Source organism: Eleutherodactylus coqui, chromosome 1 (assembly GCF_035609145.1).
Source record: "Eleutherodactylus coqui strain aEleCoq1 chromosome 1, aEleCoq1.hap1, whole genome shotgun sequence".
In the NCBI taxonomy this organism is placed as follows: Eukaryota; Metazoa; Chordata; class Amphibia; order Anura; family Eleutherodactylidae; genus Eleutherodactylus; species Eleutherodactylus coqui.
In genome coordinates, this window is record NC_089837.1 from 333,095,965 (window position 1) to 333,155,355 (window position 59,391).

At 45.7% G+C, this 59,391-nt stretch overlaps 2 protein-coding genes and 1 pseudogene across 2 annotated transcripts; 1 reads left to right on the forward strand and 2 right to left on the reverse strand.

Annotated features, from left to right (window-relative positions):
• LOC136588870 (protein kinase C theta type pseudogene) overlaps nucleotides 1–629 on the reverse strand; it is a 2,556-nt pseudogene extending 1,927 nt beyond the window's left edge.
• Nucleotides 630–8,551: 7,922 nt separating this feature from the next.
• LOC136576353 (DNA-directed RNA polymerase II subunit RPB11-a) lies at nucleotides 8,552–15,637 on the reverse strand. Its single transcript, XM_066575577.1, has 4 exons — nucleotides 15,493–15,637; nucleotides 15,125–15,214; nucleotides 13,368–13,542; nucleotides 8,552–8,712 (listed from the first exon to the last, which is right to left on the reverse strand). Exons 1-4 carry the CDS (start codon nucleotides 15,543–15,545, stop codon nucleotides 8,677–8,679), a joined length of 354 nt encoding a protein of 117 aa, XP_066431674.1. The 5' UTR covers nucleotides 15,546–15,637; the 3' UTR covers nucleotides 8,552–8,676.
• A 441-nt stretch (nucleotides 15,638–16,078) lies between these two features.
• TXLNG (taxilin gamma) lies at nucleotides 16,079–46,734 on the forward strand. The gene is made up of 10 exons (XM_066575583.1): nucleotides 16,079–16,246; nucleotides 31,097–31,370; nucleotides 32,416–32,507; nucleotides 34,609–34,779; nucleotides 34,959–35,153; nucleotides 37,985–38,104; nucleotides 38,585–38,659; nucleotides 40,707–40,799; nucleotides 41,527–41,622; nucleotides 46,207–46,734. Exons 1-10 carry the CDS (start codon nucleotides 16,178–16,180, stop codon nucleotides 46,543–46,545), a joined length of 1,524 nt encoding a protein of 507 aa, XP_066431680.1. The 5' UTR covers nucleotides 16,079–16,177; the 3' UTR covers nucleotides 46,546–46,734.
• Nucleotides 46,735–59,391: the final 12,657 nt, after the last annotated feature.

Sequence of the window (59,391 nt, forward strand, 5' to 3'; positions counted from 1 at the left end):
ATATGACCTCCTGTGCTGTCTGACACCAGAGGAACAATGATGATGAACACAGAGGTCAGACTGAAGAACATCATCCCTAGAGAAGGAAGATCTTACCGGGTCCAGCTTGGTGAAGTGTACGAGAATCCGTCTATGGGGTGAAGGGGTGTCTTATTTTCCGGCCACTGCAGGTCTCGATTCTCCAGAACTTTCCTGTATGGTTTGAATGGCGGCCGTGCTTTCTTCCGTTCCAGTTCTTCCCAATCTATGGTGTTGAAGAAAGAGTGACCTCTGATGTTCTTATAGACACCCAGCCTCTTCTCAGGATTCTTTCGCAGCAGTCTCTCCAGAAGATGCTTCACATCAGCATCAAGCCAAGGTGGAAATTTGGGCTGCTTTCTGGTAACGGATTTGATGAGCTTTCTTCTGATGGGGCCGTGGTAGAAAGGGGACTGTCCTGCCGCCATCCAGGATACAACAATCCCCAGGCTCCACCAGTCGACTGCTGCGTCATACTCCTCTTCAAGAAGCACCTCTGGAGCCATATATTGAAATGTGCCCGTCATTCCGTTGATCTTATTAGATGTGGTGACGCCATCTTGGGCCAGCCCCAGGTCGATCAGGCGGATGTGTCCAGATCTGTCCAGCATGATGTTCTCTAGCTTTATATCTCTGCAATAAAGAAAAGATGCAAATCAGTTCAGTGATGCAGGAGACTTAGGGATGGACCGCAGCAAAATCAGTCCTAATTCAGGACTCTGGGAAAGCTGGGTCCATTATCTCCACTTGTGCAAGGAAACAGAGAAATGTGGGAAAGTTGTGCTTACCGGTGGACGATGCTGCGTCGGTGCAAGAACTGGAGGCCGCATACAATCTCCGCTGTGTAGAATCTGACGGAGAGAAGAGTGTAGTATCAATGACATGATATCAGTTCCATGACATCATGTCACCATCAAAGTGTCTGTCAGCACTAGAAGAGAGGAGGCGCTGTTTGTCGCAGCCTGTACGCCCTCCATTCTTCTATGTCTGACCTGTCATGTCACCCTCAGAGTTTCCCTCCTGTCTCCTGATTAGTCATTTACTCACCTCACATTGCTGATGTCCAAGCAGCCGCACATCTTGATCATTGCCCCCAGGCTTCCGCCGGACAGATACTCCGTGATGAAGTAGACTCGGCTGGCAGACTGCTGTGCGGCATACAGTTGGCATATGAAGGGGCAGTCTTGGGCCTTCAGGAGTATCCGTCTCTCTCTCATTAAGATGTGTTCTTCGCTTCTTTCCTTGTTGATAACCTTGATGGCCATGAAGGTGTTTCTTTCGGGGAATGATGCCAGGACCACCTGAGGAGAGCAAGTAGGAAATGATCACTGACAGTGGCCAGAGGGGAAATCATATCCATGTATTACATGGGGGATTTATCAGTAGGGGCTTCTGGCTATTCCTCGCCTCAAGGCTAGGTTCACACAGCAAATGTGCGTCAAAACCTGAATGTACGTTTTTTTGACTATTCAAACTCTGCGCTAGTGCATGCAGGTATAAAAAATGTGGGAAGATAGGTGCTGCACCATTTTTCTCACATGTAGTATTAATGTAAAAGGTTCCTCCATCGTGATCATTTTAATTTCCACACAACTGCAAGTTTTCTAAAACTTGAGCAGTTTTTGATTAACTATGGGCACCGCTGCCATCCCAGACATGAAGTGCCATCCCTGCCCCACAGTGGAAACTAAACCATTGATATTGATGGTTTTGTTTCCTCCCGTTATGCATCTGTGATTTTCATGGCCACACAACAGGACTAAAACACGCCCATTTGTTTGATCTTTTTAATCTATATGTAGCGGATGGGTACAAAAATTCTGAAAAATTTTCCTCTCCGTAATACCCTTTAAGATATCATCTGATACTGTAGTTGCTGCTCATCATTACAGGTGACTGATTTACTGTAAAAAAAAGGGCCAGGTAGCCGCAGCATCAGCTGGTGTCTTAAACTGTTGGCCTGGTGCCTCCCCTTCTTAGTCTTTACTGTGCCCAGGACGCTTGCCCACCTGCCCCCTCTAGCTATGCCATTGTTCATTGTGTGGGGGCAACAAGGAGGGCTAATTACTGTGAGGAAACCATAAAGGGGGCTAGTTACTGTGTAAGAGCCCCATTACTGTGTAGAAGACAATATGAAGTCTATGGGAGGTTCAAAATGTGCAAGGGGAAGGGTATTACACTGCGCAAAACGCATAGCTACCTACAATAACTTTCCCCATACAAATGTAATAATAAAATAGACTATTCACCTAATGGTACCGTATGCTGTTCAAATAATACCGCCACAATGTTCCCATGTAATACTGCTATACTATGTTAACTAATACCATCATACCATGCAGAAAAGACAGTGCTATTCATTGCTCAAATAACGCCACAATACATCCTTCAAATAATACTATTATACCACGCAAAGACTATCATCATACTGGATATTGTTGAAATAATATCCCAAGCAAACAGCATTGGCATTCTATAACCCAATAAGGCTGATTTCACATCATATTTGGGAGATCCACTTTCAAATACTTTTTTTTAAAGTCCAGTGAGAACGTTCAAGGAAGATGGGAAATGTAGATCTCACAAAAATGATATTAAATTGGCCAAAAACCACCATAAAGAGCCAAAATAATGGACACATGACTATATACTACTATGTACACTGTCTGAATAATACTGTCATACCAGCCTAAAGACAGCATATAGCATTGGCACAATATGTTAATTATATGCTTTAACGAAAGATATGTATATAGTTTTGTGTGTTTAAACAGGGAGTTGTCCATCTATGAGCGACTACCTGTTTACTCTGAATGGATCCGAGTGGCTAGAAGAGATCCCCAGCGCGCTCCACCTACATTTAGTAATCGTTGAGACGGCTGTTGGGTGCTTAAGTGCTCGATAGTCGTCCTGTAAAACTACCTTACTGCTATGTTCACATGTAGTGGAATTGGGGAGGATTTGGATGCCGTTTTTGGTGTAGATCAACACCAAAGTTCACAATGTGTGAATGTATCCTGAGCCTCTCTATGTGGATTAAATGGCTGGTAACTGAAAATAAAACTCACCTTGCTGAAGCTTCCTCTACCCAATATCTGAAGGGCGGTGAAGCAGCTGATGTCAAATCTGTGGTGTGATGGCGCAGGGTCCTGGCTGGTGCCCAGTCTTGGCTCCTCATCCTCAGGCCTATCCTCTCCGCTCTTCCTCTTCTTTATCTCTGTGAGTCCGCTCACGCTCTCTTCTTCTCGTTTACGTTTTTCGCCATATCCTCTGTGTCCAGTGGACGCCATTTTTCACAATCTGCAGTTTTCTATCCAATCGCTGTCTTCGACAGTTGGAAGGAAATGGCAGTTGGCCGAGTGGAGGTCAAAGGTCATTGAAGCCGATGTTGACATCAGCTTGCCAGTACCCTGCTCTGCCATATACACAGTGATGTGGGCACCATGAGTGATGGTCTAGTGCCCTGAGAAAATGAGAAATTCATGGCTGGTTCTGCTAGTGCCACATTATTAGTAGATGGGGCAGGGATGGCACTTCATGTCTGGGTTGGCAGCAGTGCTCATAGTTCATCACAAACTGCTCACGTTTTAGGAAACTTGCAGTTGTGTGACAATTAAATTGATCCCCATGGAGGAACAAACCACAAATTGTACTAATATCAGGAATAATAAAGCCTTGTGAGGGTCATTATCTGCTCCGTTCTATAAGTGTTCATTATCCAGATATATGATGTGTATTACCATAGGTTACAATGGGCAGTGCCCTCGCCAGCACAGATCTGGGTGTACAGGGGGAGATGCTTCTATGGAGGTTAGGGTTTAAACAGATGAGTGTGTTTTAGTCCCATTATACAGCTATGAAAACCATGGCTGCATAACGGAATGAAATGAAACCATTAATTTCACTGGTTTCATTTTCACTATCAGGATTCTTGCGCGTTAATACTACTTGCGAGAAAGATAAGGCCGGACCTATCTTCCCACTATCTTTTTTCAAACTTATGTGTGTGTGTGAATAGCCCAAAGGAAAAAAAAAACAAACCCGTGGTTCATGCACTAATACGCTCGCCTCTACGGGCAGGCATGGAGGCATACAGGTTCATTATGGTATCCTACGGCATATCAGTCCACATTTGCTATAACTAAGCCTCTGGATCGTGCAAACTCATAGGCTGTTGAAGTTGGTGTCCCAGATGGTCCCAAACATGTTCTCTATGCTATAAATCTGGCAATCAGGAAGACCACAGAAGTGTGACAATGTTATGGAGGCATTCCTGTGACACCCTTGCTGTGTGCGGCTGAGCACCGTAGGTGCTGACCGGTGGTCCGCGCTCACTATAGGCTGCCAAGGGGTCTGTGCTGGAGTGTCTATTTTGAGGGGGAGCGATGTAGCTACTAACGTCAGCTGGGGATATTTTCCAGATTGGAAAAGCTGCCTAATTTGCGGTGGAATTTTTTGCAACGGACACTCCACAGCGTTTCCACCCCATGTGAACGTACCTTTAGTGATTTACTACAGACTGAGGATGTGCAAGCAGAAGGTTACAGTCATGTCCAATAAGCTTGTGGAATACTCCTCACACATTTTTATATCATGTGCAAATAAAACTACTGCAAATTAAAAACCGTGTGAGACGATGAATCAGAAGAGGCAGTTTAAGTACTTGTAGGGCTGATGCTGGAAGAAGTAGTGGTAGAGATTACACTTGTTGGCTTTAGGCCCAATGTCTATGGGTTGATTTGATTTGCGGAAGATCTGCAATTCAAGCTGCCCATAGAAAAGCATTGGCGTCCACACCTGAATTAGAGCATGCGGATTTGTTTGGCGGATCTTTTGATGCGGAGAACAAATTGCAGCATGTTCCATTTCACTGCGTTTACCGCATGGACGGCTTTCATTGAAGTCAATGGAAACAGTCCGATTTGCGACCCGTCCGCGGGGAAAAAAATCTGTGCTGCGTGTGTTTAACGGTGATTTTGTAGCAATGTGACATCACTGCAAAAGTCATCTATGTGAAGCCCATGGTTTCCAATGGGTTCTTTCACATGAGATGTTTTGTAGCCTGATAGAACCCATTGGAAACCATGAGCTTCTCATACATGCGTTTTGTAGTGATGTTGCATTGCTACAAAATCGTGCAATTTTGTAACCCATGTAAAACAGGCCTTATGGTGCCAGATAAGTCAAGATTTGAAAAGAAGCAGCAGAAGGGGTGTTCAGGTAAGAAAGACAAGAAGATGGAGGAATTGAGGGGAGAGACTACATAGAGCAATTAAAGGAAGCTCCAGAAGATTAAAGACTAAATTTGATTCCATATGTGGACCATTAGATCTAAGGGATCAGCTCTGAGGTTGTTTAATGCAGGGGTCCCCAACTCCAGTCCTCAGGGACCACCAACAGGTCATGTTTTCAGGATATCCTATAGTAAGAACACCTGTGGCAATGTCTGAGGCATTCACAAGAATTACATCACCTGTGCAATACTGAGGAAATCCTGAAAACATGACCTGTTGGCGGTCCCTGAGGACTGGAGTTGGGGAACACTGGTTTAATGAAAAGATGTCTATTACAGAACACAGGACTGGGATTCATGCCCACTGATGATGTTCTGGCAGATAACTCAATCTCAATACAATCCCAATAATCCATCTCATTTACATGACGGTTCGTTGAAAGCGCTTCCGCCTCCACATTCTGCTGCCCAGGTTGTGGTTGTGGTCATCCTGACTCTGGACGTGAATTGGCATGAGATGTACTGGTTGCTGGCGCTGTGTTCCTGATCATCTTTGCAGGATGGCTGAAGAGGGTGATGGGCCGGGCTGCTCAAAATCCATACTCTGTGACTTACCATCCCTTCTTCTTTCTTCTGATAAAACTCCCTCAACCTTCTTGTGATTGTTGTTGGCTTGCCTGTGGTATGTTGGGACTAGAGATGAGCGAACGTACTCGGTAAAGCACTACTCGTCCGAGTAATGTGCTTTATTTGATTCGGGGAGCGTCGCAGAGCGGGGAGCTGCAGGGGAGAGCGGGGAGGAACGGAGGGGAGATATCTCTCTCCTTCTCTCCCGCCCGCTCTCCCCTGCTCCCCGCCGCAACTCACCTGTCAGCAGCGGCGCTCCCCGAATCTTTCAGGACGAGCGGGGAGGTACTCGGATAAAGCACATTACTCGGACGAGTAGTGCTTTACCGAGTACGTTCGCTCATCTCAAGTTGGGACCTGTTCTATAATTTAAATGATGTATAGTTCTTTTTTTTTTAAATTTAATATTTTATCATTTTTGGATAGTCACACCTATAATCCCCCCTCTACTCCTTCCCCTCCATACTGTCACCCACCATCTCCCGCTTTACTCCTTCTATCCCCTCTGTCACCCCCCGCTACTACCCATCATCGACGATCTCTCCCTCTGTTCCCTCTCTACTCAGTCACCCACTATGCCCTCTACTCCTCCTCTCCCTTCCTTTTCTACTCCATCATCCACCATTTCCCCTCTACTTCTCTCCCTCGGTACCCCCATCTTATCCATATCACCTACCAATTTCCCCTACACTCCCTGTCACCCACCATCCCCTCTCTACTCCTCCATTCCTTATTCTTCACGCTTATACCTTTTTTCCCTCTGACCCCCCTCTACTACTTCTCTCCTTCCTATCCCCTAAACTCCCTATCACCCACCATTCCCCTATATACGTAGAGGCAATTTCATTCTGAGTCAGGACCTCACTGGGAAAACCCGGCCTCATTAGACTCTCAATGTCATACTGTTTTGTGTCGAGCTCGGCAGAACGGAAAAATGGCGAATGCACTGTGCAATCCTCCTGCAGTGTCTTATAGCACATAAAACAAGGATGTATACACCTCGACTTCCCCAGCACATATGTATTAAAATGTCCCAACTATTGCTGAACTTGGCCTGACGGATAGGACCTCAAGATTCTCGATGCTTCTATGAAGGTGCATTTTACAATATGGAAATTTACATGCTGCGGTTTTACAAATTCAGTTGCGATTGTTTCCACCACATGTGAATGGTATTCCATAAAATACCATTCACTTTAGGACTCCTGTGCCCGGCCGGTGACCCCGCTTACCCATCCTGGTTCTTCTTTCTCTGTACTCCAGGAGCGTCTGCCGTCACGCTGGCACGCATGGGCAGTAGAGAGAAAGCTGCGCAGTCGCTAGGCGATTAGACGGATTCCGCGACTCTACTGCAGTGCTCACTGTAAAAGGGCCGCGGGACGGAAAACAGCATGCTGCATTTTTCCTGCCACAAGCGGAAATTTCCGGTCATGCGCAGGAAGCAGCGGTTCTCCATAGAGACCATTAGCAATAATTGTTGTGGAATCTGGGGACAGACACTGGACCCAGATTCCGAAAATCAAATCCGACCGTGTGCAGGAGCCCTTAATGTTAAAGGAGTACGCTGGAGATTTTCTGCAGCCAATTCTGCTGTGGACATGCCGCACGTTTTGCCCCGTGTAAACACACCCAGAGGTTTTCCTGGATTGAAAAATAGTATATAATGGGCTGGGAATGGTGAAAAGTAAAAAAGCCATACGCCTCTCACTTAAATGCTTCTTCCCTCGTCCAGTGTAGCCCCAGTCCCTGCCGCTTTAATTCTGGAAAAAGCTGCAGCTGAAGCCTGTGATTGGCTGAGAAGCATACAATTAAATGGTACAAGTGCTGTAGCTTCTTCCAGAATGAAAGCAGCAGGTATCAGGGTGATTACGCTGGACAAGGGAGGGCATTTAAGAGGGGAGCATGACATTTATTTTACACTTTTCCTTGCCCCTTAGATGTTTTCTTTCAGTCCTGGAAAACCCCTTTAAGGTTACGTTCACATTAGCGGTTTTTCAATTGATATAGTTGTACTAAAAGGTGGAAGTGAAACAGAAATAAGTCAGAAGCATTCTTTCCACTTTTTTGGCAGATTTATAAAACAAATCTGTACAAACCCCCCCAAACGGCTAGAATGCTTTTAGTTTATTTCCGCTTCATGGTATTAGAAAAGATTACGGAGAAAAGGGGGGGCTCTGTGGTTAGAATTGGTGCCTTGAAGTGCTGCAGGTCATTGGGGGTCTTGAAAAACCACATACAGATATTTCCCTTGGTCAGGTTTGAACCTAGGACCTCATCACTGCAAGGCGAAAGTGCTAACGGCTGAGCCACCATGCTCGTTTTTTCTTCTCTGGAGGTGGAGGATGAAGAGGAGAACAAGAAGAACCATAATGAGAACATTCAAAATCCATACAGATGTTGCCCTTGATCAGATTTGAACCTAGAACTCCAGTACTGCAAGACAACAGTGCTAACCACTGAGCCACCAAGCTTCTTTTCCCTCTTACTTCTCTTCCTCCTCTGGGGGAGAAGCAAGAGGAAGAAGGAGAAGGAAGAAAAAGCATGGTGGCTTAGTTGTTTGCACTGTTACCTTGCAGTTCTGAAGCTCCATGTTCAAATCTCACCAAGGGTAACAAGTATGGATATGGAGGGAAAAGGCCTTAATAAAAATTAGAAATAAAACTCAAACAAAACTAGATTAAGTTACTTTATTTATGTATAAAACAAAAACACACACTTTTCATATTAGTGGCACACAGAAAAGGGCAATGTACAAGCTGAAATAAAGTTATAGCAGAAGAAGCATTCTCCAAACAGATTTATTCGATTCCCTCTTGTTTATCCTTAATGGCAACCTAAAGTAAAGAAGACATGGCAAAACATAAATAATGGTGGAAAAGACATGAACATATGAAATTAGCAGTTTTAGGCCACCTGTCTACGGGCGGCTCAGATCACGCATGGGGAATTCCGCAGCGGAGTTCGACCCGGTGCCCAGCTGGGGACCCCTGCGAACCTGTCCGGCATCTTCTCTGTATTGCGGATGTGCCGGCCTGTGCTTCGGCGCGCATTCGCAGTAGAGAGGATGCCACAACGTCTCTATAGCGATGACGCGGCTCCTGCAGCGATTCTGCAATGATTATTGCAGAATGGCCGTGGGACGGACGGCTTCCATTGACTTCTGTGCGTAGCCTGCACAAAATTACAGCATGCTGCAATTTCTTCTCTGCGAGCAGAAAAATCGCAGTCGATTTCCGCTCGTGGGCACAAAATCATGTTTTTACATTGAATGCTATAGGGCTGGATTTGGTGCGGAGTCTGGAGGCGGTATCCCACTCCGTACTCTACAATGCAAATCCGTCCGTGGACAGGAGCCCTTAGGAGATGTTTCTTGTTTTTACGCCGCTGCCTTCTAAGAGCCACTACTTTTTATTTTTTCCATTAACATAGCTGTATGAGGGCTTGGTTTTTGCAGGACAAGTTGTATTTTAGAATGTTACTATTTAAATGTACCATATAATGTATGGAAAAACTTTTAAGTGGGGAGAAATGAAAAAATTGCAAATACGCCATTTTTGAAGGGTGTAGTTTTTATAGTGCTTACAATTCAATAAAAATGACATATGAACTTGGTTCTACTTTTTTATGCTTTTCCTGTTTTAAAAATGTGAATTTAAGCAATGAAAATTGCTTACCGGCACCATATTCAGAGACCCGTAGCTTTCTTATTTTTTGTTGTCGATTGGGCTGTGTGAGAGCTTGCTTTTTGCGTGGTGAGCTGTGGTCTTTATTAGTATCAGGGCTTATTCAGATAGGCGTATATCAGTCGGGTTTTCACGCCCGGACGATATACACTGCCCATCTCTGCAATGGGAGGCGGGACGGGAGCAGTGCACTGAGCTCCCGCCCCCTTCGCCACTGTTTGCAAGAACCGGGTCAAGGTTCGAAACGCGTTCTCCGTTTCATTGAATCCTCTTTTATATGGCACAAACACAATAAAGCAAGCACTCCTTTTTGTACAAGAATTCTAGCTCCTCATTCTTTGGAAAATTGCTGTCACTAAATTATAGTAGCCGAGGCCGATAGCGTCTGAGATAGGAACTACCGTATTTTCCGGCGTAGAAGAGGACCCCCAACTTTTCCAGTTAAAATATAGAGTTTGGGATATACAGTAGTCTCATACGCCGGACTAACTACCTGTAGGAAAAAAAATTGATACTCACCTCCCACGGCGTTCTGCGATGATCGGGGGCCCTGCTGCAGGCTGTCGCTCCCTCCTCGACGCCAACAGAGCATTGCTTTCTGGATGCGGGGCTTTTATTGGCCGATGCTGCGCTGAGTTAGCCAATCAGAGCATTAGCTTTCTGAAGGCGGGGCATTCAAGCCCCGCATCCAGAAAGCGATGCTCTGTCGGCGTGGAGGAGGGAACGACAGCCTGCAGCAACGCCCCAGATCATCGCAGAATGCCAAGGGAGGGCAGTATTGATTTTTTTTTTCTACAGGTAGTTAGTCCAGCGTATAAGACGACCCCCGAGAAGATTTTCCTGGGGTAAGAAGTCGACTTATTCGCTGGAAAATACGGCATCTCAAATGAAAAAATAAATCAAAGAAAATAAATGATAAAAAGGCCAGCTGCCCTAATTTAATATATTAAGATATCAAAATTAGGCTGCCTGTCCACAGGCGATTCTTCATTGCGTTCCCCGTGGCGATAATTCAGCTGCAGGGAACGCAGTGGACGCTTGGAAAGCGCAGCCCCTTGTCCACGAGCGGAGAATTACAGCGATTCTCCGGAGGCTCGTGGGCGGCAAATCGCAACATGCTGCGATTCTCCACGATTAACCTGTCAGATAAGCTCAGTGCGGAGAACAGTCAGCTGGCTTCTGCTTCCCTGCCATGGGATATCACAACGCCCATGGACAGGCAGCCTTAGTTTGTGATATTTATGTCTTAGTGTTCGTCTAGGTACCCTATATATGTATTTTAGTTGCTCTAGTCTGTGAAGGGCTTTTCTTTTTCGGACCAATTCTGCTCCAGTGAAAAAGTTAAAACAAGAAAAACACCATTTATTTACTTTTACACTTTCATTAGACCTAGGAGCTTTCAGTAGGTTCCGGGTTGGCACGCTAGTGCTTCGGCACCCCGTATTGTGCTGCAGATGGTCTCTCCCTCTTGCTGACCATTTAGATGCTGCGGTCAAAGCTGACCACACATCTAAACAGTTATCTGCAGCAGATGTCACCCCTCCAAGTGAATTAAATTTATTGTGCACCAATAATGTACTGGTGCCCAGTGTGTACCGACGTACAAACTGCACGGAAAAAATATGTATTGGGTGGGGGCCCATAGTAATATGGTGTTTAATGGCTGAAAAAAGACCTATGTCTATCTAATGACAGGCGATCACTGGGTGGGTGACCAAAGAACAGACGATCAGTGGGATGGGGACACTGCAGAACCTTTTGTAAAATTGTATTTTTTACACTGATTAAATAAGAGTGAGCACAAACTAAACTGACAGGTCAGATGCTACACTAAGAGGATCGCTGTAAAATGACTCTCTCTCCACAGGGCTTCCCCATAATCTCGGTCTCTAATCACCGCTGACGCACTGCGATGGTTGGAGAGTGAGATTGTAATTGTTCTCCTCTTCTGCGCTGTAATTGTTCTGTCAGCATTGACTGACCAATCACAGTGATTGCTGGGGCAGGATCGCTCTGATTGATCTGCCAGCAACTTGTAGTGATTGGCTGCTAATGAGGTCAGAAGTCATCACTATAATGTCACCACGATCTACACCATTTTAAAGTTTCTTTCACTTTGCATTTTGTTAACTAACAAAAACAAACTTGTAGCACTTCTACCGTATTTTGAAAGCATTCTTAGCTGGCAGCACTTTACAGACTAAGGCCGGCTGCACATGGCGGTGACGGGCTCCGCCGCGTGAATTCCGCGGCGGAGCCAGTCACGGCGCCCCCCCCAGAGACCCCAAACTTACCTGCGGATCCGGCGTTCTCGCTCCCGCATGATGCTTCGGCTTCATATGACGCGCAGGCGGAGAGGCAATTTCACAATACCTTCCGCTGTGCTACAGTGGAAGATAGCGTGAACGGACGGTTTCCATTGACTGCAATGGAAGCCGTCCACGCGTACACCCACGGCAAATAGAGCATGCCACGGGTGAGGACGGAAGATTTTACGGTGCGGAATTCCGCACTGTAAAGCATTGAGCTATTAAGCTCAATAGAACCTAATAGCTGCGAGCAACGCGGTGGAAATCCGTCCGTGGGAAGGAGGCCTAACTGTGCCTACATATACTGCAGTACTGTGCCTACATACACTGCAGTACTGTGCCTAAATGTTTCGCACAGTACTGTAGTGTATATCTTATAATTCACGTTTTGTGTTTGTCAAAAAGTGTAAAAAGTGTCCTGGCAGCAAAAGAGTTAAACCAGATTTGGTTCCAGCAAAACACAGCAGCTTGTACAGCATTGTACGCAGGGGTAGTTCTATATGACTGGTAAGAAAGCAGAACAACTAAATACAAAAAAGGACTATTGAAAAGAAGAAAAACACTAAAACAGAGAGTATGCAAAAAAGAAGAAAACGATCCAGCGCTCCAAAGCAAAGGAAAGGAAACCTTATTAACTAGTAAAACTAGAAAGTTCCTTAAGTATCAAAACATAAAATGTCTTTTTATTTGCAGATATGTCCGACGCGTTTCGTCGCCTATAGCGACTTTTTCAAGTGACATATGAAACAATTACAAACATTATATACACTCATACAACATACCTTGCCCATGTAACAACTGTTGCATATTCCCTGCTCAGGGACCCGAGTCGCCGTTTCGTAACTTCCGGCGCACGGTAAAGCTAGTGGAGGACTTCCGGTTTGCTGTCAATACTTCCGGGTTCACTCCACATAGCTAGATCTTCATAATACAACAAATCACTGTGCCGATCATGTGACTATATGACTACATGCAAGGTATGTTGTATGAGTGTATATAATGTTTGTAATTGTTTCATATGTCACTTGAAAAAGTCGCTATAGGCGACGAAACGCGTCGGACATATCTGCAAATAAAAAGACATTTTATGTTTTGATACTTAAGGAACTTTCTAGTTTTACTAGTTAATAAGGTTTCCTTTCCTTTGGAGCGCTGGATCGTTTTCTTCTTTTTTGCATACTGTTTTATCAGTCGCACCCCTGTCCAGGGGATGTGACAGATCCCTGCTTGCTCTTTTTGCATCATCACCTTATTTCCGGATGGGAGAAAGGAGGGTGTACCTTTTATACAACGCCTACCAGGACGTGGAGGTGTTAGGTGGTGGGTCCCTTGTTTAGAGGCCTATCCACCTTCACCGGGTAAGTCCCCAGCTTTCTGTTTCATTTTATTGTGATATAAATATTGCATTCCAGTGGGTGGAGCGCCGTCTTTCATCAGTATTTTATTTTACTAAAACAGAGGGAACCATTTCCAGTATCTACTTGCTTGAATACGTACTCGGAATCTTTCTTCCAACAGGGATAGCTCACTAATCAAGTCAGTGATGGCATTGGTGAAGGCCTCCTGCGGGCTGTACTCGGGGGTCGTCTGCACTCTGATAATAATTTTATGTTCCAGGGGATGTGGTACTTTGTACCCAGCAAACAGCACCTGGGGGTCCTTCAACAGCTGCCTGCAAAATATATACAACATGGCATACAGTCTTCAGAGGCATGATGGAGTATACATATATATTATACATACATTCTGATCTAGATCAGTGGAGGTCTACTAAAAGAGATGGTCCTTGCATGTACCACTAGTGCTCCTCCCATTACACATGACGGCTCCTGATGCAACCGATCAAACAGGGGCGATGGTTACAGGTGGGAAGACAACACGGAGCAGACTGCATGGTGCAGAACAACTACTGGTGTGTAAGAGCCAATTAAGATAACAATTATCATCTTTAAGTGATAATTGTTGCGTGTAAAGGTGCTCATCTTTCACTTTGCTGCTAAACAATGAATTTCAAATCAGCATGAAATCCATTGTTCGGCAGAATAGCTGATAAGCAGGACCGCACGCTGTGCTCTGCCTGGGGAGCGCTGATTACATTGTCTCAGCTGTCAGCCCTGCCTGAAGAACAAAGAATTCATTTGGAGAACAGCGGGTGGTCTGTCCCCTAATTGCTGCTCACATGCTACTAATTGGTACTAATAGGCATTAGTACCAAGTAGTAGTTTATGCAAAATGATCGCTCAAAAGCCATCTTATGAGCGATCATCTTTGTCTAAATGCACCTTAAGGGTGCGTTCACACGAACGTATATCGGCTTGGTTTTCACGCTGAGCAGATATACGTCCTCCTCGTGTGCAGGGGGGGAATTAGCCCCGCCCCCGTCCCACCTCCTCTCATTGCAAATAGTGCAGAGGAGCGGAGAGGAGGCAGAGAGGGGGCGGGAGCTCAGTTCCTGCTCCTGGCTCTTCCATCCTCCCCCCCTGCACACGAAGAGGACGTATATCGGCTCAGCGTGAAAACCAAGCCGATATACGTTCGTGTGAATGCACCCTAAGAGCTGCACACAGATCTGTTGGGGACCTTCTTCAAAAGAAGCACGGCTAGCAGTAAATGTACAGCAGCAGAGCACTGGCCAGCATCAGGGAGACATAAGTCACTGTACTGGGCAGACTACAAGTATACTGGATCCATAGCAATTACTTCTGTCTGCAGCGGTCGCAGGTATCAGCCCAGAAACAATTCGTCCGGTTTCACATCTGTCGGACCTGGAGGTTCCATCACACGAGGCTCACAATACCGGAAGAAAAAGGGCTGCAGGCGACGCTGTTTGTTCTGTCCAAAAGCCGGGCAGCCGGGCGAAAGTGAGCGGACCCCATAATAGTCAATGGGATGCACCCAATGCTGTTCAGTTCCATCCAGACACGGAGCATTCCGCTGCGGAGATTCCCCTTTCCTGCTCCCAAACGAGGAAAGTAAAACCCTGAGGGCAGATGTGAGACCACCCTTACCTGCTAATGCACAATAATGCAGCCCACCAGTTTAACCCCTTTGATGCCACATCAGCTTTTCAGATTTTCAAAACAACGACATGCAGAATATGTTGTTTACATCCAAGCCTGACCTATGCCTATATAGCGGCATGCATTGGCGCCTTCTGCCAGGGGTGTGCCAGGTGACATACATCTCCAACAGAAGGCGTGAACGGTCTCTGATATACAACCAACTTTTATCAGATTTTCATGACTGAAACTTACGACTTAATGATATTCCCGATAGTATGATCCTCCTTGTTGATGGTGAACAGGCAGGCGTTCGGCACTTTAGTGTCCGCGGTGATCGTTATTCTACACAGAGAGAAAATAAATACAAACCGCATTACCATTCAGCGCCAAACATAAAACCAGATTACCGTTTTAATGTTGCATAGCAACAACCAGCAGAGTTATGAATGCAGCTCTGGAGGCAGCAGCTTGGGCTCAGTACGAGATCACTGGCACGCTGATCGCACCTGGGTTCACTGGAGTTTCCCCTACAAGCAGACCTATGTGAGCATGGAGTCCCTGGTACGTGAACACCCCCATTATGATGCCGCGCCGCCCTACTACAGTCTCCAATAACTTACTTTTTTTCGCCCTCGAATAGTAAGAAGGACTCAAACGCCGGAGGTGCGTTCATCTTGGCGGACTACTCCGCTTCTCGCCAGCGGCGCCCACACTGTCAGCAGCCGCTCGTACTGCCCGCACTGCGCTGCCCGGTAGACGTCACTAGAGCGCCGTGGCGTCACTTCCTGCTCTACCGAACGTGTCTCCTGCGTCCAGCACATTGCGTGCTATTGGCAGCCATTTTTATGAAGCCCATCGTATTATATAACAATGAATAAACGCCTCCAAAATGGCTCCAGTCCCAGAGACGGACATAATAGGATACGAAGTTAAGGCGTTTATTTTATAGCTTTAAAAAAGGCATTGCATGTTTTTCGCAAGTCCAAAACAGAGGAGCTCAATATCGACTTTAGTATTCGGTAGTAATGAAATACAAATGTGTACTTGCTTAAGAGCGCGTACACGTGAGCGCGTAATGCCAGCTAAATGAAGGCAGTTCTAGGCTAAGGCTTTGCCCTTTTCAAAGATGGTTTCTGAGGAGCTTCCGCCCTCCTGCACGGTGGTCACGTGGGGATAGGCTGCAGCGCTCTCTTGTGTTGCCCTTCATCTGATTGGCTGCTGGCTTGCGGGCTTGTGAGTGAGAAGCGCTGCGCTAGGGACTTGTCTGCTGGCGATAGCGCGGCACTTACAAGACTGCGTCACACTATGTCGTGTCGAGTGGAGGCAGCGAGTGACGGTGCGTCGGGGGCGGCAGAGCTGGACGGCTCCGGACAGGTAACGGCGGGGTCCTGTACTGGAGTGTGGTGACGCGGGCACATGAGCTGGGGGCGCACACCTGTCACGTCTTCCCTCCATGCCGGGACGGGCTGCTACTTTCTCCATATGCAGTAGTTACAGGGGGAGGGAGCAGCCCGCCCGCACGTAGTCGCCCCACACTTACTTGTTGGAGTCCTGTTAGGTGGTGTGACCAGAAAGTGCTGGTGCCTCCCGACCTAGCAGATAAGTGACGGCATGTCGAGCCCCATACTTGGGGAGCAGCTTGGGAAGTTCTACTAATCCCTATCAGGCGGTCCGATAGTCCGCTGTCGTAAACCGCGCAGCATTTCCACATCAAAACCTCCATTAAAGTCCACCATGTTAGTGCAGAGTTAGAGTGGAGGTTAGCTGCGGCCCCGCGTCTGCCTTAGGGCAGTGCAGACCTGTGATGTCCTGCCGTCCGGAGGCTCCGTCGCAGGTCCGGCCCAGAATACCGGAAGGAAAAGGGCTGCATGCAGAAAGCTGGGCAGTTGGGTGGAAAGCGGGTGGACGCCATTATAGTGAATGGGGTCCGTCCAGGGCTGTTTGGCGTTGTCCAGAGACAGAGCCGCTTAGCTGCAAGGATTCCCCGGTCCTGCTCCCCGAACAGAACAAGACAGGGGAATCCCCAGAACAGATGTGACTCTGCCCTAAAGGTAAATTCCCACGGGCGAGTGCGATAACGGGCCATGAACCTCTCCCCGATATTGCGCTCTCCAACCTGCGATATATGTGTTAAAGCACATCCCTTCCGGGTGGGATCGCGGCGTATGCCCCATCGTTTCCAACAGGAGACCTCGCACAGCCAGCATGTGGTGCGATGCCCCTCCCAGCCCCATTGAATACCGTGGTCAATGTGACGGCGCGCCCAAAGATAGGACAAGCCACAATTATTTTTCACAGTGCGATGTGGAGAAAAAGAATCGCCCAAGTGTATGACCCGTCCAAAAGCGTGGGGTTCGTATTTGTGTGAGAATTGTAGGCTTGTGCCAAAATCTCATGCGATGATCTCGGCCGTGTAAAAACCAGCCTGCGCTGTGCTCTTCTCACCTCCCAATACTGCGCGCTGCTGTATGTCCGCACCGCCGCTGGTCATGTCATGTGACACTGGTATCATGTGACCGGCAGTTGCCGATGTCCAGCAGCACACAGCATTGGGAGGTGAGAGGAGCGCAGCGCTGGCTGAAGTCAATGTGGATCCGCAGCCGATCTCCAGTCCAAATCCGCACCAATGGCACAAAGCTTGCATCTAAGCAGATGAAATATATGGCCTGGTTGGATGAGTCCAGATTTGGGGTGCCCCCTGCTGGTGGGAGACCAGTGTTTGATTCAAGCCAATCGTGCCAACTAACCCTTTCTGTCAGATGGCAATGTTTCAGGTCGGTGGAGGTGGAAGAGCGGTGTGAGAAATGTTGTTCTCGGCCCCCTGGGACCTCCGATGCCTGTGATGGCCACTAGGGCTCACTTCAGCGTCGGGGTAGCTATGATAGGAGGCCACTCAGCAGCGCCGTGCCACAAGGGTCGTACAATTATGGGCTGTCTCCAAGAATATGATGGGTTATTCTCACCTCCCTGGCTTTCACAGTTTACACAGGAGCGAGTATCGCTGGATTGCTCACAGCGCGGCCACTGTTCTCCCCGCCTCATAGACTGCTGTGGGCCCATCGTATAGACACACAGGGACTCTGTGCCGCTTGCAGGGACCTTACATATGTCTTCACCAGTAGGTCTGTTCTGATGTAGATGGAGTTGGGATTCCTCATCCCTTCCTTCTGAGCCCAGCAGAATACAGACTGCTGTACAGGGCAGCCGGCGTACCGTGTGGGTGCCGCTGCTCTATCACAGGGTCACTCGTTCAGACAAGTGTAATTTACCTGCGTATTATGTGCATATGTTTTACATGCTAATGTAATGTGCCTATTAACTGTATATTATGTACCAGACTGTGATAATGGTGCATATTACACACCAAAATAGGACATGCTGCGTTCTCTTCACATGCGTAATATGCAGGTCTGACTGTCCCAATGTAAATCAATGGGTTTTCTAGCACTGCTTATTGCGTGTGCAAAAAATCTGCAGGCTAAATACACTTGTGTGAGTGACCCCCTATAGAGTGACTCTCATAGTGATACTGTATTATGGAGCGGCTTTATATGGAATTTCATAATATGTAGGTTCACTTAAGGAACACATGTTTCATTGTCAAACAGTGGAGTCCTAGTGACATTTATAAAGTGTATTGTATAATAGTGGGACCAGCAGACTTAAGGCTCATTTACACGCAAAGACACTCTTTCAAACAAGTGAAAGATTGCCAGTTTTAGCAATCACTTTGCATAAAGTGCTAATGGACACTAATGTCCATTACACCTTATCAGCTTCATTTGCAGTTTGCAGAGCACAGCATGTGGTCTGAGTTCTGCATACATCTCCATTGTTCTTGCATGAGCCGCAATCAGTGTTCCTGTGCAAAACACAGCCTGCGGTCCCTGTTATCTACTCTCCCGCTAAAGGATGGATTTTAAGCTCACCTTAAAATCATCGTTCAGTTGAAGAGAAAACGATGGTAGCATTTACACACACCGATTATCGCTCATATGCCATCGTTTGAATGAATTTTGAGTGATAATCGTTGCCTGTAAATGGGGCTTTAGGCCTCATGTCCACGGGGCTGGGTAAAACAGTGTGGGTCTCCCAGCAGCGTCTTCCCGGTGCTTGTAAATACCGGTCTGCTGGGAGTGCGCTGCACATGCCCGTATATCACACACGTAATCAAGCACAGTGTGAGCGTGCCGCCATCGCCTTCCCATCCTGTCTTTTCCTGATGTTTCCCTCCATCACTATTTTGCAGGATGGCTGCCACAACCCTGCTGACATGCCACTTGAAACTACATTTACCACAATTCCCCGCTCAGTGCTTCCTGTTCGTGTCCCAAGGCCGCTCTCACACAGCGCACTTTTTACAGCGTTTAGCGCAGTGTTTCAAACGTTGTGCTAAATGCTGTAAAATGCCTCCATTGATTTCAATGGGTTTCTCAGACTAGTGTGCGAACGCCGTGTTTCTAACGCCACATTTTTCGAGCGCTGTCTGTTCTATTTTTGCGTTTTTGAACACAGCGTTGTAGGTCACCGGCAGGGAAAACAACACTGAGCGCTGTACAAAGCCGCGCTGCGGTTACACTAATTCCTGTGTGAGGGTGGCCTAAGTGCTGCCCCTTTATTGGTCAGCCGTCCGGTCCACAGTACTGAATAGAATAAAGCAGTCCCTGGTCGTTCCTACTGAACAACCCTGACCTGTAACGCTGGGATGTCTACAGGACGTATCCACGGCAACCTGGGAACACACTTCTGTTGTGATGTAAGAAGGTGATGGTTCTAGAGCCACAGACACAAAATCCAAAGCAGAACCACACTGCAAGCTTTAAAAACACTTGATTAGCGTTCATTTGACAGTAACTTTTCGTAACTGGAAGGATCGTTAGCCCCCTAATATACTCTGAATCGGCCCATATGATGAGCGCCAATGTTGATGGGCATTCGTCATCAGTGCTTTATCTTCCAATGTAAAAGGACCCTTGTAAAACATCTGGCCTTTAGTCTGGTTCTTGGGCTGTAAGTGCATGCTGAGACTTGTAATTTGGAGATGTCTGTGTTGTAGTAATATGCTGCCCCAATGTGTAGTAGTTGGGGTGCAGGGGTGTATAGGGGTGAAGACCACGCTGGAGATATTCAGTTTCCTACACAAGCGGATGTGTAGAAAACGACCCAGAGACTGCTTTCACGACCCGGACGTAGCAGCCATTCATTTGGAAGACTGTGCACATACATGGGTTTTTCTTTTTTACTCTGATGACTAGTCCGAGTAAAAAGAAAAAAGTCCCAGCATGTCCTATTCTGATCCGATAGTACATGTGGTGGTCAGCCCGTCGGACGGGATGTTCATGTACTGTCCAATGCCAGGAGCGCCCAAGAATCCTGGCCACAGTTTTAATATTTGTGTGCAAGTAGCCTTGGGTGTTGGAGAGTTCTGTCTTTGTATTAGTCTTCCCCAAGCAGCGGGGCGCACCACCTGCTGCCCTGCCTGCCATTACTGTAGTCTATGCCCTGTAAGGCTGGGTTCACACCGGATGGAATTGCCACAGAATTGCCATGCGGAATGTCCACGCGACAATTCCGCCCGCGGCTCCTAATCCTGGGATTAGCCAGCAAAGTGAACGAGATTTTGCAAAAATCCCATCCACATGCTGCGGCCAAGCCGCACTGAAACTGACATGCGGCACGGAAAACAAAGACGCGGCACGTCAATTCTTTTTTCATTTCCGCAACGGCGCCTCCTCTCTATGGGGAGAGATGGCTGCAGCAGAGATGCAGGTGGCAAAGCCACTTCAAAACCCACGGCTAAAGGCCGCAGGTTTTAAAACCGCACTTATCACGCGGAAATCTCGTGGTTTTTCGGTGCGGCCAAGCGGCAGGATTTCTTTTCCGTGAGAACCCAGGCTAAGAGTGTGGAATCCTCTACCAGTACAGTTCCTATTAAGAGTTTCACAGGTGCTGGTTCTATCGTTATATATAGCCTAGATTTTAGTTACATTTTCAAAAAAAAAAGGTCATATATATTTATTATAGCGCATATTGAAAGATACAACCTGGGTTACATATTAAGGCCTCATGCACATGGGCGGATTTGATTTGCGGGAGATCTACAAATCAGGCCGCAGGGACAGCTTCCCTTGAAGTCAATGGAAGCAGTCTGGGCTGTGGCACACCCGCAGATGTCACTGCAGACATGCCGCAGACCCGCGGGAAAGCAGGAGATTTAAAAAAAAAAAAAAAAAAAGTGCTGGGCGCGTCGGCTGGCGTTCCCGGATGCATCCGTCGTGCTGAAGAAAGAAGATCAAGCCGTGATGGAGGAGACCCACGCTGGATTCGGAGAGGGAAGAATCAGTCTTTTAATGCCCATGACTGCGGGCATTGGCGGATTCCACTGCGGGATTCAGCAGTGGAATCTGTGTGTGCCCGTGTTCAGGAGGCCCAAGTGTACATCATTTAGGAGAAAAGGCCCCTTCTCCACTGCCTCAACTTCACGGATACCCCACAAATATACTAACAATCTAATAAAACCAATAGCAAGATTGGAGCAGACCTGGTAATCTCCCCAGAGATCCTGCAGCTTCCACCAATAGATGTAACCTGTCACCACCATCTCACCCCTAAAGCTAACTTCACTGGCTGTTGGGGATGGAAAAAAAATCTCTAGCTTCTAATCCCGGTGTTCCTTTACGACTATAACCGGCTCCCAGGTCAGACAGGAAGCAGGAACCTCCAAGATCTCTCTTTAATGACCGTTACACCCTTCACCTCCTCAGTTCCAGTTTAATGTCCATATGACAGGTTGGAAGAGGTAGCTGCTGCTTGGCTGACTCTTAGAGATCTGAAAGATTCCTTGAAGGTGGCAGACTGCAGGGCCTCACTCCCAACCTTTTTGGCATGAGAGGTTACCTGTTCGGTGTAAGTCTCCACTAGGAGCCTCCGGGTAAGCCTGGAATCATCCTCTTGTCTCCTGCAGCAGATGCTGGACTCCCCTGTCTCTGGAGGTTATGGAGGGAAGTCTTAGTAACATACATAGTATGTTAGGCTGAAAAAAAGACATATGTCAGTCCAGTTCAGCCTATTACCCCCCAATCTTGTTCCAGAGGAAGATTAAGATTTTACCTAATAAGGTAAAAGCCAATTTTCCCCATTTAAGGGGGGAAAAAATTCCTTTGTGATCCCAATCTGGCAATCGGCATTATTCCTGGTTCAACAACCTTCTGAGGTTATAAGTGACTTGAACATATATTGTATCGCTCAAGAGAGACGTCCAGGCCCCTCTTGAACTCTTATTAAATTCACCATCCCCACATCCTCAGGCAGAGAGTTCCATAGTCTCTCTGCTCTTACAGTAAAGTCCCTCTCTCTACCTCATGGGATACTTCTCCTGCAGTTGTAGGAGAACCGTTAGATGGTGGTATATTCCCTGTGTGTCACCTGGCCTGGAGGTTTGTGGTGCTTCCATTATCGGCCTTGATGGCTCTACTTTATAGCATGATGCCTTTTTTTAGCTTTACCTATAACCTTATGGCTTTGCCGATGGCCTTATGGCCAATCTTAGCTTTGTGGCCTCTGCCTTATGGCCTAAGAATCATTTATGACTATCTGCAGCTTTGTGGTTTTTGCCCTAAAATTGCGAGACTCACAACATTGCTGCAAATCATATGCATGTGAAGCTCATGGTTTCCAATGGATTCTTTCAGGCTACAAAACATTTCTCATGTAAAAGAACCCATTGTAAACCATGGGCCTCACATACATGCGTTTTGTAGTGATGTCACGAGTCTCGCAGCTTTGTAGCCCATGAGAAAGAGGCCTAAAAACTACAGTTTGCCACACAAAGAAACAAGCCCTCATACGTTCATGTCAACGGCGAAATAAAAGTTATGGCTTTTGAAAAGTGGAGATGAAAATCCCCAAAATATCCTTATGTTCTTATGCTCAAAATAAGCCGTGTCATTTGGGGATTAAATATCAAGAAGGATGTTTAAATGCTTCCTTTCACAGTCACACGACCCCCTTTTTTTTTGTCAAAAACCCTTTTGCACTTATTCTAAAGGGGCGCTCTCATAACCCCTGTCTATATATGCCCAGTGAGGAGACCTTAATATACCTGGGTCTCCTTCACTCAGGATCCCGTTTGAGCTAAAATGGGCAGCTGCCTTTTAGCTCAATGGTGGCTCAGGTCCAACATTTGGGTGGACCTGAGCCATCCTTGTGTTACATGGACAGCCATTCATCTGATAAGACAACCTCTTTTACACCTTTTGCATTTGATTTCTAAGGGCTCTTTCGCATCAACTTATGGTGACAGCCTATTACGCACGCGTGTAATACCCTATACCAATCTGCCATAGGCCGCCTGCACATGAATGGGTCGGATTGTGCATGCGCGAGCCTGCAGCAGAATCTGACCCTGACAGTAGCCGGTGTCCGCATGTACCTGTCTTTTTCTTTGTACTGTCGGACATGCGCAGTGCCGATTAAAATAAATAAATGTTCCTTTCCTGCAGCGTTGCTAGGCGATGCCTGTCCACAATGTCAATTGCGGACGGTCTCTGGGTCGGACGGCTTCTATTGACTTTAATGTAGACACTGCACAAACATAAAGCATGCTGCAATTTTTCTGCTGTTCACGGAAATTGCAATTGGTTTCCCGTGAGTGTGCGGAAAGAATCAATTCCCCATAGCATGCTGTAAATGGCATTTGCTGCGGATTCCACAAAGCAAGTCTGCTCATGTGCCGTCGGTCATAGGCTCAACTAATAAAGATCGCAGCGTGTTCTATCTTGGCCCATATTACACGTGCATACACCAAGCTAATGCATTGTGATTGGCAGGCACACAGCAAGTACGCAATGTCAGTGTGTACTTGCTGTGCAAATGTCTTGTGCAGGCGGCACCAGCAAATTACATCAGTGTGAAGCCGCCTTTAGTGTCCCTTTTGGCAAATTACAACTGAAGTGACTGAGAACTGTTTTCTTTTAGCCATTCTCCCACTAAAGGGGTTGTCTGAGATCCTTTATATGAAATACAGCCCCCCCCCCTGCTATAAAGCAGACTTGTATACTCGCCTCTCCCTTCTGGGTCTTGTGCCGCTCTGCTTGATCCTGCGCTCCCATTGTTCACAGGCTGCTGCAGCCAATGACAGAGCTCAGTCGCTGTACTGCATCATTGGCTGCAGCAGCCTGTAAATATGACCTCAGATGGGAGACCTGGAGTTGTGATACAGCGGGGAGAGTATATGATTGGGGTTTATAGCGGGGGGGAGCTGTGCTTTATTGAAGAAAAAAAAAGTTCTCGGACAACCCCTTTAAGTCACTAGAAAACCACTTATGAGAGTGGGCAAATCTCTAGCCGTCTCCGACAAGCTGCAGTACCAAACACGACTCGTGGACAAAGGTAGAGCTGTTTGGGGAGTTTGGAAAGCTTTTTTTTTTTTCTTGTTAATCTCAGACAACTCCTTTTTAAGTACTATTCAGCAAGTAGTTTGAAGTGTGTGTGGCTTTTCTTCCCCTTGGTTATTACCAGATAATTACTGCTTAGCAATTGGGCCATTCAAGTTCAGGCAGATTTAGTTGTCATAGTAGGTTTTGGGTTATATATATACTTGTGTTGCTTCACAAGCCATCCTATGATTTGAGATCGCTCCTTGCGTTTTCCTTGTCCTTCAAGTCTCTCCCAGTTTTATTATGAACTCTTGGGCGATAGAACCACCTGCAACACTTACTGCTTTGTGTTGTGCTCCAGCCTTAGGGCTCATATCCACGATCGTGTTTTCAGCCGTGTATCATGCGTGTGGTGCATGGCCACGTGATTCGCTGTGAATGGAGTCAGTGGACTTTCATTGACCCATGTACATGTAGACCCTGTGTATCGATACATACAAGAAATAGATGGCAGCGTGCTCTATTCCTCTGCAGACCACGCAGCGTGAGCCCCATACACTTGTATAGGCTACATATGAAACGCTGTCTATATAGAATGCATTGTGTGTGACCTCCACAGCTGCCATGTAGATTTAATAATGGGAAAGCATTTCTGCACCTCTGATCGTAGTTTCCTCGGAGAGAGTAATCCTAGGACACCGTGTCAATTATACATCTGCCTCTCTTCTTCCATAATGCACTCTTTCCCATATGTACATTACTATGTTCTCCACTTCCTTCAGTCTAACACGGACTGTTGTCTGGGATACAAGGTGCTCCATGTTTCTTTTTGGTAATAGTGAATGAAGGGATGACCTCGCTAAAGTCCTCCACCAGCTGGATTACCTCAGATAATCCTAATTTGTTGCACCATCTGGTTTTGGCAGATTATGTGGTATTTACTGCTCCCTCCCATCTGTTGTTACTTCAAGGACAGAACTACTGGATACTTGATCCTCCTGGAAAGACCGGTGTACATACTAGAGTATCCTAGTGCAGTAAGTGACGTGGGAACAGTAGTAATGAAGGTTTCTCCAACTGTAAATTGACTTCTATCTGTTAACGAGGTTTATTCAGGATTTCTTAAAGCATAAGTTAAAATGCTACTCTAAGAGGGCATCGGTGCCCCTCGCCACAGCCTGTTGCTGGCAGAATTACGCCAAAAATGGAAACCCTTTAGGCTGGTTCTAACCACACTGCATGATAAAAACTGGCAAAAAAAATTACTGATGATGAAACTAAAGCTTTTTGTGTGAAAAATTGCCAATCATGGTATTCTATACAGAGTGTTAGTGGGTTCAGTAATACTATGACATCCCTGGTTTCCTTGGTGTTTATCTGTAGACTAGTAATTATTAGGATATTATAGTATCAGTGTTTCTGGTGGCACAATGGGCCACACAGCTCTGCTACATGGTACATCCATTATGATCCCCACACATCACACACACACAGCTCTACTACATCCATCCTGACCCCACACATTACACGCACCGCACAGACACACACAGCTCTACTACATCCATCCTGACCCCACACATTACACGCACCGCACAGACACACACAGCTCTGCTACATCCATCCTGACCCCACACATTACACGCACCGCACAGACACACACAGCTCTGCTACATCCATCCTGACCCCACACATTACACGCACCGCACAGACACACACAGCTCTGCTACATCCATCCTGACCCCACACATCACACAGCTCTACTACATCCATCCTGACCCCACACATTACACGCACCGCACAGACACACACAGCTCTGCTACATCCATCCTGACCCCACACGTCACACAGCTCTACTACATCTATCCTGATTCCCACACATTACACACAGCACATCACAATTACAGCTCTGCTACATCAATCACAGCCATCGTATTGGTTCATTGAATGCTGCTTTGATTGTTTCTCGAGCACTGCTTAGCCAATCGGGGCCATCGCTTCCATGGAGGTGGGATTTATGAATTGCGTAACCAGAAGGTGATCTTCTGTGGCTGGTAAAAGCCTGCAAGAAGCGCATTGGGGCTCCAGAGAGCAGCGGGAGGGACCTGGACTGGGCCTGTTAGGCAAGTAAAATAAGACCTAGCGCCTCTTCTGGGGAAAAAATTAATATAAGACAGGGTCTTATTTTCAGGTAAACACTGTATGAAACACCGCTCCCTGTACTTCCTGTTCATCTTTTGAGCCCCGTAATGTATTTTGCAAGGCCTCATTGAAATAAATGGGAGCGTTATATTGCGATTACCACAGTGTTTTGAACACGGATGTGGCCTAAGGGGTTGAAATGCTGTTAAGGCGGCTGAGTTGTTTCAAATGTATTTACATGACACACAGATTCAAAATCTATTCTAAAAAGTGACCCTTTTTGGAAAGGTTTTTCCAATTTTAACGTGACTGAGGGTTAATCTCCTCTTCAGTGAGGAGGAGAGTGGAGAAGAGCCCCCATTCTGGGGATCGGTGGGGGTCTTGGCAGTAAGACCCTTATTAATTATGTACTGTTGACACTTTTATTTCTTCATACACTGTAAACACAGGATTGGCTTCACATTAAAAGTGACCAAGTACAGATATTTGCGCACAAATGTGTACATCCAGGGCTGGACACGCCACCTATAACAAGCTGGTTAGTAAGACCTCTTTTGGCGTGCGTCTGGTCCATAGACCTCTTTATGGACCTTACGGTATGTCACCAGGGTTCATGGCTGATGTGATGTGTAGACTGAAGTAGCTGGATGTATTCTGAAGCCTGTAGTGTAGAGACTTTCAGCTGAGATTCAGTCATAGGCTGTAAAAGTAGGGCGACGCTTCACAGTACAGACGATGACTTAAAATAAGACATAAAAGCCATCCAAGAGATTCTTAAGGCACAAAACTGAATATTCTTTAATGGCAGTCGGTCGTCTGATCGAGCTCTTCACTTGCCGAAGGCAGAAAGACACCAACGAGCAGCGACTGAAGTTGGCTGCAGTGAATGGCTGACACAGCATATGTTGGAGGTCATGCCTAGTAATTGCCTGACGTGCCCTGAAGCTCTTCTCTACATGTTGCAATCTGCTTTATTCCCTTTTTTTTTTTTTTTCCCTTCTCCATGTGTGATGTAATGAAATGTGAAAGCTCCAGCAGTAAATGTATGACGAGGCAGATTTCTTCTACTAGTCCTCTTCATGGTCCTCGTACGGGCCTCAGGGTTATTTCATAATCCTTGTAAACACTCCGCATGATGTCAAATATAGCAAACTACAATCAACTTCCCGTTCTTCAGGCCAGGCTGACACGCATGTAATTTCATTGCATATCATTCATGCAATATGCACGGTGAATGGAGTCACTGAAAGTACATTGATCCATTCACAATTGTGTATAATAGAAGTGTGGGAAAAAAAATTGTCATGTTCTATTTGACTGAGCCCTATGCTCTGGGTGTGTATGCATATGTACAGCGCTTTTCAACCACATTGCGTGTGCAGCTCCACACACTTGTAAAATGCTGTGTTCTACCCTCCGCTCGTGTAAGCCCGTCCTCAGTCAGGTCATGCATATGACAGCAACTAGCTGTATCTAAGAATGCTCCAACTTTATCCAGGCACCATATATAGTAGAGGCCAGTAATTGGACACATGTATATCTGAAATCTTGCTACTGTGATTGGCTGTGAAGACTGAGACCTGTAGAGATAGGACCAGCCTCTGAGCTCAGTGATTGGTAGTTATCTGCATATAACTGTACATATAGGAATAGCAGTCAATCACCGATGCCTCTGCCCATTAGACTGTTCTGCTCAGAATGAACACAGATGTACAGGTATATGGAGTCATTTCCCACAGAACTACCTATCAATCTGCTCGGCTCCTGCTCTATAGCATGCGGCCTTCAGAATGGATGGGAGGAGGGGCACAAAACAGAGGTGGGTACATTGAGTGACCCGTCAGGCCACGTCAAAGTTTCTCATGTTAAGTATAGCATTTATCGCTGTTATGCAGATTCAAGCGTTGCTAAGCAAGCTTCATAGTCTTGCGATGTTTCTCTCCCTCACCAAAAGAAGTAAAGACTTGGCAGCATAGATTTGGCGTAAAGCAGCAAAAAAGCTGTATCCTTCCATATGGGTAAGGTTGAAAAAGACCGTGGAGGTCGAAATGTAGCGTATTCATACGTTATGGGAGAATAAAGCTGCTTTGCACCAGATCTATGTTGCCAAGTCTTTACTTCTTTCTGCGATTGTCTGTTTGGTTTAGACCCCTGCCTTGGCTCTGCACACTCCTCTGCCCAGAGAGGGTTAAGGCTCTTTTAGACACGACGATTTTCGCTCAAAGCCGTCTTTTGAGCGGTAATCGTTGTCTAATTGCACTGACATTGTTTAGTTTTAGTTAAGCCGTCGCTGATTTTTCAGCATGCTGATTGATCAGCAATCAGTTCTCAGGGATTCACAGCGGGATACAGCTGTCACTATTGTTTGGGAGCCGTCCGTGTGGGAGATCCGCAGGAAAATGGAGCATGCTGCGATTTCGTCCCGTGCGTGCGACCTGCACCTTGGGAGAAAACCACATCTGCATGCATTTATTTTCCCTGCGGATGCTAGTGCATCCCTGTGGGCTTCTGGAGCTGCGGATCTCCCGCGCAGGAAACACGCACGGATTTTATAATTAAAAAACGCACGCGGACATTGGGCCTAAGCTGATCTGCCAGAACTGCCAACTTTTGTTTGTATCACCTGCTTTTCTCTTGACCTGTACAGTGGAAGCTGTGGGAAAGGGGCATCTACATGTTGGATTTCAGCGTGCCTGATCCTTTGGTCTTGCCGGAGATACGCCACTGCAGCAGCTTACTCCTCACACCCCATGACACAAACCTGCACATTTATTGTAGAGTCGGCAGAAAGCTATAGGACGAGCAAGCAGTCAGCTGGCAATTATTTAGTGTCTGGTCGCCTTACAATCCTCAGCAGATACAAGCCGGGACACGATTCATGTCCGGTAATAATGGGGCACCTGCTGTATATCTCCAGGAGACGCTGCGTGTACGGGCGTCCTCATCCGTAGCTGCTATACACTGGATAGGCACACTCACTGCCTCTCCTTGCATCCGGTTCTTATCTTCTCTGCTCTCTTCTTGGGTTTTGGCATCATTTTATGTAGGAAGGTTAGCTTGCAGTTCTACTTGCTGTAAGCTGAGCATGTGGTTAACATTATGTCTTTGGGTTTAGGACTTGCAAACCACTTCCAGTACAGAAACTTGGCTGCAGACTGCTGTACTCCACTATTGTTGTGGGCTGCTGACAATCACATCTTGGTTATCGCATATTGATACTGTGCCTGAACTTGTCTTATGAGCCGTAAAGATAGCAAAACTGCTCTCAAGTTGCAGAAAATACATTTTGAAAAAGAAACCTTGTTAGGCCGGTTTCACTTTTTTGTGCAAAAGAAATAAAATTATTTTTTACTTTTTTCATTTTAAGGGTGGGTACAGATGACTACTGTAAGGCCCGGCTGCACACGAATGGGGCAGATTCCGCATGTGGGAATCCGCAGCGCAATCCGACCCTGACCGTGGCCAGCGACCCTCCATACTTGTGTTTTCTCCTTTTCTGTACTGTGGTTCTTAAATGTTTATTCTCACACTGTCGCTAGGCAACGACACAGAATTTGTAACCTTTCCGTAATGTCAATTGTGTAAGGGCCGTGGGTCAGACTGCTTCCAGTGACTTTAATAGAAGCCGTCTGTGCGGAATCCGCACAAAAATAGAGCACATTTTTCCATAGCCTATAACGAACGACATGCGAATGCTGACCATGAATACCGCAAAGCAAATCCGTTTGTGTGCAGCCAACCTTAATCAGTAGCAAAACATGAAATGCACTACAAACACTGCAGTTTTTTTGTAGCGGCTTTTCTCACTTTGGTTGCACTTTTTGTGAAAATGGCAGTTTCCTTATTATGGGGGGGGATGGAGTTGTGGCATTTTTAAATTTCTCTTTCAAACATAGCATGTTCTAGTTGTGGCTTTCTTTCAAAATTTTTTTTTTTTAGAATTTAAATTTGAAAATAAAATTGAGTTTTTTTTTCTTTTGTTTTTTATCAATTTGTAATTTGCGTCCTCCTTCTAACGCTCTCAATTCATTGAATGCTGATTTAAAAAAAAAACCCACAACTTTAATTTGCTGCAGTCACATCCAAAACTGGAACATCATCCTTTAACGTGTCGCTTGACCTACTCTTCCACCAAAATTTTGTATGTCACAACTGGAAAGTTTGTAGTCTCTTCCTTCTTTTTAAAGACCTTGTTTAGTTTTTTTTTTTTTTTTAAATGGTCTGTTATGATAGGTCATCAATATTCAATTGCTGGGGCACCTCTACCGATCAGCTTTTTGGAAGAAGGCCCATGTCCCTTCATAGTTTACCAGGCGCAGAACTGTTTTTAGTAGCGGCTGTACATAATATAGCAGTATACTACAGCTTTGTCCTGCTGAAATCCCAGGCACCGCCGCTACTAATATAGAGCTTTGCTTGGTGCACTATAAAGGGGACATGGTTCTTAGTGGAACACCATGCCCCCTCAAACAGCAGATTGGGGGCTTGTTGTTCCCCACCAGTGTAATGGTTTTGGATGGACAATCCTCCAGGCTAAAATGATGATAGCTTGGTGTGTATTAATGGCTTGAAGTCTTGAGCATAACGCAATAATGCTTTTGTCAACTTTTTTTCTTTTCTTGGTGGTCTAAATATCAGACTGCAGTAACTTAATCGTCCCCTTCACTTACTTTCTGTCTGCTTTGTTCAACTTTTGTCTGTCCTTTAGATTGTGGTGGCTGAAAGAGAACTGAAGACAGCTGAGGGTAACTGTGAGCTATTGGTAAACACCAGGCTGTCTTTATCTGTGGAGAACGCCAAAGAACTATCCACTTCCCTATGTCTAGCGGAGGTACAAAGCGCCAGTATTGAAGACAAGATGATGTCCAACTTCTTGGTAAAAGCGTCCCGAGAGAAAACTCCCGGAAGAGAAGACGCCAGGCTGGGTCCACCTGATGGGCGACAAGACCCAGGAAGTGAGAACAATAAGGAAAAAACACTGGGTAAGAAGGTGGTAGAACAGGACAATGTAACTCTGAAACTAAGTCCTGACTGTATAATTATGGTGACTACAGAAGGTAATAGCAGTGTCCTCCCAGCAGGTTCAGGTAGGAGTGGCTCTAACTAGTCATGTGATAATGCATCATGGGAGTGTTAGCAGAGCATAGAGAAAGTGAACAGGGAGAAATCTTGGCATCAAGATGGTGCTGATAAGTATCAGACAGGAGGTGTTTAAAAATAAAGAAATGCTTAGGTTCCCCTCCTTATTCTCAACATTAGGGTGAATCCAGATGGCCGGTAAATTCCGACTGCGAGATTCTCGTAGCGGGATGTGAGCCACGGCTTACCTGTCCGGCGTCTTCGCTCTGTGAATGTGGCGGCTGGTGCACAGCCACACATGTGCATTGCTGAGCCGGCTCATCAGCGATGACTCACTGAGAGGCTCGCACTGAAATAGGACTTGCTGCGATTTTGTTATCTCTATCAAAATCATGGCTGTCTGCATAGGATTGCATTAACCAATGCAATCTTATGGCAGTGCGCAACGGTGGAAATTCTGCGTGAAATCTTGCTGCAGGATTTCCACTCGTGTGTATTCAGCTTTAGTAAAAATCTTAATGGGCGAATCCTGAACTGTCACTTGTATGCTACTGGTATATCAGTTATATTTTTATGGGGCCATTCTGGCAAAAACACATTTTCCCATTATTGTCCCTCTCGCTTGATTGCCATCATTTTCTGGAAATCTCCTATTTATATTGTAGTCAGTTCCATGCAGTGCAGCTTCCTGTCTGATGCTTAATAGCACCATCTTGATGCTTTCACATTAATCCCATGATGCATCAGCACAACACTACATGATCAGCTACAGCCAGTATACAATACTTATACATACTGTGGGGTTAGGTACATAATGAATAAAATAATTTTCAGAGTGGCCCTTTTCAGTAAGTATGTACGGTTGTGAAAAGGAAAGCATTAGAATCCTTGCTTGTATTATATTATTAATTGGGTTCCTCTGATTTCCTTATTTGCTTTGTCATACAGGTAAAGAAGTGCTACTTTTGATGCAGGCTTTGAACACGCTGAGGACTCCGGAAGAAAAGTTAGCAGCACTCTGCAAGAAATATGCTGATCTTGTACGTATAGCACTGTATAGAAGGGTTAACAGGCTTGCGGATCATATTGACTTTATGAATAGCCAGTGGATCAGATTAAGTGAGCTTTACAACATGTGTAACTAGCTTAACCTGTGCCATGGAAGACAGAACATCTGGCATATGTATGTATAGTTTTGGCCACACCTGCCTCTAACACTGAAGCCTACAGCCATGACCTTTTCTCCATAGACAAACGGAGAAAAGTAGGTTGTACCCGTCAGCTCATCGACTGTCAAAGTGATAGTCACAGGATGTCACCTTTTTAATACTCTTAATTTCTGTTGTCTTAAAGGACCACTGCAGCAGAAAAAAAAACACTTTTCCATCTCTGCCCCACTCAGCTGATTGCCTATCGCACTTTGGAGGTCTCCTCTATTTACTACAGCCACTTCTCTGCAGTACAGCACTCCATCCAATGCATATCAGGCCCCATCGGGATGCTATGTTTTACTTTCATTCTCAAATCTATCTTATTATGAAGCAGCTAGAGGCTATATTTCTGCCTGCTGAGGGGTCAGTGTAATTATCATTACCTTCTATATTCACCTAGATAAACTATAGCCCATAAGTATACAGTCAGGAGGATAAGCTGTGATCTCCTCTAGTATAACTATGACAGGAGCTGTGTGACCATCAGCGGTAACTGGGACAGGAGTGTATTTATACCCCTCTAGGCAGTTTCTGTGATGGGGTATAAGTAATATCACACAGACTGAGAAATTGACTAAAAAGTGAACAAAAGACCCCAAGTAGATCTGAGCTGGTCAGAACTGAGATCACATGACCATCTGAGGATGAAGAGGCCAGGAGTTTGTTAGAAAAGAATAACTGAGCAAGGTAACACTAGCGCATATACATTATTTTCCCAACTGCGATAGGTCTTTGCTACTCGTCTCCAAATAGTAACATAGTATGTAAGGCCAAAAAAAGACACCATGTCCATCCAGTTCAGCCTATTACCTCCTAATGTTGATCCAGAGGAAGACAAATGTTTTAATTCTGTTGCATTTCAAGAAGCAAAGAATGTAATATTTCTTATATATAGTTCTTTAAAGGGGTTGTCCCGCGCCAAAACGGGTTTTTTTTTCTTTTCAATAGCCCCCCCGTTCGGCGCGAGACAAACCCGATGCAGGGGTTTAAAAAAAAAAAACGGATAGTGCTTACCTGAATCCCCGCGCTCCGGTGACTTCTTACTTACCTTGCGAAGATGGCCGCCGGGATCTTCACCCTCGGTGGACCGCAGGTCTTCTGTGCGGTCCATTGCCGATTCCAGCCTCCTGATTGGCTGGAATCGGCACACGTGACGGGGCGGAGCTACGAGGAGCCGCTCTCCGGCACGAGCGGCCCCATTCAGAAGAAAGAAGACCGGACTGCGCAAGCGCGTCTAATCGGGCGATTAGACGCTGAAAATTAGACGGCACCATGGAGACGGGGACTCCAGCAACGGAACAGGTAAGTGAATAACTTCTGTATGGCTCATAATTAATGCACAATGTACATTACAAAGTGCATTAAAATGGCCATACAGAAGTGTATACCCCAACTTTGTTTCGCGGGACAACCCCTTTAAGTGAAATTTCCACTGTAAACCCAGAAAAACCACATGGCAATCGTCAGCAGCAAATCCGCACCAAATTCTAAAGTCGTGGTTTTTTTTTTTTAAACGAATTTACTAGTGCAAATCAGCTAAAATGAAAAAATACTACCAGTATGTTCGCCTTTCCTGTCTCCTGCTTCCTTGTTAACTCATGCATGGTTTCTCTCCGGTGATGACGTGTTGACACAGATAACTGCTCCATCCTTTTATTGGTTGCTGCAGTCACTTGTCTACATGAAATGATATTGGTGGACAATCGGGCAAGCATTACCACAGGGGTGCTAGGATCTGATAACTATCTGCATCTCGGGTCCATTTTCACAATGCCGCATTCTGTGCATCAGATTTGTTAAGATATCACCTTGCTATTACTGTATATTACTATGAAATTTTTACCCATATATGGATGGAAATTTTGCAGCATTTCTGATTCGTAAGAATGCACCCTAAGAGGTCTGTAACTTTCTTCTCTTCTGATTTTAGTTGGAAGAGAGCAGAAACTTCCAAAAACAAATGAAGATTTTGCAGAAAAAGCAGTCCCAAGTGATCAAAGAGAAGGCTCACCTTCAGAGCGAGCACAGCAAAGCCATTCTAGCACGTATCAAGCTCGAGTCCCTGTGCCGGGAGCTCCAGAGACACAACAAGTCATTAAAGGTCAGTTTACAGATTAATGGGTAAAGATGCTGACCCTCTCAGAAATGGTGTCCGCTTTTTAGAAAGTTATGATCTAGTAGCTTTCTCTGCTCACAGTCCATCCCTCATAGATGTCTTCAGTGTTTCTTTCTGTGTTGGAGAAACAAGCTCAATGAATTTAAACTGTTTTTGAAATCCAGGAAGACAATCTGCATCAAGCACGGGAATATGAGGAAGAGCGCAAAGAAGCCACTGCACATTTCCAGTTGACCCTGAATGAAATCCAGGCACAGATGGAGCAACATGATATCTACAATGCCAAGCTCCGTCAGGAGAATGTAGAGCTGGGAGATAAGTTAAAGAAGCTTATTGAACAGTATGCACTGCGTGAAGAGGTACTTCTAGCATTTGTTCAAAACAAGTTATGCAATGCAGATAAACCTTAGAGCAATAACTGTGATATCAAAAATATTCTTCCAGTTGAAAGCAAATGTTTTTGACCATAGTATGCAGTATTGGGGTACATTCACAGGTAGCAAATTTGTTTCAGGAATTTCTGTGACTCGGTCTGTTCCATTTTGGTAGCAAGCACAAGGATTTCTGCAAGTCCCATTCACCTGAATCGGAGAGTACAGACATTTCTGCAACAAAGCATGGTTTTAGCGCCTTGAAAACTGCGTCTATTAGAACCAATGGTTTCCTAGAGAAACGTTCAGATGAAGGAATTTTAGACACGCAAAAATCTCACACCTTCCAAAGATAAGACATGCGTGGCTACAGTGCCTGCATCTAAGGTCTGAGCTGTGAGAAGAGATAGGACCTGTCCTATCTTTGGTGCGTGATGCGCTGGAGTTTCCAAGGACTTTGGAAAGGACTTTGGCTAAGTCAGCCATAAACAAGAGTTGTGGGACAGTTCCTATCCCTTTTGACTCGCCAGTGAACATGCATGTCAGGAAAGAGGACATCAGTCTGCATGTAACTCACAAAAGAGATTAAATGTGTCGAAATCCAACACGCTCAATCCTTCTATCCCTCTAAGGCCGCCTGCAGACGGCCGGGTCGGATCCGGCTGCGAGAATTCTCGCAGCGGGACCCGACCCGAGCGCCTGCAGAGAGAAGCAAGGAACTCGCCCGCTCCCGCAGCTCTGTCTCTTTCATGTGCCGGCTGCCGGGCAGCCGATGCATGCGCAGAGCGGAGCCGGAGGCTGGGGAGTGCATGCCGTGGTTTGTTTTCTGCGCATGATTTCGCGCAGACAAACCGCGGCCGTCTGCATAGGATTGCGTATTGTAATGCAATCCTATGCAGGCGTGTACAGGTGGAAATTCTGTGAGGAATCCCGCCGCAGAATTTCCGCCCGTGTGCAGGAGGCCTAAGGCAGGCACATGTGTCAAACACAAGGCCCGTGAGCCGAATCCAGCCCGCTGCTTTGTGTTATGTGACCCGCGGCGTGCTGACGCCGCTCACCACTGCAGCGATTACCAGCTGGGGTGCCACAGCTCCCCACTGGTAATCTCGCTGTTACCGCTGATCCCGGCGCACACTGACGTCAGTGTGCAGGCTCGATCCTCCTCCCCTGAGTCCCCTGCTCATCAGTTCCGCAGGAGAGGACTTGGGGAGGAAGCGTGCCGGGCGCACCCACTGATGTCAGTGTGCATCCGGGCTTAGCGTGAGCAGAGGGGGAACAGCGCTGACAGCTACGGTAGGAGGAGGTAAGGATATGGGTTAGGGGGGAGGCTTATTACCGGGGGGCTTATTACTGAGGGCGGGTTAACGTTGCTATGGGGGTATTACTACGGGGGTTAATACTAAACAGGCCACTGTGGGTTTTTTTTTGTTTGTTTGTTTTTTTTTACTGGGGCCACTATCAGGGTCACTATTAGGGGGCGTTCACACGGGTTTAATTGTATTTCAATCACGCAAATACGCTGCGTATTTGTGCAATCGAAAATCACTTATGCCTGTATATTTGCATACGCAAAAAGGAACGCAGGTGGGCCCATTGAAATGGTGCGCAAATATGCAGTAAATAAGTTTCCTACGCATTCATCACGTATTTGCGTGGCCCATTCACTTCAATGGCCTATTGGGGTGCGCAGTACGCAACAAAATAGGTCCTGCTATGTGAAAATATACATCGTGTGAATGAACTCATTGAAATCAATGGCTTCTATTCACTGCATATTATGTATGTAGATACGCTTGTGTGAACTGGCCCTTACTGTACTGCTCCCTGCACACGGGCAGAAATTCCGCGGCGGGATTTCCCGCAGAATTTCCGCCCGTGGAAGCTACAATAGGATTGCAGACGGACGCGATTTGTCCACGTGAAAACTCGCACAGAAAACAAATCGCGGCATAGAAATGTTACTCCCTGGCACATCACAGAGCCAGTGCCGCGCTGGTTCCTGCAGGGGCTCGGGTCAGGTCCCGCTACAAGAATTCTCGCAGCGGGATCCGACCCGGCCGTCTGCAGACGGCCTTACAATCGGCACTTTGAAGGTCACCATAAGCCTGATGTGGACCTCGGTGAAAATGAGTTTGATACCCCTGCTCTAAGGCAAATATGGGAAGGGTGGGGTGGGGGTTCTGTCAAACTGATCCACACATATTGGATTGTGGCTGATCTCGCAGAAATCTGCACCTTCAGCCAATATTATGTTGCCTATGGTCTGCTTTAGATTCTTGTTCACAACCTCCCCATCTCGGCCTTTATCTTTTGTACTTGCTGTAAACTAGTCACTTGCTCCTCATGCTACCGGCTATTTTCTTCACTCTTCAGTAGAATGTCTAGCTCTTTGTTTCCTAACTAAAAGAATAAAATATTACGTTTTCATGTATGTATCTGTTTTATTATGTTTTACTTATTAACTGAAAATCTACTAAAGTTGATCCTCCTATCAAAACTATATAGCAAATTGTAAGTAAAACGTCCATTTTTATTAGTTAATTGAATGAAGAATGTGAGGGGGTTACAGTGTCTACTTTTGGAGACCACCACATTAGATGTCAGGAGACTTTTACAAGGCCGTGCAGTGCTCCTCTGGGGATATTTTATATGCAAATAGGCAATGGTACCTCTGCAGCGCCACCTACTGGGATGCAGCTTCCTTATAAGTCACTGTTCGACCTTCCATTAGGTGATGCTGCAGAGACTTTGTACCAACTTCCATATTACATTTAGAATGTAAACGTAATGAAATTACTTGTTTATCTTTTTCTGTCTAGCACATTGACAAAGTCTTTAAACATAAGGAGGTACAACAGCAACTGATTGATGCAAAACTTCATCAGACTACTCAGCTTATGAAGGTAGCCGAGGAACGACACCAGCGTGAAAGAGAGTTTGTAAGTGCAAAGACTATGCGATTAAGATAAAAGAATTCTGTAGGTTTCCCTTCTATAAATTAGCACAGCCTTGTGACATTGGGTGGCGATGTGATCTCTTGGCTTCACGTTTTGACATGGATGTATACACAGCATTATAAGCCACTGTGCATCAAACTCTGCATTCACACTCATTGCTCTTTATTGTATATTCAAAAATGGCTCTAAAACACAAGGTATTTTTTGACTGGTGTTACAGATGCTGTGCTCCTCTAAATATGAGTTTCGGGATCCTGTGAAATACAAGATGTGGATTGTTTGGTTTTATCACTGTAATTGAGAAGTAGGCAGACTTATTCACAGCCACGGTCTCCTTTCCTGAATAGCCTATAATGTTCTGTTCTTTACAAGTGGTAACTTAATATACTTGGGAAAACCAAGCAGATTGAATGCAGTCTTCCTGCTACTTCGCACTATTAACTGGCTTCTATTACTTTTCAGTTGTTGAACGAGGCCACAGAAACCAGACAAAAATTTGAGGAGCTGAAGCAGCAAGAAAGTCAATTAAAGCAGCAGGTAAGCAAAAGATGATTTCTTCTCCATGACTTTATGCACTTGACAAAGCTCATGCAACTACAGTATGCTGCCACTACAGACTTTGTGGGTACTTTTTGTTCTTTTCCCATGGATCTAATAGTAGGGAATCATTTCTTAAAGGAACACTGCACCCAGAAAATAAGCAGGACTTCCCCACAGTGTTTCTCTAGGATTTTCTGCCGCCTCTTTCAACAGTCAGAGTTGCAGAAATCTTGTGGAGAAGACAGATGGTAATTTCCATCTGATCTCTTCCATCTTCGTCTGACACACTGATGAGTGGATGGCACCTAAGCTGGGTTTTCAGATACCTATAAAACTGTCCACCTGTGGCAGCCAGGTGCATGAAGTTGCCAAAAATGCCAGCAAGTTTATGCACAACTGGCTGCTGCAGTTGGTAGGAGTTTTGGATGGTTACCACAGCATGGAACCCCAGCCTTAGGCTAGTGAGGGCGATATCTGTCCGGGAATCGTTGCACGATATCTCAATCAATGTGAAAGCCCCAGTGATTCGAGGTGTTTTAATGTCACTGCTGAGATTCCCTTCATCCCTGCCGCGGCAAAGTATTGCAGAGTTCTCCCATGCAGGACGATAGAACACGCTGTGATTTGTTTCCCACATAGAGGTGCGATTTTCTCGGTTGTGTGAAACTGGCCTTAGGATTCTTTTCAGATTGAGCAATGGGGCAAAGCTTCTTCTGCAGCTATTTGTTTTGAAGATAAGAGTCTTGAGTAGTGGGAATGACTGATCCCCTGGGAGAAATATAAAATATTTAAATGTTTTTTTTGTATGATTTCTGGTTAGTGTTCCTTTTTAATGGGGGTTGTCCAAGATAATAATAATAAAAAAAAAGGTTCCCCATGCTAGAATGCAGTAAACAAGTTTACTCTGATCTCTCCTGCACCGCCACATCTTCAAGCGCAGACAACGGAGCTGCGTCATGGGTCTGTTTTGACAGGCTGTACATAGAACATTATAGGCTGCTACAGCCAACCACACACCTCAACAGTTGCGTACTGAGTTTGTGATTGGCTGCTCCCGTGTCTTGGGAAGGGGTGGGACAGAACTGCTGGCAAGAGATGTGGGGACACAAAAGAAGTGAGAATAAGCTTGCTTATTATGTTCTAGCATGGGGAGCATGCCGTTTAGTTTGTGTTTTTTTTTGTTTTCATTTATCTTGGACCACCCCTTTTTGAGTTTGCTTCTTTGATGCCCTGACTAGTGAGCCACAGAAATCATTTAATTCTTATTTTCTTTGCTCATGGCAAATATTTGCTGTATAGTGCTCTTCTGAAATGTATTATCTTGTCTGTGGCCAGAGATCTTTGCTGCATTTACTCAGTGAGATTCCCGTTGTCTTTTCCAATAGCAGGCTTTAGGTCGCTCTCACAAAGCTTGTTTTTTTACGGCGTTTAGTGCAGCGTTTCAAATGGCGCTAAATGTTGTAAAACCCCTGCATTGATTTCAATAAGGCTTCTTAGATGAGGGTTCGAATCCTGAGTTTCCTGAGTGCGGTCTATTCTATGGTCGGGCATTTAAGCGTTTTTAAACAGGATGCGTCGTTCATTGAAATCAAGGGGGAGCGTTTTCAACGCTGTTAAAAACGTGGTGGAACGCAGCGTTCTGTGCCACAAAGAGTGAAAGCGGTGATGTCTTCGGCTTGCTTTACCTGCGTTGTTACTGCGCTAAAAACAGGCCAACGCTCACACTGAACGCTGTACAAAGCAGCTCTGCCCAAGTAACAACACTGCATTTACAAGCACAGCGTTTTTTCTATCGCCTGTGTAACAGTAGCCTTATTTGGAGAGAGAAAAAATGGAAAGTCATTGGAAGTCAGTCATATTTTTAAATATGTAATGAAGCTGAAATATAGACAGACTGGGCTGCACACCAGCCCTACAAGAAGGCTAGAGATGTGTGAGAGGTCATAATTGATATATAATGGGGGCAGCATATCTCTTAATATTTACAAGCCCTTTAACTAAGTTGTGTCTCAACATAAACTACGTTACATGTTTTTCATTTCAGCTATCTCTTTACATGGACAAGTTTGAGGAATTTCAGACCACAATGGCGAAAAGTAATGAGCTTTTCACAACATTCCGTCAAGAAATGGAAAAGGTTTGTTTCAGTTCTTTGCCTTCATTAAACAAAGATTTGATTAAAACACCCAAAGGTATCTGTAGTCCTTAATGCCCATTTCAAACTGAAATACAAAATATACTTTATGCAATTTGAGTAACTAACACCAAACTGGAGTTTAGCTTTCTGTTTATCATGTGATCTGATTTCTGCGCCTATTTATCAGTAGTCGTTCTGCACCATAAGAAGCATTTAGAGTTTTCAGTGTAGCAGACGTCAGGGCAACCTGAAGTAAAGGGAACCTGTCAACAGGATCATGCTGCCTGAACCACAGCCAACATGAACCCAGGACAGGGATGTCCATTCAGCTCATGTATGTTTCATTCTGAGACACTATTGCATATCGGGGGAAAAAAAAATACTAGAAGTTAGACTTGGCGCTCAGTTGAGATGGAGCACTGAGTCAATGAAGCAGGCTGTGCCCTATGTGCAGGCAGGGAGAGAAGCTGTCACTCTTGATACTGTGGATAAGGAGAGGCCAGCGCGGACCACCTCTTGCACTCAGAGCTCCATTCCGAGTCAGACTTCTAAGTACGTTTGTATCTTCTGAAATGTAGCAACGTTTCGGAATAAAACGTAAACTGGTCAAATCGGGCAGCATGAACCCGGTGAGACTTTTAGTTTGGGCTGGAGTTAAGCCTGGAGGTATTGAGCTCAAAGAATTTAACTTTTAAAAAATGTATTTCATATAGTTTTTATTCTTTAGATGACCAAGAAAATAAAGAAACTGGAAAAAGAAACCGTTGTCTGGCGTACCAAGTGGGAAAACAACAATAAAGCTCTACTACAGATGGCTGAGGAGGTGAGTTGAGCTTTGTGCTGTTTTCTAAATGTCTCCATGTTCCGGGTTAGGTCCTTAATGTCAGCTTTTCACCAGTATGTTGGTGACTGACAGGTAATCGATCAGCTGATTCCCTCTACCGCTGCCACCATGGTCAGCGGAGGAAGCAGAAACTGCTGACCGCAGTGCAGCCGACCATGTTGGTACTGCGGGTCAGCTCCTGTTCAAGTGCTTTCTCTCTGAGCTATATGTTTGGATCTCTAATGTATATATCTGATGGGAGACACTGAGGTACCACATTGTATAGACGTACAGTGGAATACTTCACTAGTAGGTTCCCATGGCAAAAAAGGAAAGTAAATCACATTGCATACATTATTGTATACATTTTTGTATGGAATAACTTACAGGGTGGGCCACAGAAAAGTAGTCCGCTCTGATCCCCGCACCTCACTTTTTGGAGGAGGCCGTAGCTCCATGTGCAGTATTCCAGCTTTATTTTATCCTTCTACTTAGTCCTACTTTGCACGTCGCATCAGAGTGTTCTTCCTGTAACAGCGAATAGTTATTGTGGAAGGCTATGTGCAAACCGAATCTATTGAGGAAATGCAACAGGCCCTTGCCGACAACGATCCAGATACAAAACCACCTGCTAAACATTGTATTCGGAGCCTGGTTCAGAAATGGCACCAAGCCAGATCGATCGCCCTCAGCCGAGACATCAAAATTCAGCCATGACGTTCGGCAGCAGATGGCAAATTGCCCTTGAAAAACAACTTGTAGACTTTTGCACAAACAACGTGTTGGGGAATGTTGAAATCTCTGAATCTGAAATCATACTGAGTAATGTGTGCAGCAACTGAGAGACCTTGACAAAGCCAAACGTGTAAATTACTGTACGTGCCTGCTGACTGTGATTGCTAGAGGACTTTTGGACCCATTGCTGTATTTTATGACTGATCAAGCGTGACTTCATTCATCCAGTCATGCGAGTTCACAGAATTAGAGGTACTGATCTACTGAAAATCCACAATAGACTTGCAAAACACCACTGCACAGCAAGAAAATTTGCAATTGGTCTGCAGTGCCAGGAACATGAATAGTTTGCCCATTTTTTTGTAATCCACTGTGAATATCTCAGTTTATATTGACATGTTTAAAGTTTTCCGTCCACTTAACTCCAGATGAAAAATGTACTGCTTCTTCCAACAAGATGGGGCAACATGCTGCTCCTCCCACAACTAACTGGCACAAGTTCATGAACTATTTGCCGAAGAGTGAACCGTGAGTGAGGGGTTATGGCCACCGTGTTCCTTGGACTTGCCTACATATGATTTTTACTTGTGGGGAAATTTAAAGCAGAAAATGGTATGCCAATAATCCACATACCTTGGATGAACTTAAAGGGGTTGTCTCGCGAAACCAAGTGGGGTTATACACTTCCGTATGGCCATATTAATGCACTTTGTAATGTACATCGTGCATTAAATATGAGCCATACAGAAGTTATTCCACTTACCTGCTCCGTTGCTAGCGTCCTCGTCTCCATGGTTCCGTCTAAATTCGCTGGCAGCTTGCTTTTTTAGACGCGCTTGCGCAGTCCGGTCTTCTCCTACCAGCACGAGCCGCTTCAGTGTGCTCCCCGCTACAGCTCTTCTGCGCATGCGCAGACGAGCTGTCACTGCTCGGGAGCGCGCTGGAGCGGCCATTCTGTACCTGGAGCTGCCCAGCGGAGAAGCCCAGCCCAGCAGCCCCGAGAAGCCGCCCAGGTAAGTGATGGGTCGGGGGGTGATCTTGACTAACAGGTGAAGGTCCCGGGCCACAGCGGTAGGCTCCGGAGCCTAGCGCTGGGCTCCGGGGCCTAGCGCTGGGCTCCGGGGCCTAGCGCTGGGCTCCGGGGCCTTCGTCTGTTGTCAGGGTCTAGCGCTGGGGAGCCGGGAGCGTAGCGCTGGGGAGCCGGGGGCTAGCGCCGGTTACCTGCTGCCTGGCGGTGGGTGACTGGTCGGCGGCTGCGGTGGGTCCGGTCGGCGGCTGCGGGGCGTCTGGTTGCCATGGAGACACAGCTGGCAGCGTCTCGGGAGCGCGCACGTCGGGCTGCAGCAAGCGAAGGGAAAAGAGCCGGCGGCCATCTTGGGGAAACTTTTATAAGTTGCTGAAACGCTGGAACTGTAAGTACAAACCAGCTAGAAAAGTCATTTACAGGGGGGCTTAGTAATGTATGCTTAATTAGGGGGACTGGGCAAAAAAAAAAAATTCACTGCTTCCTCGAGACATCTCCTTTAAGAAAAATATCACAAACCCTATCCACAGCATCACTGTTGAAGAGCTGCAGGCAATATCAGCCATCATGTTGTGACGTGTCCAGAGGTGCATAGAGGTGAATGGGGACCATTTCCAGTATCTGTTGTAACGGTGGTAAATCACTAAAGCTTTGGAAAAAACAATCCCACTTACTGGTTCTTCCTGTTGTAGGCGGGCTACTGTTCCATGGTCCACCCTGTAGTTTACCATGCTATTCCATACTGCAAAAAGTGTGCCAACGTATATGGGCTTGGTATATCACAAAAAGACCATTGTTTTGGTGTTTGCTGGATCAGTGGGGGCCTGCAGATATATTTATCATCCCCATCTTCAATGCCGAAAAATGATATGAACAGGTCTCAACATTGGATTACTGTATTATCTTTGTGAAGTTATAGATTATATACTGTAAATGGCTACTGTGAGCTGTAAAGAAACAATTTCTCTCTCCCCTCCCCAATGTTTCAGGAGTCTGAAAAATTGACCCCTAAATTGGTAGTTAAGTTCTGTGACACATGATCCACCTTCACTATATAGAGAGGGGAGTAATTCTGTTGGCAGTACATTCAATTGGGTACTGGACTCTTCTGTTGTCAGGGGCTGATTCATCCAGAACCAACATGAAAAAGCACAAAAAAAAAACATACACAAATGCATTTTCATAAACTAGTTTAATTTAAAGCACTTTTTTTTTTGTCTGGTGGCCTCGTAATACTGAACTAGGGTCACAATAAAAACGAGATGTATTGCCTTTCAAATATTTTATGACCTATCAAAATTACATGTAATATCTAATGGGTACAGCTTCTACTTCCAGGACTCTGGCCAATTGAGACAACGGGGGAAATTATTCCCAGCATTTGCAACACCAGCCTTCAAACCTCTTCCCCCATGTGCCTACTAAGCTTCTGGTGCAAATTATACATCTGTCAATCCAGGACAACCACGCACCCCTCCTGAGAAGCCACACCCACTTCTTACAAAGTGTTGGGGCTGGTGCAAAAAAAGCCTTAAAGTCAGTTTAGTTTTTTTTTTTTTGGTCCCGAAAGTGTTGTAAAAGTTTTTATGCATCACCCCCAATGGGTTCCCCTTCTACCTAATGAACATTCTATAGAGGCCAAGCATGTTGCTCTGTCTACATTCTAGATTATGGGAGATGTGAAAAGCTAGGCTGTTACCACACGTCTCATAATTTGAGTGAGAGTCACATACATAAATGGTCTGACATATAAAAGACAGAGAGATGACTACAGTATTTGCCTTTCCTTGCTTTGGAGACATGTACCATTGCTCTTCTCTCTGTCATGGAAACTGTGTGAGCAGCTACTCGCACACCTCTTGTGTCCTGATAGTCTTGTGTGGGTCTGGATCACAGGTGGTAAACTCCAGCTTTAGGCCTCCCTCACACAGGACGTTTGCAAAATGCTGCCTTTTCAGCTGTGTGTTTTCAGCATTCATTTCAATGGGAGACTCAGCTGAAAATGCCCAAAGATAGAACATGCAGCGTTTTTCAAAGCAGCGTTTTCACCCTTGTGTGAGCAGTCCCAAATGAATGGGAGCCTTGTACAGCGTTTAGCACAGGGCTGAAAACGCCTGTGTGAGGGAGGCCTTAGGGTGGATTTAGATGACTGTATATCGGCTCGGTTTTCACACCGAGCCGATATATGGTGTCCTCATCTGCAGGGGGGGGGGGGCTAAGTTTTGAGAATTAGCCCCGCCCCCGCCTCTCCCCCATTGCAAATAGTGCAGAGGGGCGGAGAGGAGGCAGAGAGGGGGCAAGAGCTCAGAGCACTGCTCCTGGCTCTTCCAGGCTCCTCCCCTGCAGAGAGTGACGACTTATATCGGCCGGGCGTGAAAACCCAGCCGATATATGTTCTTCTAAATCCAGCCTTAAACTGTATCTCCAATGTCATGAAACTTTTAACATCTCAGAAGTTTTGATTGGTGAGGAACCGGAAGCTGAGACCTGCACCAATCTCTGAAACAAAGAAGCAGTAGCACTTGGCTAAGCTCTATGCTGCTTCATCTTTGAGGAGAGTAGTGAATAGACTCGTGCTTTTCTAGGAGCCTGTAATGCCCCCTAATCCCACCTCTCCAAGTATCAACCAAGCAGTCAAACCCCACTAAGGGATACAGTGCTCAGCCACGTGCTTCTGCCCTTTTGTTTCAAGGACCAGTGCGAAGCTATGGAACGTCAATTGTCAAAACTGACACAGCCGTTTTCTGAAACTGGAAGCACACGTCAAGTGTCTTAGGGTTGCAGAAGTTCAAACTTTCTTATAACTAAACTCCTTTTCTCCTCAGAAAACTATTAGGGATAAGGAGCACAAAGCACTGCAAGTCAAGCTTGAGCGGCTGGAGAAGCTTTGTCGGGCCCTGCAGACTGAGCGCAATGAGCTGAACAAGAAAATTGAGGTTCTTCAAGATCCGGTTCCTGTACTAGATGGTGAAGGTGATGCGGCAGATGGAGACTCATTAGAGACAAACCCAGCAGAGGAATCCTCAGAGGAAATGAATACAAACACAGAGAGAAAAACTTCTGGAATCCAGCCCATTACTCAACCCTCCGTATCAGAAGAACAGATTCTTGTCCAAGAGACTCTTCCGTTGGGACCACCTTCTGGCATAGATTCTGTTGACTAACACGCTGTTAGATACCGATACACAAACATATGTATATATGGGAAATATACATATATATATTTTGTGTATAACTTTATTGGTGGTAATTTTGTTTTGTGGTGACAAATTTCTTACTTTTTTTCTACCATATCTGTATTTTCTTAGGACTACTGGAGTACAAGTGGTACATAAAGCTTCCTAGCAATTTCACAGAGTCTAATAGATTTTTGTCATATTCGGGTTTGACATCAGTCTCCATTTCATTGTCCATTCTTTGTAGGTGGGAAGGGGGAGGCAGGTAGGTAGATGTTGCAATAACCCCTGTACATGAAAACTTGCGCTTTCAAAGCATGAGACTGAGCTGTGCCTAAGCAGGGACATGAATATTGTCTCCGTCCTTATGGGCAGAGCTAATATCTGAGCTAAGGGGAAGTTGAGGAAGAGATCCGGGAGCGGGTTCCATGCAGGTAATGACTAGAGCAAGAGCCTGCGATGCAATAAATGGTCGTCCTTGTGTGGCTGCTACTATCTTTGATGGAGCTGATTTATGTGGTCTATAGGATGCTATAGTATACTACCCTGTTTCCCTGAAAATAGGACAGTGTGTTATATTTTTGCTCCAAAAGTAGCAGCCTGGGCTTTCATACAGATCAATTTGAACACCTATAAACTGGCTTTCACAGTGCAGACTGCTGCTATAACTTGTATAGAAGCTCCGCACAGCAGTGGCCAACATAGTATGCACAGAATATACTCTGATTTAAATGGTGACCTACCCTTCACATCAGCTCACTACAGCAGCCGCATCCTACAACTTGCGTACTAAGTAAGCCTATGTTCACACTGCATTTACGTCTCAATCCTGTCCCAGCTTGCTGGATCTGGACGGGACTTCTAGTCATTATTGCCAACTGCTGAAATGAAGACCAATGGGTCTCTTGGTTTAGCAGCTTTATGTTCATTGCAGGCATTCTGTGCTGAAGAACATAGCATTGTTGACCACATCCAGGGGTCCTTTCCTAATCCCATCTTTGGGATTTCAGATAGAATCCAGGTCAGGACTCTTGAAATGGACTTAGAAACTGAGCAAAGCCTAAAAATATATGTAAATTGCTCTTTATTGCAATCTAAACTTAAAAAGTGCCGTATCCCTCTGTCTTGCCACCCCCAGCTTGGCTGTATGTGGTTGCAGGGTGTACAAAATCAGCCAAGTAGAGCTGTTTTACACTGTTTCCGTCACTCCTACAGACATGACCTGAGTGACGTCATACATTTATTTTGATAAGGCTGTGATTTCGCAGCCTTATATTCAGTGTATGATGTAAAATAGGTTTACAACTGCCTGCTTGTGAAGGAAGCATTGTTAGAAGTTATAGTGTTTCCTTGCATAAATGGTGTATTATTGCAAATTGCATAATCCTTGGCTAAAAAAAAATACTTTCAAAAATGTTGGTGGCAGTATTTTTGCTCTTGTGGAGGATCTGTAGTGTGACCTCTGGGGGGGAGTGCATGTTCCAGGCCAGGGCATTAACAGTAGCATGCCTGTATAGGTGACCTAGAGCAACAGGTTTAGTGTCCTGTCCATTTCTAGCATTCCATGAAGAACTAAAGTTCATAAGAGATTTGCACAAACACTTATTTTCTTTTTAACTGCATGAATTTTTCATCAATTTTGTAGTATTGGATGCCGCCGCCGCCTTTTGAATTTTCAATTCGATGTAAGAAAGACGTCCAGGGTCCACTTCATGTTTTTTTTTTTTTTGTATGCATCTGTCGTTTATCTTATGTGAGACGGTTGCAATAATCTGGTAGATGGATCCGTTAAGTATTTCCATCTAATTGCTATGAGGGCTGTATATGTAACCGTACCCACCACCTATGCATACCGACACAATGGTTTCCTTGAATGTGTAAATGCTATATTGCGAGGTAGCCTGAAGTGGTGATCGTGACTCCCAGTCATAGCGTGACCTCTTCAGTCCAGTGTTTTGCTAGTGCAGTAGACCATAGAGACGCTTAATTAATGTTTTTGTTAATTTACCTAGAATAATGAAGTCCAAAGAAACGGGGTTTGAAACAAAAAAAATGCTATCTAGAAATTAAAGGAAAAAACTACCAGATCATTGACATAATATAAAAAACAAGTGAGACAATGCTGTTCATATAGTCTACATTCTAATCGGCAGTATTTCAGCTGATCGCTGGTATCATGGGCCGGTTCAGGATTAAGATTTCTATTTCTTGATGCTGGAAGATGTCCCTATAATACTTGGCAACCAAATATTTTCAGACAGAAGCCCCTCTTCTCCCATGTAACTTTAATGTGTAAACTCTGAGAGCCACAATATATGATGGGTTTATGAGCTGGAGGAGATCAAGATGGATTCTAAATTAGAGATAATATATTTTCTTTGCAGTGGACACACGGGTAACCTAGTGCTCCAGCCCCTTTTGCTCTTACGATTGGGGGGGGGGGGGGTCTCAGAGGTCAAACAACCACTAATCCTAAGTGATGGCATATCCTAGTGACCTCACTTTAAAAGGATCCCCCTCCCTCATCTTATAATGGGAAACCAGCAGATGCAATAGTGCACACTTTAGTGGTTCTCTACTAGACTCAGTGGGACCACATGCACTGTATGTACGGGTACCTGAGCATGATGCTTCCTTCAAAGGGAATCTGCCACCATAATTTTTAAAAGTTTACTCCGAGCAGCAGTAGTCACGCTGATTATTGATAGTCACTTGGGAAAAACTTGCATTTTATCAGTAGTGGCCACACAGATGACTACAAGAAGTAGTCTTTGATATTACTAAGCTCCGGTTAGCCATGCACCCTCTACCCTCCATCATTGACAGTTGGCTCACCCTATTACTGTGCACATTGCTAGCCTGGAGCTCATGAATATACAGGACTAGTCCTCTGTGTGGCCACTACGAATATTCACACTTATTGCTAAATACTGCCCAGGTACATACAGCGAACACATTGCTGTAGTCAGCGTGGCTGTCACTACCTTGTACTGCTCTCGGGGAGGACGGCAAAAAGTTATAGTGATGGGTTCTCTTTTAAATACATACACTTTTGCAGGCTACCACTCACATTAGCAAACTATAGCTGGATTTATACAGCTATTGCGTTCAATGGGCGCTGTATATTGAGTGCATACACAGAAACCATCTCTGTATCACAGCCGCTGTATAGTATTACATTACTTAATGTAAAATAAACTTAGTTGCACGGTTACTACTTTTTGAAGATGCAAACCGCCGTCATACCCGCCAAGATGTGAAAACTGTCCATTTGCAGGACGTTGTTGCCTTTTATTCAGCATTAATGTTACCAAGCATTCCAATCAAACCTGCTATAATTGTACATTAAAAGCCTTTCGGTAACAGGGTACAACACCACTTGTGAGTTCTGCTTCTGCTTGTTTCCTAGTGTATTTCTGCATACATAGAAGTACATACAGCATAAGTCACTGTGCTCATGCAAATATATGGTGGAACTGAAAGATATGATGGAAAACTAGAGATGTTGACAGGTATACATAATCAGGAAGGAAGCTAAACACTAGAACAATCTGAGACTAGTTGGAAGATTAGAAGGAATGTCAGAAAATAACTTTTTACTGAAAGTGATGGCTGCTTGGAACAGTAGAGGTGGTTGGAAAACCCCCAATAAATGAAGCCCGTCTTGGATAAGCTCTTAGGATAGGTATAAGGGCTGCCTTCATGGACCATGTGCTCTTTTTTTCTGCTGACTATTTTCTATGTTTTGTTCTTTAAATAGAAAATAAAAACTTCGGCCAGTAGAGAATTTAAGTTTGTCTCTTGTGAAAAGCAGAGCCTGAAGTGACTGGTTCGGAACTAGGCTGGTCCCATCACTTCTGGCATTGTATGGTTTGATGTGGTCCTTTGGACAGATGCTGAATAACTTCTAAAGTAGAGTAATGGTGCCTGATTGATCATTGTCCCCTACAGTATTGATGACTTTTCCACAACATCCTGTATACAAGTGTAAGATGTCATACAATATTATCCTTTTAAACCATGTAATCTACAACGTAGACTTCTTGATAAACCAAGAATAGCCGGGTCCACTGTTTTTTGTTTTTTTTTTGTTTTGTGTTCAAAATATGAATTTAGCATGCTGGCTAGCATCTTCTATCTACCATATTAAGTTTCCATCAGGTTTGGTTTTTTTCTGGTGTTTTCTAGGTGAAACACAACGTGTGTTTTATTGGCTTATTCAAATCACAAATGCATTTTTTGACATTTTTCTAGAGGGGATTGGGGTGTAAGCTATAAACCCAAATGACAACAAAAGTGAGGGAAAAACCTGCCAATAGCAAACACTACTTTTACTACTGACACAGTCCCTCTCCCCAACCCCTCCAAAAAGCTAATCCGTTAAACCTAGAGCTGAGCGAGCGCCAAAATGCTCGGGTCCGCGTTATTCGAGTCGAGCTTTTCGTAAAATTCGAGAGCTCTATTCGAGTAACGAACTCCATTGACTTCAATGGGAGACTCAAGCATTTTTGTATGGGACCCGCCAGTTGCCGAGCTTTTTTTTTTTTTTCCTCTTCTATTCATGTTCTCTCTACCTCTCTCCCAAGCCAGCCACAAACTGCAGTTGACGTGCGCAGCTTCACATCGGGGAGGGGCCAAAACTGGGGCGGAGTCAAACACAGCGTGATGATCACTTGAGTAGCGAGCACCATCGAGTATGCTAATACTCGAACGAGCAAGTTCGGCAGAGTACGTTCGCTGAAGTCTAGCTAAAACACAAAAACATATTTCCTTTCCACTGTGGAATCCTGCAGAGTTTGACAAGATTTGTTGCAGTCCAAGCCATGTGGATGACATTTAACTGCTGGGAAAGTCAGCAAATATACTCCCCCGCGTTCTGCAATAGAAACTAATTTGGGGTATCTTTGCCTTGTTCATAGTGAGAGGTCAGGAAAGCTAGCCATAGACTAGCCCTAACTTTTGTCTGCAGCAGCCAGATCCCACTAAATACTGGCCAGTAACATCTGCGTTATTTCATGTTAATAAAAGAATTTCTTAAAACTTGAATCTGTCCTGTAGTATTTTGTGACTACAGTTATTTCTAATATGCAGTTTGTTACCTGCGCACAGCCCATGAGGTTAAGCCTTAAACCCCCATTATGCTTCTCATACGGGAACAAAGGTGCCAGCATGTATGACATGCAGCTCCCTGGACTTCCCCACATCCTCCCCTGGTTTATGGGGCTCAAAGGGGATGACTGGTTCCTTTTAAAGCTTATTTCATTTTGTGCTTATGGTTTTACTCCCAATTGTAGCGAGGGCCATAGAGTAGAAAGGATGGAGGTGAATACTTGCACACAATTGCTATAGTGGAAGCATGGTTGGTGGTGATCTTGCTAGGAAAGTGCAGTCTGCCACAATATTCTATGCAGGGGAAAAAATGTTTTCACATACCAAAAAGACATGACTGGCTTCTGTTGCACAAATGGAGCCCTATCCCTACATTTAGTGTACAGTGGGAGCTTTTCATGCTACAGGTAGGGCTCAGATGTTGTCTAAGGTCTGCTGCACACTGGCAGGTCAGACTCCACATGCGGGATTCCTGTAGCGGAGTTCAGGCCTGCTTACGAGTTCAGTCATCTTCTGTGCAGCCAATGTGCCAGGCGCCATATGCGCAGTACAAGGGATGCTGTACCTTCGCTATGATGACGACGTGGCCACCTGTGCTGCGAACGGGCTGGCCAGCAAATGTGCAGTTGAGATGACGCAGCTCCTATGGCCATTCCTCATTCACACAGTGTACTGTCACCACATATTACACACACACATTGGCACTCGGGACCACAACTGATCAGCTAAGCGGATCATGCCGTCAGTGATGCAAATACACATAGGGCAGAGCGGAAGCCTCCACGTCAACCTCTGTGTAGTGGCTGGCACTTGTAACTGCGGGCAAAGCCTGATGGATTTCAATGAGAGCTGTGCCTCATGCAGTTACAAGCACCGGCCACTACTCAGAAGTCGGTGCAGAGACTTCTGCATGGACCTCTGTATTTGTGGCACTGGTAGCATCCTCCCGCTCAGCTGATCGGTCAGGGTCCTAAGCGATGGCCCCAAGCTGATCAACTATTGATAACCTATCCTGAGGGTAGGTCATCAGTAGCATTCTTCCTGGAAAACCCCTTTAATTCTATCTGTCCATTAATTTTGCCCTTTGCTACATATCTACACCTGAAGCATTTCTACACTAAAATCCATGACGAAATTTCACCATTCCCCCAGTCGTCTCCACGACAGCACCAATTGAGATTGCCTCCTCCTGATAGGACAGGAACATAGAGAGGTTAAAAGCTCCCCCCCTTCCCCACTTTCCTCAGTGTCTTCCTGTCCTGCCAGGAGGCAGGATCTCTGAGAGGAGCTGGTGAAGAAGCCAGCCGGAAGCCTACTCACGGGCGGATCGGAGGGCAGTGGGTCAGCCTGTCCTCCCTTCCCAGCCAGACGACTCCCGGGACGCCACATGGGGTGGTAACCCCCGGGCCAGGTTCCTCCCGCGGCGGCCCATGGGGGGTACAAAGCGGGAGCCTCAGTCCCCCTCGTCCTCCCTGCACGTGATCGCGTCTGCATCAGGAGCGGAGGGGGCGGGGCTTAGCGCAGGAGCGTGAAAATTTAAAGAAAAAAGGAACCTGAGAGAAGCCAGAACAAACCAGCACTACAGGTCGCAGGGTGTCTGCAGCACCGGTATAGTAATGAGTGCTCCAGCCCCAGAGACAGCTGAAACCTCAGCCTCAGCGGCCGTAAGTAGCCAGTGCGGCAAAAAATACAAAATGCAAAATCCAATGTATTGTATATGGAAAAATTGCATATTTACCCGCAAAAAATACAATGCAAACATCCAGTGTATTGTGTATGGAAAAATTGCATATTTACACGCAAAAATGCTTTATTTGTCAGGGGGTTAAAAAAAGACATCCCCCCCCCAGAACAAAACTCAGAAAATGCGTGGAATGCGGGATAAAACTGCCAGCTACATACCAGAGGCCTCTATGCAAGGCGTGCGTAGCTAGGCTAGTTAAAGAGGAATCGGGAGGACGTTAGGAAGCTGGTGAAAGAAGAGGTTAGATCAGCCCTAACGTCACACCTGGCGCCACCAGCGAAGCGCCATAAAAGGGCGTATGCTCCTGACGAGCCTTCCGACTCCGAGAGGTCTATCGGGTCGGAGCAAGAGGAACAGGCGGCGAGGAGTCCTCAGATTAGGAGGACTACAAAAAATACTTATTCCATCAGGACGATTTAAGGGAATTAAGTCAGTCAGGGCGTACCCTATAAGATGAGATATTGGGGGGGACTAGGGGAGAGGCGCAAGCATACCTTCCCTGTCCACAAGAATATCACCAAAATAATCCAGAAAGAGTGGAGGAAATCAGACGCAAGCTCCTTCTCCACTAGAGGGGTAAAAAGAAGGTACCCATTCGAGGAGGAAGTTTGCGCAAACTGGGAGGAGGTACCTAAGGTAGACGTCCTAGTGGCCAAAGTAGCCAGGAAAACGACCCTGCCCTTTGAGGACGCCGCACAGTTAAAAGATCCCATGGATCGCAAAGCTGAGGGCCTTCTTAAGAAATCAGAGCCACTGGTGTGGCGCGAACCCTGGGGGTATGGCTAGAACAGCTACAGCTACACCTAACCAATAAGATGCCGAGGGAACAGATCCTAAATTCCCTTCCGATCCTGCGTATGGCAACAAATTTCCTAAACGGACGCCGTGGCCGAAACTGTCAAACTCTCAGCTACAGCCCGGTCTAACTCAGCCAGAAGAGAGTTATGGCTGAAATCGTGGTCAGGCGACCTAGCCTCAAAAAATAAGCTATGCGCCCTCCCGTTCTACGGCCAGTTTTGTTCGGACCGGACCTTGACAAGATTCTAGAGAAGGCGGCCGACAAAAAGAAGGGATTCCCGGAAGAAAAGCCACAGAGAGGGAAGACCTTCTTCCGGGCCCCGAGGCAAGGGCAAGACAGGCCGCTGGAGTTACCCCAGGGGGGCAGAGGAAGGAACATCCTCTTTAACCCCCACCAGGGGGAGCCAAAGCAGAGACCCTGACGCCATCCCCGTAGGGGCAAGGCTGGGGGGCTTTGTGGATCAAGGGGCCGCGATTTCTGAAGGCCCATGAATCCCAAAGATCTTACAGCAGGGATACCGGATAGAACTGGTGTCCCTCCCCAGAAGAAAATTCATTATCACGGGAGGCCCCAAACAACAGTTACACCTACTAAGGCAAAGCGTTGGGGACCTGCAACAACTAAATGCAATATCCCCCGTACCGCAAAACGAGGAAACCCAGGGCCATTATTCCAGGCTCTTCCTAGTAAGGAAACCCTGCGGGAAACAGCGGATGATAGTGAACCTTAAACCTCTGAACACCCGCATCAGATACAAAAAATTCAAGATGGAGTCCATCTCCTCAACGATAAAGTTGATTCCCAAAGGAGCCTACATGGCATCCACCGATTTAAAGGATGCTTATTTCCACGTACCGATCCACAAGGGGTCCCGGAAATACCTAAGGTTCGCAGTGGATATGGGCAAAGGAATAGAGCACCACCAATTCAGATGCCTGCCCTTCGGGATCTCCTCAGCACCCAGAATCTTCACCAAAATTATGGCAGAGGTAGCCGCCTACCTGAGGAAGAGTCGGTCCTAATAATACCCTACCTGGACGATATTTTAATAATAGCAGAGTCCAGAGAACTCCTAACGGAACACCTGAGGATAGTGCTAGAACTTCTCCAATCCTTAGGATGGATCATAAACTGGGAAAAATCCAGCCTAGATCCCGACAAACAGAAAACGTTTCTGGGTATAACGCTCGACTCAGAATCGCAATGCTCCAGCCTACCCGAGGAGAAAATACAAAAAATCCGACGGCTAGTCAAAACCTTTTTACGGAGACGATTATGCACAGTTTGGGAAGCCATGTCTCTCCTGGGAAGCTTGACGTCGTGCATCCCAGGAGTGGCATGGGCCCAGGCTCACACCAGAGCCCTGCAAGCCTCAGTCCTATCCACGTGGGACAAAAGACAGTCCTCCCTAGGGACAAGAATGTACATCCCAAGCATGGTGAAAACATCCCCGCATTGGTGGACATCCCCAGAGAATCTGCGGAGAGGGGTTCATTGGCTACAAAACCCAGCCACTCACATCACAACGGGTGCAAGCGCCTGGGGATGGGGAGCGCATGTGGGGAACCAGTTCTTTCAGGGCCCATGGCCTCAAAGGACAAAAGAACAGTCCTCAAATTACAGGGAACTACAGGCCGTATGGCAGGTCCTACAGCAGTTAGGGAACTCGCTACGGGACCAGCATATAAAGATATTGTCAGACAATATCACCACGGTCGCCCATATACGACACCAAGGGGGCACAAGATCTCCCGCTCTGCAAAACATCGCACAGAAAATTTTCCACTGGGCAGAGGGCCGGATCCTCTCGATCACGGCAACCCATTTGAAGGGGATGCTAAACCAAAAAGCGGGCTTTCTCAGCAGGAGGCAAATAGACCCAGGAGAACGGTCTCTCTCCCTGAAAGCATTCAGAATCCTGATCAACCAGTGGGGGACCCCACAATTGCACCTGTTCGCAACCAGAGAAAATGCCAAAGTAAGCAATTTCTTCTCCCTCCGGCCAGGAGATCGTCCGACAGCAGTAGACGCCCTAGGCCAAGACTGGGGAGAGGGGCTGGAGTACGCTTTTCCTCCTATACCATTGATCCCCAGAGTCTTACAACATTTCAGAACCCAGGTATGCACACTAATCCTGGTGACCCCCTTCTGGCCCAAAAGAAGCTGGTTCGGTCTCGTAGCAACATTGAGCGTCCAGGACCCAGTCATCTTCCCTACCTGGACAGATCTTCTATCGCAGTGGCCACTGAGCCATCCGAGCCTAGACAAGCTCCACTTAACAGCATGGCTCTTGAGGAATCCTCACTAAAAGAGAAGGGATTCTCAGAGAGAGTAGTAGAAACGTTAATGTCCAGCAGAAAAAAGACTACCCACCTTATCTACCAGAAAGTTTGGAGAAAGGTTTTCCTCATGGAGACAGGGAAGGGATCGCGGGGATTCTATCCCGGACATCCCTCTAATCTTAGAGTTCTTGCAGGAGGGCCTAGAGACGGGCCTCTCTCAAAGCACCCTGAAGGTCCAGGTCGCAGCCCTTAGCACCATATGTGACACAAAGTTCGCAGACAACAGATGGGTCAACAGGTTCCTAGCAGCAGCAACTAGATTGCGACCTAGGCCCATAAATCTTTTTCCAGCCTGGAACCTTAATTGGGCCCTAAGGGCCATGATAGCGGTACCATTCGAGCCGATCGAAGCACTACCCATAAAAATGCTTACTATCAAGACCATTTTCTTAGTAGCCATCACCTCCGCAAGACGGGTTAGCGAGCTGCAGGCCTTGTCCATTCGCCACCTGTTCCTGAAAACCTCGGACACCAAATTAGTATTTAAAACGGACCCTGCCTTCATGCCAAAAGTAGTGTCACATTGTCATAGGTCCCAAGACATAATAATCCCCTCATTTTTTTTTTAGTAAACCTAAAAACGAGGTAGAAAAAAACCCTAAGCTGCCTGGACGTTAGGAGAGCAGTCCTAGGCTAGAGGCGACAAGCCACTGGAGGCGGGACGACAACTTGTTCATCCAGTTCAGTGGCCCAAATAAAGGGAGCAAAGCAGCAGAAAGCTCCATAGCCAGGTGGATCCGCCTGGCCATCATAGAGTCTTATAAAGCCCTCGGGAAGGAAATCCCTTTAGCTCTTAAAGCCCATTCTACAAGGGCAGTAGCATCCTCATGGGCCGAACATAGCTCAGCTTCGGTCGAGCAGATATGCAAAGCCGCAGTCTGGAAGAAACCCCACACGTTTGTTAAACACTATAGGGTAAAAGTGCAGCAGGACGAGGACATGGCCTTCGGCCGCGAAGTCCTCTCGGCAGCAATCCCACCCTAGGGAAACTTTAGTTGGTACGTCTCAATTGGTGCTGTCGTGGAGACGACTGGGGGAAAAAATGGATTATACCTACCTGATAATCAGGTTTCCAGGAGTCTCCACGACAGCACCCGTACCTTCCCCCCCTAAATGGATAGAAAAGAAACTATGTAATATAAAAAAACATACAGTATATATAATATAACTTTATTTTAAAAAACAAAAAAGCAAAAAAATCCCGGTTAAGGGAAAAAATTTAAGTTGAGCTCCTACCCCGGCAATTCGTTAGAATCCACTGAGGAAAGTGGGGAAGGGGGGGAGCTTTTAACCTCTCAGTATGTTCCTGTCCTATCAGGAGGAGGCAATCTCAATTGGTGTTGTCGTGGAGACTACTGGAAACCTGATTATCAGGTAGGTATAATCCATTTTTTTATGTTACTGTAGGCTAGATGCACTCTGGGAATGTAGACAGGCTTCATCTAAAACCAGCCACAGCCGTATTGGCTCCATTGTATGCCATATGTATATGAATACCTCTAGGAAAAATACTGCTATACAGGGCAGCACGCCACACCCCTCTACTAATTACAAAGAAATGAAAAATCATACAGCAGTAATACCAGATTTACACAGCTGTACATGAGCCTTTATAAAAGAAAAGCAGGCTTTTTTTTTTTTTTTTAACACCCCTGCTTCATGCCTGTTAAGTTCACACACCAGCCAAAAATCAGATTCGTTTCAGAGTCCCGTTTGCATGCTCTCCCATAGACTTGTGTAAGGCAGGGCTCACACGGGTGGGCACTAATTCCAGAGGATCCATGGCAAAATGTGGGCATTAAAAAGCATGTACTTTTGCTTTTCCATTCACACTCATGGATATGAACTGCGATTCTGCAAGTGGAAGAAAAATCACAGCATACTTTATTTTGCTACAGGCAGCCTTCATTGAAGTCAGCTAATATTACGTATGGGCTGCAGGTAGCTGCAACAGCTTAGGAAATAAGCATTGAAAGAAAAAACAAAAACTGCACGTCAGACAGCGTCATGCGCAATACAGAAACCGCAATAATCAGGAAGTGGGCATGAAAGATACAGCACCCAGCTTAATGTCACCCACCGTAGCAGCATTGTAAGTACGTTTATGGCACTTTAGTAGGTGAAAGGTTCCCTTTTTTCCCTGCCATTTGTTTTTTCCTACCTAGTTTAAAAAAAAATAAAAAAAATCCTAACTTATTTAACCATCAACATAAATGTCTCAGGCTTGTTTTTGCAGGATGAGTTATATTTTATAATTGTACTATATAATGTACAGAAAAACTCTTACAAAATTCTAAGTGGAGTGAAATGGGAAAAAAAAGAAATTCTGCCCTCTATGGGTGCGTCTTGTTTCTACAGCGTACACACTGCAAGAAGTGTGACATAACTATTCCATGGGTGAGTGCAGTAACTACCATACCAAATTTCTAGGCCTTTTTGCTATACTACTTTAATTTCTTTCCAAAGATCTTTTCTTTATCATTTTCTGCTTCCATCTTATGACAGCCATAACTTTAGTTTCTTAGTCAACATAGTTGTGTGAGGAGTCAATTTTTGCGGGACATCCGGTAGTTTGTTAGTACAATTTGGAGTGCACACGACTTTGATGATCGCTTTTTTATTACATTTTTTTTCTTAGAGAGAGTGACAAAAGCACAAGCCAGGAGATTTTTTTTCTTTTTTCAATGACATTCACTGTGCGGGGTAAATGTGTTACGTTGATAGATCGGACTTTTGACAGCGATACCAAATTATAGCTTTAAGATTTTTATTATAATAAATGGCAAAAGTTTTTTTTTTAAGCTTTAGTTTAATATAAAAAAACGAAACCAATTTTGAGA

Coding starts and splice junctions, on each gene's coding strand:
- LOC136576353 (XM_066575577.1), bottom strand. CDS start 15,545: ATGAACGCACCTCCGGCGTTTGAGTCCTTCTTACTATTCGAGGGCGAA. Junction 15,215..15,492: donor CTATTCGAGGGCGAAAAAAA/GTAAGTTATTGG, acceptor CTCTCTGTGTAG/AATAACGATCACCGCGGACA. Junction 8,713..13,367: donor TGTTGGAAGAAAGATTCCGA/GTACGTATTCAA, acceptor TCTTTACTTTAG/GTTGCCATTAAGGATAAACA.
- TXLNG (XM_066575583.1), top strand. CDS start 16,178: ATGTCGTGTCGAGTGGAGGCAGCGAGTGACGGTGCGTCGGGGGCGGCA. Junction 34,780..34,958: donor GACACAACAAGTCATTAAAG/GTCAGTTTACAG, acceptor TTTGAAATCCAG/GAAGACAATCTGCATCAAGC. Junction 38,660..40,706: donor AAAGTCAATTAAAGCAGCAG/GTAAGCAAAAGA, acceptor TTTTCATTTCAG/CTATCTCTTTACATGGACAA.